Source organism: Cannabis sativa, chromosome 7, assembly GCF_029168945.1.
Source record: "Cannabis sativa cultivar Pink pepper isolate KNU-18-1 chromosome 7, ASM2916894v1, whole genome shotgun sequence".
Classification (NCBI taxonomy): domain Eukaryota; kingdom Viridiplantae; phylum Streptophyta; class Magnoliopsida; order Rosales; family Cannabaceae; genus Cannabis; species Cannabis sativa.
Genome location: NC_083607.1, coordinates 58,134,864 through 58,198,810, shown reverse-complemented (window position 1 = coordinate 58,198,810; position 63,947 = coordinate 58,134,864). Strand labels below are relative to the sequence as shown.

At 35.4% G+C, this 63,947-nt stretch overlaps 6 protein-coding genes and 1 long non-coding RNA gene across 14 annotated transcripts; 3 read left to right on the top strand and 4 right to left on the bottom strand.

Annotated features, from left to right (window-relative positions):
* The first annotated feature begins 3,455 nt into the window (after positions 1-3,455).
* LOC115697918 (uncharacterized) lies at positions 3,456-5,296 on the top strand. 2 transcript variants are annotated; one of them, XM_030625090.2, is made up of 2 exons: positions 3,456-4,211; positions 4,925-5,296. In XM_030625090.2, the coding sequence occupies exons 1-2, from the start codon at positions 3,783-3,785 to the stop codon at positions 5,102-5,104; spliced, it is 609 nt and encodes a 202-aa protein (XP_030480950.2). In that variant the 5' UTR covers positions 3,456-3,782; the 3' UTR covers positions 5,105-5,296. The 2 variants fall into 2 exon arrangements, with proteins under 2 accessions (XP_030480950.2, XP_030480951.2); XM_030625091.2 differs by having other exon boundaries at positions 3,482-4,211; positions 4,942-5,106.
* A 1,575-nt stretch (positions 5,297-6,871) lies between these two features.
* LOC133039781 (uncharacterized) lies at positions 6,872-7,792 on the bottom strand. The gene is made up of 2 exons (XM_061118730.1): positions 7,649-7,792; positions 6,872-7,513 (listed from the first exon to the last, which is right to left on the bottom strand). Exons 1-2 carry the CDS (start codon positions 7,790-7,792, stop codon positions 6,872-6,874), a joined length of 786 nt encoding a protein of 261 aa, XP_060974713.1.
* A 6,010-nt stretch (positions 7,793-13,802) lies between these two features.
* Positions 13,803-16,819, top strand: LOC115697915 (uncharacterized). 2 transcript variants are annotated; one of them, XM_061119027.1, is made up of 8 exons: positions 13,803-14,113; positions 14,278-14,418; positions 14,752-14,899; positions 15,110-15,199; positions 15,764-15,818; positions 15,946-16,068; positions 16,323-16,379; positions 16,461-16,819. In XM_061119027.1, the coding sequence occupies exons 1-8, from the start codon at positions 13,986-13,988 to the stop codon at positions 16,583-16,585; spliced, it is 867 nt and encodes a 288-aa protein (XP_060975010.1). In that variant the 5' UTR covers positions 13,803-13,985; the 3' UTR covers positions 16,586-16,819. The 2 variants fall into 2 exon arrangements, with proteins under 2 accessions (XP_060975010.1, XP_060975011.1); XM_061119028.1 differs by lacking the exon at positions 16,461-16,819 and having other exon boundaries at positions 13,832-14,113; positions 16,220-16,325.
* A 5,358-nt stretch (positions 16,820-22,177) lies between these two features.
* Positions 22,178-24,466, bottom strand: LOC115697917 (uncharacterized). Of its 2 annotated transcripts, none has more exons than XM_030625088.2 (3): positions 23,978-24,466; positions 23,668-23,765; positions 22,178-23,251 (listed from the first exon to the last, which is right to left on the bottom strand). In XM_030625088.2, exons 1-3 carry the CDS (start codon positions 24,110-24,112, stop codon positions 22,687-22,689), a joined length of 798 nt encoding a protein of 265 aa, XP_030480948.2. In that variant the 5' UTR covers positions 24,113-24,466; the 3' UTR covers positions 22,178-22,686. The 2 variants fall into 2 exon arrangements, with proteins under 2 accessions (XP_030480948.2, XP_030480949.2); XM_030625089.2 differs by having other exon boundaries at positions 23,673-23,734; positions 23,978-24,447.
* A 1,849-nt stretch (positions 24,467-26,315) lies between these two features.
* On the bottom strand, positions 26,316-28,721 carry LOC133039913 (uncharacterized). Its single transcript, XR_009688863.1, has 3 exons — positions 28,583-28,721; positions 27,664-27,726; positions 26,316-26,545 (listed from the first exon to the last, which is right to left on the bottom strand). It is a non-coding gene; the product is annotated as an uncharacterized LOC133039913 (long non-coding RNA).
* A 16,488-nt stretch (positions 28,722-45,209) lies between these two features.
* On the bottom strand, positions 45,210-48,924 carry LOC115697912 (sister chromatid cohesion protein PDS5 homolog C). Of its 2 annotated transcripts, none has more exons than XM_061119026.1 (5): positions 48,834-48,924; positions 48,160-48,252; positions 46,577-47,399; positions 46,258-46,305; positions 45,210-46,022 (listed from the first exon to the last, which is right to left on the bottom strand). In XM_061119026.1, the coding sequence occupies exons 1-5, from the start codon at positions 48,890-48,892 to the stop codon at positions 45,441-45,443; spliced, it is 1,605 nt and encodes a 534-aa protein (XP_060975009.1). In that variant the 5' UTR covers positions 48,893-48,924; the 3' UTR covers positions 45,210-45,440. The 2 variants fall into 2 exon arrangements, with proteins under 2 accessions (XP_060975009.1, XP_030480944.2); XM_030625084.2 differs by having other exon boundaries at positions 45,210-46,010.
* A 1,266-nt stretch (positions 48,925-50,190) lies between these two features.
* LOC115697911 (pentatricopeptide repeat-containing protein At3g04760, chloroplastic) lies at positions 50,191-54,936 on the top strand. 4 transcript variants are annotated; one of them, XM_030625078.2, is made up of 4 exons: positions 50,191-50,451; positions 50,673-50,752; positions 51,318-53,742; positions 53,884-54,936. In XM_030625078.2, the coding sequence occupies exons 1-3, from the start codon at positions 50,323-50,325 to the stop codon at positions 53,659-53,661; spliced, it is 2,553 nt and encodes an 850-aa protein (XP_030480938.2). In that variant the 5' UTR covers positions 50,191-50,322; the 3' UTR covers positions 53,662-53,742; positions 53,884-54,936. The 4 variants fall into 4 exon arrangements, with proteins under 4 accessions (XP_030480938.2, XP_030480940.2, XP_030480941.2 ...); XM_030625081.2 differs by having other exon boundaries at positions 50,388-50,451; positions 50,673-50,748; XM_030625080.2 differs by lacking the exon at positions 50,673-50,752 and having other exon boundaries at positions 50,196-50,451.
* Positions 54,937-63,947: the final 9,011 nt, after the last annotated feature.

Below are 63,947 nucleotides of genomic sequence, written 5' to 3'. Positions count from 1 at the left end.
GGGCCTTCCGGTAGAGATAGTCTTGATATTTTTTCTCTGCCGTGGCAATAATCTCGTCCCGGAAGGTCTTCTCCGCGACCGGCGCCCTTACATTGGGACAGATGACTCGTGAGAGGTTAGAGTCCTCCACGGATTGATGCGGAAGGATAAGTTTGGCCTTCCTGCAGTTTTCCGTGGTGACCAAACCCCCGACGTCGAGATCGGCTCGGTCGTAGGAGGCAAAGGCCTGGGCCCTCCGGAGGAAGGTCTGTGTAGGGGCCGTCCGCTGATAGGGTGGGATCCTCACCCACTCAGTAAGGAGCTCCGGGTGATCCACTACCTTGAACCCGGAGGAAAAGAAAAAGCGATGGCGGTACTCCTTGACGTGAGTCTGCCTATTATACGGAACCACCCCTTCGTTAGCAGGATGGATTCGGAACCCATAGAAACCGTCCTTAAGTTTGTCCCCTTTCTTGGGGACGGATACAAGTTCATAAAAATACAATATTTCTGCCGGGCGGGGAGATCCCCATCCGCGTGCGGCATAAAAAATAAATAGGCCTTAGAGCAGGCGGTAAGCTTGAGGAATGAGTTGGTATGGCGCAAGGCCGACAAAAACAAGAAAATTAACAAAGTAGTCTTGAAGTGGGAGCATGGCACCGGCCATCAGGTGCGTCTGGCTCCAGGCTCCAAAGCCGTCGTAATTATGGTTAGGCGTCTCCGAGTCGCGAGGTGGCCGGTGATAGGTCCCCGAGGTGGAAGGTTTGATCCCCGCAACGTCCACAATATTCTCCAGTTGATGGGGACAAGTTAATGTGGAGTGAAGCTCAGCCGCTTCCCATCCGGTTGCTCGGGACTTATACCCCTCCTGGGCAACGGGTCCCAGGGAAACCTCCTCCAAAGTAGCCATGCGTTTCCCGCTCTTCTTCGAGGACTTCGAACCAGAGGCAGACATTTTCTATTCTGTGAAAAACAAAAAAGAAAGAGAAAATTCCAGCAGTTAGGTCCCATACCAAACCCTAAGTCAAGAAAAAAGGAATGGGGGTCCCCTAACCGCTGGAAAGAGGCCCCCTCCGGACACGTGTCATATGGGAAACCCTAGAAAGATTCCCTGAACAAGTGTCAGGTGCAGTAAAATCGCAGGAGGTGGTTTTACACAATAAGGGGAGCAGAAAGAAAAAGACCCTATTTTATGCCCTAAGCAATCGTTGAACGAAGAACGTATGGTTTTCTTCAACAAAAATGCACAATAATAACAGAGGCATGGTAATGGCGATCCTACAACTAAAGCAGTAAACACGAAACAGAATACATGAAGAACCTAAACACTTGCATACCCAGAAATCTCAAAATGCGAACCCAGAAAGAACAAACAAAGCAAGTAAAAGCATGTCATTACCAAAGGATGCAAGAAACTTACAGTGAAGTGTTGAACTGGGGGTCCTGATTTTAGTCGAGTAAAGATGAGAAGGACTGATAACAGCAAGCAAGGAAGAACTGGGAAAAATGGCAAAGTGTTCAAAAGTTTCGTGTTGTTTTTGAAGAATTTTCTCTCTGGGAAATTCGAGCAAAAATGGCAAGGAATGGAAAGTAGCCGAAATGAAGGAAAGGTGGTGGCTTTTATAGGCAAAAGTACATGAGGAACAGGCGTTACCACCTACCAATCGAACGGTGGGGGAAACGCACGATTCAAATACCCAAAGATCAACGGGCCAGATGGAGTTGCAATAAAGGCGGTGGAAACGTTTGAGTATCCGCCTGACACCATTAATGCGCCGCATCAATCAATGGGCATGAAACGAATCGACCTCTGCAAAAAGCGAATCGCTGCATTTAATGCCATCATTAGACGCACCCTCACGCGCCCCAAGCTCGTCCCGGGAAACCGAGGAGTCGGCCGGAGACACCTCTGCAAAAAGCGAATCGCTGCATTAAATGCCATCATTAAATACGCCCCCACGCGCTCTGAGCTTGAGCCAGGGAACCGAGGAGTCAACCGGAGGCACCTGAGCAAGCCTTGGTTTATTTTCCAAGTAAACAAGGCTTGGGGGTAAATGTTGCCCCTGATTTCACCTAATATACGTGGACCAATCGAACAGGGACACGTGGATCAGATAACTTGTAAATATTTGCTAAGTCTTTGCATGCCACAAGGAAGCACCCTGGGCATAGGTCCCGGAGGAGGCACCCGGAGTGCAAGGTGCTCCCGGAAGCTCGCATAACATAAAGCCTCTCCGTGAGGTGTCAAGCTTCTCCTGAGCAATCAAGTCGCATTTAATGCTGCATGGGAGGAAGCGTGTTGGGACTGCAACACGCAATAAAGTCTGACGGCACAACCTCCAAACAGCAGCGCCACAGTAATGATCATTTAAGTCTAGCGACGGCTACTCTGCGAAGAGTCACATCAATCACAAGGCAAAAAGGACATTCCTCATAAAAACCCTACAGCACCTAGGGATTTGACCATGCATTACTCATGGTATATTCATTGGGAATACCCAACTTTATGGATACTTACAGATACGTTTGTAAGAACAATTCTAGGGATTACCCCACCAAAACACTATAAATACCCCCTCAAAGCTCATTAAATGGGATCGAGAATCTTGGGCTGCATATGAGCAAGAAGAGTAAATACTCACCAAGAACATTCTCTGTATTTATAAAGGTGACATTCCCTCAAGTGTAGAATCTGTATTAAATACATCCATTAATAACAAAGACTCGTGGACTAAGGCTCATTAACGCCCCAACCACGTAAAAATCCTTCTCTCACTTTCTTACAGCTCAATATTATAATCATATTTTAGTAGTTGCCGAAAATCTCGGTCAACAATATTAATAAGGAGTTTTTTTTTATTTATTATTATTATTATTTTTGTATTTTTACGGAATTCTACACAGAAATCCCTATTGCAACTAGCGCTGCAACCTAAATCGCAACGAAAAACGTATAGCAACCCACATAGAAATCACTTTAGAAACCCAAACCATAAATTTTTTTAAAAAAAAAATTAAAAAAATAGTAAATAGGATAATTCCCCTATTAATAACTAATGATTTACTTAATTAATTTATAATAAAATAATTTGCTTATATGTAAAAGTGAATACTTATCAATTATTGTTTGATTTATTTTATGTACATGGCAAATTTACTGAAAAGAATATTAATGATAACTACAAATAAAATATGGTAATGATATTAATTTTAAAATATGTTTAAAAATTGGATTTTTGTGATAAAAAGAAAAAGTAAAAAATGAAAAATAATAAAGTTTTATTATTTATGTGGAATTTCCTAAAAATGTAAAAAAAAAAAAAAATTAATTCAAATGTAAAAATAAAAAAATCCCTTTATATTATTAAAATAATTTAATATTAACTTATATAAAAAAATATAATTAAAGCAATAACAATAAAAATAATTTTTTATTTTAATTATTTAACTAAAAAAAATAGAAATTATTATAGAAATAAAAGTGAAAAGAAAATCAAAGAGAGAAAGCCTAAATCCTATCCCTTCGGCAATTTCCATTGGCTTCTCTCTCTCCCACAATTTTAAGCAAAGCTTCGACCTGAGAACTGAGTAGTTGGAATCTTATCTATCCACCCTTTCTCATTCTACACTAAGAAATTTCTTATTCATCTCTGATTTTATCACTTCATCATCCTATTCTTTTTTGTTCTTTTTTTAATCGAAATGTTATATGTGGTGATTAGGATGCCACGTGTCATGACCCCAAACATTAGGATAACTCAAACTCATCACCACTAACCAAACCAAAACTGAAAAAAGAAATTATGGAACTAACATCCTTGCTTCCAAGCCCAAAATCATTATTCATGAACCAAACTTGGTGTAGAAAAGAAAGCCTTGAACCACCCATTACTACACCACCACCAACCATTTCAGAAATCCTAGAGACCTCACGAGCTCAAAAATTGGACCTTAGGCTGCAAACTGTCGGACCCTTTTTTAGAGTCACAGCCAAGAGCTTAGAAACTAATAATGAGTTGGGTAAGGCTGAAGGAATTATAAGGGTGTGGTTTGGAGGGAGAATTCTTCATTTGGATTCTATTAGACTTAATAAAGAGACTCTTGGAATGGAGAAGTCTATATTTGGAATTGGTTTGTTTATTGGAGCTGTTGCTATTCGATATGGGTATGATTGTGGTTGTAAGAAGGCTGAGTTGCTAGCTATCAATGATTCTGAGCTTTATCATAAAAAGGTATGCTTTGCATTGCTTTGCTCTTCTTCATTGATAATGTGTATACATGTTATTTTTTTTTATGTATTGGGATAATTGCTAAAGAGGAGACTTTGTTATTATTGTGGATATTTACTGCGAAACTTTATTTGTTACAAATGTGATGTTAATAATAAAAAAATGACAGTAAAAATATAATTTTTATTATTTTTTAGTCATAATATATGTTTTTTTTTTTTTGACTAAATATGACTTTTAGTCATAACAAAATGTTACTAGTAACTAAAATATAGTATTTAGATACAAGTTGTCACTAATTTAGTCACAATAAATTATAATTTTTGTGACTTATACCTTTAGTCACGGATTTTTTAGTGACAACATAGGAATTATAATTTATAATTAGTAATAATTTTTTTACTTTTAGCCACAAGTTTTATTGTGACTAAAAGTAAGATTTTTTATAGTGTTTGTTGCAGTCCTACTTTCTTTTGACTGTTAAGTGTCAGCTCAAAAACACTTGAGGACATATTTTTTTAGCTTATTTAATACATGGTCTAAAAATATGTCGCCACACGTTTTTCATTTGACATTTAATGGCCAAAGGGTACGACTACAACAAAATCATAAAATAAAATACTTTTGTCGCCACTTTTTTTATTAGAGTCATATGTGTGACAATTGTAAATATTAAAGGGATTTGGCCGCAAATATCCTTGTTGTTCTGTTTTCAGCTTGTGAAATTCTATAGGAGAATTGGTTTCAAAGTGGTGCATGAAGTGAGTGGCTCGAGATTGGATGATATTGGGCACATGTTGGTTTGGGGTGGAGTTGGGACCCGAATGGATGCCCTTATAGATGAGCTTCTTCTGAAATGGTGCACCAGGTTTAAGCCTCTCAAGTCTGATGCCTAGAAAGAATTATTACATAATTACAAAAAAAGGACCAAATTACACACATTGTAAAACTACCAAATTGTTTTGTAAAAGTAAACTTAATTACCAAATGTAACAATATTCTGTTTTTGTAAATGTTATAAACACAGATAGACTCGTCTCGAATGCTGCTAAGGCATTTTAAATTTAAATTTCTGTATTATTGGGTTAGTTAATTCTAAGAAGAACAAAGTGATAATTGCCCAAAAAAGAGTGTTATGTACTTCAAAACATTATACATGTCACTACTAAAAAATTGAATAATTTCGACACCCATATCTCGGTAGTTCTAAATATAACCGTCAAAATAGTTACTAATATTGGCGGTTACACACATAATCAGTGTATTTTTTTTAAAAAACAATACAAAAAATATTTTATGAGGATCTAATCTCGGCGGGTCACATGCGAACAGCCAATATTGGGTTCGAATTAAAAAAAAAAAAACCAAAACAAATTAATCAGCCCGCCCTAAAGAAAAGAACCCAAAAATCTAGAGGTTTTTTGACTTTATAACTTAAAAACTGTTTTCTATTTGGTTAATTAGTAATTTTCCCCTCGAATTTTGACATATACCAAATCATGCCCCTAAATTTTTTTGGCCATTAAAAATTCTCTCTGAACTATTGAAATTGTTAGATTTAAGGCCTTTTGTCTAATTTCATTCAATTTTACTGTTTCAGTGATTGTTTATGTTCTAAACTATGCTCCCCAGATTTTAATATCTACCAAATCATGCCCCTCAAACTTTGATATGTACTAAATCATGTCCCTTGAACTTTCATCCATGTTAGATTTTTTTTACTAAATTAGACAAAAGTCCTTAAATCTAACAATCTTAATAGTTCACGGGAATTTTTAACGGCCAAAAAAGTTCAGGGACATGATTTAGTACATATCAAAGTTCAGGGAAAAAAATTGCTAATGCCTTTTTGTTTTTTAAAATTAAAATCAATTTTTAAAAACTAATGGGAATCATTTGACAAAATTTTTAAAAATAGTTTTTTAAAATTTGAGTTTTAAAAAACTAGAAAACTAGAAAACAAAAAAAATTTATTTTTAATTTTCAAAAATAATTTTTTTATCTAACATATTATATTTTACATTTTTACTAACATATTCAGAATCCTAAACTCAAAACTACACCCGAACACAAACAATTTATGTTATGGTATGGTGTTAAAATGTTAATTTTTTAATAAGAAAAAATTTAAAAAAAATTTAAAAAAATTTGTGCTAAACATCGTTAAATTTTTAAAATGACAAAAAATTATTTTACAAACACAATTTAAAAAACTGAAAGCTGAAAACAGCTGCTAATCTCCCATCTTCTTCTTCGCCCATCTTCTAACCCACATCGAGAGCCCCAAACGTCGGGACCTTCCAGACGGCCGGCGAGACCAGCACTGCACGTCATCCTACTGCAGTTGCAGTCGCACATCGTCCCTTTTCCCATCTCATTGAAACAAGTATTTTCTTCTCGTGGTAATATAAGATTGGTTTTAATTCTATTTTACACACATCCTAAATTTGTGGATTTTTTTTCTTTCTTTTATGTAATTATTCAAAATTATCAGTCGGGGCCAAGAGATTCTCCGATTTAGTGCTTTATTAAGAGGGAAAGAGCGACTTCAACATTTCGACTGTATCTTGGTTTAACTCGAGCTTTATAGAATTCTTGTGATTGGTTTATTACTAGTTTAGGTGAAAGCGGTAGTTTTTTTTTTAAAGGAAAATTAGATTTTATTAACCTTCAAATTCTGTCACCAACATTGGCAACAAATCAGTTGGAATATTTTCCATACTGAAAATACAATCAGGGTACAATAGAGACGCTCTTGCAAACTCATGAGCGACTTTATTAGCTGACCGCTTAACAAAACAAAAACCAACATTTCTTAGAGAAGCCAACAAGGCTTTACATTCTTGAATCACACAACCAAAATAAGAAGCTAAGCTTATGGAGCTTCTTAGAGCCTGAACAACCAAGAGACAATCAGTCTCCACCCAAACCGGACTAGTCGAATGGTCTTTAATCCAACTTAGAGCTTCCTGAAAGCTCAAAGCTTCCACCACAGCCGGTACCATATTCCCTATGTAGAGTTTGGTACGCCCCTCAACAAGCAATCCATTATGGTCTCGAACAACAAAAGCACCTCCAAACCGATTTTGTCCTTCAAAGATAGACGCATCCACATTGATCTTGATACTGTTAACTTCAGGTTTAATCCAATGCTCGACCCCATCATAGGACTGAAGAGTAGTCCAAGATGTCTCAATTTGAGTTTTTTGAGCATTTTGCCATTGATCAAGATAGCTTTTTGCAGACACTACTATCGCTGAAACATTAATCGATTTTCCTTGCCAAACTACATCATTTCGTGCGCCCTAAATTGCCCAACAAAGGGCAGCAGCTATGTGTTGTTTTTCTGCTGTCAAAGAGACAAAAATGGTCATGCACCAGTCCAAGAACCTGCTGCCAGCCGTGAGTGCAGAAGTCCCTATACCCACTCTTTCCCATACTTGCTTAATGGCTCGGCAAGTGAGCAAGACATGAGAAATGGTCTCATCAAGCTCATCACATAACGGACAACGAGTATTGACGGGGACAAACTTTGAAGCAAGCTGTGCAAGTGTGGGGAGACAACTAGAGCCGGCTCTCCACATTAGATTTTTAATTTTCGGGGGAAGCTTCAAGGACCACAGAATTTTCTAAAAAACGGAGGCATCCACATCATTGGTTAGACCTTTCAAATCTTGTAAAGCATGGTATGCACTCTTGACTGTGTATAGACCAGTCGGCTCCTTACACCAGAAAACAAAGTCGGTTGTTTGGTCAGTATTGACAGGAATCTGCTTGATCAAACTCTGTTCCCGATCGTCAAACAAGTCTTGTAAAATTTCTTCATCCCAAGAAGTACCATCCATGGACAAAAGATTACTCACCTTAGCATGTTGGAGGGCCGAATGAGAGGATGTTACAAAAGGATGGTCTTTATCTGGGAGCCAAGGTTCGTTTTGAATGTTGATCAAAGTGCCATTACCAACTTTCCATCGAGTTCCCGCACGAATAAGATCTTGAGCTTCCCAAACACTTCGCCATACAAAGCTTGGGTTATTTCCTATACCAGCCGAGAGGAATGTGCCATGAGGAAAATACCTGGCCTTAAAAATCCGAGAGACAAGTGAATCGGGTCTTGTGATGAAACACCACCCTTGCTTTCCCAAGAGCGCTAAATTAAAATCACGGAGATTACGGAATCCAAGACCTCCATTATTCTTGTTGTGGCACATACGTTCCCAAGACATCCAAGGAATCCCTTTATTTTCCTTTGAAGCACTTTTCCACCAAAATCTAGCCATTGTGCTCTCAATATCTCTACTGATCTCCAAAGGAAGCAAAAATAAATTCATGGCATAGCTAGGTAGAGCTTGAGCTACTGATTTGATTAACACTTCTTTACCGGCTCGAGACAAGACTTTTGAATCCCAACTTCGAAGCTTTTTCCTAACCCGATCCTTGAGAAAACCCAGCACAACTGATTTATTTCGGCCCATAGTACTAGGGAGACCCAGATACATGCTTCTATCATCTGCTTGAGGCATTTGAAGTAGCGTAGTAATATCCTCCCGAACATGATTCAACGTGTTCGTACTATAAAAGATAGATGATTTCCCCAAATTAACTTTCTGTCCCGAAGCGCATTCAAATTGGTGAAAGAGTTCTCTAACTCGAGTTGCTTCTTGAAGTGTAGCCTTACAATACAAGTAGCTGTCGTCCGCAAATAACATGTGAGACACTTTCGGCTAGGGCTGCACACGGGTCGGGTTTTCAGGTTTTCGAGTGGTCGGGTTCGGGTTTTCGGATGTCGGGTCTTGAAAATTTATAACCAAACCCGGTTTTCGAATTTCGGGTTCTATCGGGTTTCGGGTCGGGTGTATCGGGTTGTTATTAGGCGGGTTCGGGTTACAATGGGCCAGATCCGATTGAAAGATTTTTTGGGCCCAATGATATTTTATTTTTTAAAAATATCAATTTTTCCTATTTTTAATATATTTTTTGGGCTGCCTAAAATGTGAAATAACTAATTTAACATGCTGATATTTCTTGGGAGAAGAACAAATCACGATTGGGTTTGGGACTTGGGAGGAGAAACCAAAGGTTATTAATACTGAATATGATTATACAGGTAATAATGGTATAATGGGATGGGATAGTGACATTGGGATGCGTATACCATTAATTAGGTTTTTAGTTTTTAGTTTTTATTTTTTGTTTACTTTTGCTTTTTTTTTTCAGTTAAGAATATTAAAAATAAAATAATAAGTATTAAATATATACTTATATATTAGGGGTGAAAATCGGTCGGTTATGGTCGGTTTTTAAAATTTTATAACCGACCGGACGGTTACGGTTTTTATTTTACGAAAACCGTAACCGACCGTTTAGAAATTATAACCGTATAAAACCGACCGTACGGTTTTTGGCGGTTTTCGGTTTGGCGGTTTTAGGCGGTTTTGGGCGGTTTTTGGCGGTTTTAGGCGGTTTTTGGCGGTTTTGGGCGGTTTTTGGCGGTTTTGACGGTTTTTTGGTTAAACTATTTTTTTATTTCAAGAACCGAAACCGACCGCCGTGTCAAAAAAACCGAAACCGAAACCGACCGCCAAATTCGGTGATGACGTGGAACCGAAAATTCGGTTACGGTCTGGTCGGTTTGATGGTCGGTTTCGGTTTTTCGGTTTTTATGAACACCCCTATTATATATGATATATGATGGTCGGGTCTCGGGTGCACACCCGAATAAAATTCAATGGAATTTTGAAACCCGAACCCGATACCGAAATTATGATTCTTCGGGTCAGACCCGACCCGACAATACGGGCTTTAGTTTTTTCGGCTTTTTCGGCATCGGATCGGGGCGGGTGGTCGGATTTTTCGGGTTGCCGGGTCCTAATGTTCAGCCCTACTTTCGGCGCACCGTTCGCCACTTTGCACCCATGAATAAGACCCCTATCCTCATACCGTTTAATCAACGCAGAGAGGCCTTCAGCACAAAGGATGAAAATGTAAGGAGACAAAGGATCACCTTGATGAATGCCGCGAGTAGGGGTAATCGGACCCATTGTTCTTCCACCATGAACTACATTGTATTTTGCCAAGTTAACACATTTTAGCACCAAGGAAATCCATGATTCTGAGAAGCCGATCTTCCTTAACACTGACTCCAGAAAATTCCATTCAATGCGATCATAAGCTTTACTAAGGTCGAGTTTTAGGCCATGAAACCATCCTTACCTTTCCTTTTCCTCTTCAAATAGTGAAGCACTTCGAAAGAGACCAAGATATTATCAGTTATTAGTCTCCCTGGTATAAAAGCGCTCTGAGATTCTGAGACAATGTGATCCATATAAGGTTTCATTCGGTTAGCCATTACTTTAGTGATAATTTTATACAAAACATTACATAAAGCAATAGGCCTCAGATCAACCATGCTTTCAGGGGTTTTCTTTTTTGGAATCAAAACGACATTGGCATCCCCACACCCTTGATCAAACTCACCCGAAGTGAAGAAGTTCTGAACAGCAGCTATGACATCTGTCTGGATAATGTCCCAACATTTTTGATAAAAAGTCGGTGTCATACCATCCGGGCCAGGGCTCTTGTCAGGGTGCATACTAAAAACCGCCTTTCTCACTTCTTCGGCTGACACAGCTTGGTGGAGATCTTCATTAATCTGAGTGGTGACTTTCCTTTGAATACACTGAACCACTTCATCACTACTCAAGTTTGATTCACTAAATAGAGAGGAAAAATAGTCTACCACTACATCGGCAAGGCCATGATCCCAATCCGTCCAATTACCACTAGAATCTCTGAGCTTTGAGATTTGATTGAAGCTTCGACGATTGCTGGCAGCTCTATGAAAGTATTTGCTATTTTGATCCCCTTGCTTCAACCAGAATTGCTTTGCTCTCTGCTTCCAAAACGCTTCCTTCTGATCAAGAACTAAAAAAAGCTCTTTTTTTACCTCCATATAACGTCGGACAGCAAGAGTGTCTCTATTGTTTTTCAATTTCTTCAACTCAGCACGACATTTATTTATTCTCTTCTTGAAATTTCCAGTAACACTAGGCCCCCATTTAGATAAACTCTCAGCACAAGAAGCAATTTTCTCAACCACAGACACACGGCTAGCATCATTCCAGCACTCAGCCACAATTTCCAAACACATGGGCTCCTTAAGCCAGGCGTTTTCAAAGCGAAAGCGCCGATTAGGAATAAAATGTTCAGGAATCACAAACTCAAGGAAAATAGGATTATGGTCTGATGTTGAAGTTTCAATATTCAAAAGACGAGATTGAGGGAAAGTTTGAAACCAACCTGAAGAAACAAGGGCACGGTCGAGTCTCACTTCAATCCACCTAGAAGTTCCCCTCCCTTTCTCCCATGTATACGGGTATCCAACAATGTCCATGTCAACCAAGTTGCAATCTTGGAGGGTCTGTTCGAAACCAGAGATCAACCAAGTCAGATATGGAAGTCCTCCTCTCTTGTCACTTTGACTGAGAACATTGTTTAAATCACCTATTACACACCACTGAACATTGGTAGGTCTCACCAACGACTTGAGTAAATTCCATGTATCTTCCCTTCGATCTCTCTGAGGTTCACCATACACCCCCGTTAGTCTCCATTGTGGCTCACCACTGATTTCCACATAAAAATCGATATGATGTTGAGAAAAACCAATGATTCTACCTTCATTGGTATTTTTCCAAAATAAAGCAAGACCACCACTCCTCCCAATAGCCTCAACCGAAAAAATTCCTTCAAAGCCCAACAATCGGCCCACAAAATCAATTCTAGCTTTATTACATTTGGTTTCACATAAAAAAATAAAATTGGGTTTCTTTTGAGACACTAACTCTTTAAGGAATTGAAAAGTCCGCTGGTTCCCAAGCCTACGGCAATTCCAGCTCAGAACATTCATAATTCTTGGCGGGCCTGTGCAACAGAGCCCGCCCCAACAAAGTTTTTTGTCTCACTAACATTGATAATATTATTACCCTCCCCAATACATGCATTTGGCCCACATTCATTCGGCCCACTTTTTAAACTCTCAGCAAGTCTTTTCCTTTTAGAATCAAGGATAATTAAATCACCATCCAGATCATCATTGATATCCCCATTCATGCTCATTTCTCTTGCCTCATAATGGGTAGCCGATCCATTGGAATTAATGGAAAATTTACCATTATTTCTGCCAAACTCTACTCCTTGATTGCCTCCATCAACTCCCACAGATCGTGGGGTATCAATCTTCCTGCCTTGATTGAAGCCGCCATTAATGCCCCCTGATGTTGAGCCCTTCCCCGACGGTTCACCCTGAGCACAGTCACCTGAGTCTTTTCCTCTAGCCATGAAACTTTGTCGAAGCCACTTCGCACCAATCGTGTGTTGTCTCCTTCGTGGCATGGCTTTTAACTCCAAGCTATACGGTTTCTTGATCAAATGTGGTGGAGTATCAAAAAGTTTTGGACAGAATTTTTCAGAGTGTCCAAGAATGCCACATATGAAGCAGAACGTTGGAAGGTCTTCGTATTTGAAATTGGCGTAGCACAGTTCTCCTCCTTTCTTCTCAAGCTTCATTCTTCGCTTCAAAGGGAGATCCACTCGAACAGAAACTCGGACCCGGAGATAGTCGCGCCACATTCCCAGAAAATTATTTTTATCTGCCTCTACGAACGTACCAACATAGTTACCAATATCCTTAACCACCTTTGCAGACATGAAACCAGTTGACATACCATGTAATTGTATCCAAAAATCCAGAGTGTTTGGTACCACAGATCTTGGTATTTCACCCTCCTTGAGCCTTGAAAAAATTAGTGGAACTCTGTCAAAAGTCCAAGGGCTGCCCTCCACCACTCTTTCAATGTCGATCGTATGATAGAATTGAAATAGATACAAGTTCTCATCTAATTCCTTTACAAACATACCTCTCCCAGGACGCCACAACGAAGCCATTTTGTGTTGCATAGCCATGAAATCCAAAGAACGTTCAGTAAGAAATCTACCCACTAAGCACCAACGATCATCGAACTCCGTCAAATCTTTGTCATTCGTATCGTATAACAGTCCCCCGTCATCTTCATCTCCTCCAGTTAGAGTGATATGATCACACTCATTTTCCATCTCCATGATATCCTGATCTGCCATCCCAAGCGTGCAACAAGAATCCCAGAAAAAACAAAAACACACTTTTAACAACTGACTAAAGAACAGAGCAAACACAGGTCATAAGACCATACCGCAAAACACAGGTGAAAGCGGTAGTTAGTTACATCTTGATCTAAGTATTCTTGTGCTTGTGGTATTTTCATGTAGTATTTTCTTACATGATTCATCATATTTTTGAACCTTTATATATTTTCTTATCTTTTAAAAAAAGTCCATTTGTAGTCATTATAATTCATCATTCATCATCTTAACATATTATAAACCATTGATCATTCTAGGCATTTTATGTTGTATTTTTGTTAATTTATTGTTGAATTTTTTTTATTGATATATTATTTTGATGTTATTTGTTATTTCCTGTGTTAGTTTGATGTAATTCTCTTCTTATCGTATTATTTATATATAATAAAAATGTAATTGTGGAAAAACTATGATCAATTACATAAACATTATTTATCTCCAACAATGAAAATAAAGTTTCATTGCTTGTGCAATATAAATAAACGTTAATATTGAAAGAGTTACAGAAGGAGTAATCAAAATTGGGAATTGGAGGAAAACCCAGAAAGTGTGGAGGGAGAAGGAAGTGATTGGGATTGGGATTGATCATTGATATTGATGCGGGGTTCCATTGCCTGCAATAGTACACGATTTCTACGCCACTTCCCTCTACTTTTCTCTTCTCCAACCACTGCGCCCACCGCCCGCTCTTCTTTCGCATCCTTTGCTTCTCGTTCTAACCCAAGGTTAGCTACCTTCCCTTTCTTTCTTTCTCAGTTGATGAAAAAAAGTAATCTTTTTGTTTGATGCCCTTAATTGCTTTTCTGTTTGTTGTGCCCAATTTCTCATCAATTTTTCTTTTTTCTTGTTTTGGCATTTTTGAATATGAAATTATATATATTTATATTAGTGGTGGCAGCGGAAGAGATATGGAAATAAAGAGTGATAGGGAAAGATCAAGAGGTCGTGGTGGAGGAGGAGGAAGAGGAAGAAGTGGTGGCAGTGGCTCTGGCTCTGGTAAAGATAAGATTGATGCACTTGGTAGATTAATGTAAGAATCTAATTACCTGCTTATATCTTTATATGTTCTTTGCTTACTTATGTTTTCCTCAAAATGATCATTATTATTGAACATGAATTTCATGGATTCCATGACCCATTACAGATAGGAAAAGAAATTTAATTTTATGGGGTTTAATGCAAATGCTTAGTTTTAGTAAATGTAAAATTTCTACTGAAGAGGGGGAGAATTTTTCTGCTTATGCAATTGAAGAGCATTTTGTTCTGTTATCTTTTTCTAGCCCTTTAATTCTTATATGCTCACTGTTATATTTTTCTCTAGGACTCGTAATTCTTATATGCTCACTGTTATATTTTTCTCTAGGACTCGTATTTTGCGCCATATGTCATCTGAATTGAATTTGAGTATGCGAAGTGATGGATTTGTGAAGGTCAATGATATTTTACAGCTGAATATGAAGACATTTGCCCATATTCCTTTAAGATCACATACAGTTGATGATGTTAGGGAGGTCAGTGTTCAAGGATTAATTTCCATTTGTGTTGGAAATGGAGGAGTGGATACCTTGTTGTTCATGTTTAGTTATATTATTGTTTAGTTTAATCGTCAAGGTCTGAGGTTCGAGTACTTGAAACGGTTTTGCTAGGTCACAATGTTTCATGTTGTTATATCCATTTCTGTTGCATGAAATGTCTGAAGGAAGAACTTGATGTTTTTTTAGGCTGTACGGAAGGATAATAAGCAGCGGTTTAGTCTCCTAGAAGAAAACGGAGAGCTTTTTATACGGGCAAATCAAGGCCACTCTGTAACGGTGATATATCTTCTTCCCATGCTTTTTTGTGTTTAAAATTAACTCTTGGTTATTACTTTCACCTAATGTAAATGCCTTTTTGTTGAAGGGATAGTTCTAGATCATCTTATGCTTCCTCATGTCATTTACACATTTCCTATAGCATTATTTAACTTCTGTTTTGCTGTAAGCTATTCCTTTAACTGCATATTTGTATCACTGAACTTAGGTGACGTTTGGTTGGAAGGAATAAAAATATATGAATGAGAATGAGAATGTGAATAGGAATAGGAATGGCGATTCCTTCCATTTCAAAATGAAATAGTCATTCCACCAAATTGATGGAAAAGTCATTCCATTGGAATGATATTCTAGTATTTTAAAATGCAACCAAACAAAAGAATGGAATAAAAATTGTTTCATTCCATTCCATTTTTTTGCCACCTTAACAATTAGAGTCTGAATTGCCATTTTTTGTGCACAACATTAAACTTTTCTTATCTGCTGCACTAACAAATTGTCCAAAAATGGGAAACAGTAATTTGCACTAACAATATCGTTTGATTTTTCATTTTTACCTTGCAGACAGTTGAGACAGAAAAGTTATTGCAAGCCATAGTATCAGCTGAAGAAATTCCAGGTTTTTTTCTTTCTTTCTTTCTTAACATGTTGTATCAAGTCAAACCTATTAGTTAAGGAGAATACCCTTGAGTCAGTAATTAACCTTTTTGTTTGGCTAACTGTTTCTCTTTGCTTCTGATTTGCAGTGTGTGTGCATGGAACTTACAGGAAGAATTTGGAATCCATTTTACAGTCGGGTCTCAACCGCATGAAAAGATTACACATCCACTTCTCTCGTGGCTTGCCAACAGAAGGCGAAGTCATTAGTGGTAATATACATTTGACATTTGTCACATTTCCATTTGTGTATGCCAAATCTAAACTTTCTTCTGGTTGGCCCCCTTAAATGCTTCCTAAGGCCACTGTTTATTCTACATGCACATTAAGGACAGCAAATTCTGACATTTTAGAACTTTGAAGGTGTTACAGTGACAGTCTGTTAGCTCACATGAGACAGTATATTAGTAGAGCACAAGGCAAAACATGATTGTGCTATAATCACCAACATGATTTCGATTGTCAGGTATCAGGCGAAATGTAGAAGTCTTGATCTATCTTGATGTGAAGAAAGCTTTGAAAGGTGAGTCAATGATGAATGATGAATATTTAAGTTGATTATATTGTGATTGATCTCTGATTGTTTATCTTGATTTTGAGGAAGAGGGTATGAAGCTCTACATCTCAGACAACAAGGTGATCTTGAGTGAAGGAATAGATGGTGTTATACCTGTCAAGTACTTTGAAAAGATAGAATCATGGCCTGATAGACAGCCCATTCCTTTTTAATCTTATGATAATACTCACTTTGATATGATCAACTGTGGTGCTTGAGCTTCTCATTAGGTTAAAGGTTCACTCAGTTTTCCTTCCTCAGTTGAAATGAAATGAAGAAATCAATTTTTATGATTCTTGTATTTATTTGTTATGGTTGTTGACATATATAGATGAGCTTGAATTTGAATTTTTTGTGAATTAGTAAAATGATCATTGAATTTGAATACAATTTCCATGATGCTTGTATATATTTTTTGTAGCATTGTTGACATGTTTAAGCTTGAATTTTTTGTCAATATCATGGAATTATTTTTTTTTTTCTCTCTCATCTGTGAATTTAACTAGTGAAAATTTGTAAATTATGGGCTCGTGTGAAACGTCGTATTAGATCGTATTGTATTATATTGAATTGGATTATATATCATATTTTTATATAATACTATATTAAACTTTAATTTATATTAAAATATTATATATTTAAGTGCCCTTAAAAGTTAATAAAACATATAGTTTTATACAAAAATATTGTATAAAATACGATTCAATATAATACTATACATTATAATATGGTATAATACGGCGTACTAAATGGACTTTATAAAATTTTGATAATTATGTTATGTTTTTGAGAGCGTACGTATGTTTTCAAAACAGTTGCCATGCACAAATGTCACTAAAAAAAATTCAAAATGAGAAAAGAAATGCTAAAAAGGACATATTTTATTACTATTTAGTGTAATTAAATTTTAAATTTTATAATTCAATGTAATCATTTTTTTATAAAATACTACTAACCATTTGTTAGGCACCACTTCGTAGCGTAAGGAAGAAAATATTGATATATATATATTTATATATACTAGAAAAAATTTACGTGCATACTAAAGAAATGAGGTAAAAGAATTTAACAGTACTTTCTTCTAAATTTCGAATCCCAAATTAGTGAAATAATGACTATAGCAACAGAACCCAAATCATACAACCTAAGAAACATAAGTTCATGAAAATTTCAAAAACAAATTACATAAAATACAAACAAATATACGAATCAAAAAGGTAGAGTCGGAGACAGCAAACCAACCCAAAAAATCACTATATAGATTCAAGATGATTCCTCACGTAGGTGTGACAAGGAACAACTTTTAAATTCCTTTTTGAGGGATATGTGGTTGTCGGAGTTTGAGTCGGTAAGAAGCATGTGAGATGGGGTTGGTACAGAATAATCAAACACCAAGTTGGCTGATCCAATGCAGCCCAACAACTCAATAGTTTGGATAATTTTCACTCACCAAATTCGTGAACTTTGTAGAATTCTTGAGCTTTTTGAGGTTAAGAGAAACAGCAACACTAAAAGACTATACAAGCCTTGGAATTCAGCTTCATGGACACTTCAAAAAAATGAATGAAAGAGAGTTGGAGGACTTCTGTAGAAACCTGTTAGCTACCAACAATTTTTTTTTTTTTTTTTTTGATGAATCAATGAATTTAATTCACAAACTTCTTTTTTACAATCTAAGCACACCTATGAAAGGATGCAAATTATCTATACATAACAATATTTACAAGCAATCAAATCACCTCCTATTTTCTTGATTGATTTTCTTTGTTAATACACAAGAAATTCTTGTTTTGATTTGCCATTTAAGCTCCTATGTGTAAATTCTTCGGGTTCTGCTGCCATAAAATCTCATTTCTTTGCTGCCATATGAAATACACTAAACCAGCAATAACAGTCGAGAATACTTGCTGCTGGAATTTGCTTCTCTTAGATCTGCTAATGCACCGAAAGCTACCAACATTAATCTCAGTATGAAATATTATCTAATGCTAGAAATGAAACAGCTACAAAAATTTAAATGTCACTCTTCAAAACTTCCAAAAGTGATGTAGGCCAGTACCATTCTTATTATATAAAACAAAATTACTCACCAAAATGATTGAAATAATAATAATAATATCTTAAAGATATAAATTAAAATTAATAATTGTTATTTGTGTTTTTAGATTAATAACGTGTGTATTTTTGCAAGCTTTTTAATGTTTTTGATATATGAAATAAATTATATCTTTTATTTAATAATAACTAAGTAATAAAATTGTATTGAATTTTAACGTACTAATTTTATCTAATTTTAACGTGTGTGTTTTTGCAAGCTATTTTTGAGATTAATCCTAGTTGTTTTCTTTTTAAAATATTTAATATTAGTTTAAATATTAATAGAATTTATTTTATTAGTATTTTATTATATATAAATAGTATTTTATTATTTTATTAAATAAAAATTAAAAGTCACCTATAAATTTTTCATAAACTAAGAATTTCAGTTATATAGGCACATTTTATATAGAATAAATATATATATTTATATATATATATATATTATTTTTGAGTGTAAAATATTGATATTGTTAGAAATATAGATAGTATAAATTTAAGAAAATGTTGAAGATATTTTTGATATCAATAAAATTTAAGAAAATTCACATATATCATTGATATTTGTCTAAAAATAGAAAATTAATAATAAAATTTATAAAATATTAATAAATTTAAATAATTAATGGAGAAGATTTTAATAGTTACATTAAATATGTAACCATCATAATTATATTTCTTTTTAGTCTTTAGATCACTATTAAATGATTGTGATTAATATAAAAATTAAAATAAATAAATAACTTGTAATCTGATAGTAACTCCATATTTGATTTCCTTATAAAATCTTAATTAAAATTAATTATATTTAAAATTAAATTACTAATAATTATTTATTAATTTTTTTAAAATTTGTAAATAAGAATCTTTTAGAAATTATTTTTTTTTGCACTTAAATTATTGAAATATTTGTAATAAAAGTCATTTGTATTTGGAAGTAACTGTGTAATTACTAAGTAGGGTAATTACTAGGGGTAGTAATTACACTATATTTTAAAATACAAAATGTGTTTGGATATGAGGTGGTAATTACATATGAATTCCTAATATCTTGTTTGGCAAAATAGTTAGTAATTACATGGGATATTAATATTTTTTAATAGCTAATGTTTAATATGAAAAGTTTTTAGTAATTACACAGTGTAATTACATTCAATTCTCATGGGGGGCCATGAGAATTGGAGTGTGTAATTGGAACCCCTCAATTACTTCTAATGACACAGTTACAGTGTAATTACATGGTCAGACAAACATGCCAAACTGTGTAATTACCTCTAATTAGACACAAATCCAATTACACTGTGACTTTCTAAACGCACCCTAATAATTTAAAATTATTACACCCATAACCTTAATAATAAAAAATAATAAGAATGATCTCTAATTAAATGTAATTATATACTCAATCTTGTTATCAATACTTTAAGGGACAAATAAGTGTGTCAGTCAAGGATTAGTTCAAGTGATTTAGTTTTTTTTTTTTTCAAAAAATAAAATAAAATCTTATAACAATTATAAAATTAAAGATAATCTTTTTTGCCACACTCGACACATCTACACTTCATTTCACCCTCTGTCATTTAATTCTATTTTCTCAAAGAGACGAAGTCACTTTATTTTTCTTTTTTTTTGCAGTTCTAGTTGATTTTAGAGCTGTAACTTCCATTCGACATCTATGCATAAAATTCTCAAGTGATAATGGAAGTATCAAAGTTGTAAAGGGCGATCGAAAAAGTGCAAGAAAGTGTTATAGTGTCTCAGCCAGAACAATATTTATGATCCATGAAAAGAATCAAGAAGAAGCTCCTAGAGCACTTGTCCATCCAACATTGGGGATAATCAGGGAGGAAGATGAATTAGAACCTCGAGTGGGGGTAGAAAGAATAATTGAGTCAATGGAGGAGATAGAAGAAGTATGTACTGATAAAGAAGATTCTACCAAAGTCATCAAGGTAGGACAAAATCTGCCTCCGGCCATCAAAGAAAAAATTGTATCCACAGTAAAGGAAAATCATGACGTCCTGGCGTGGTGCCATTCTAACATGATCGGGATTAGTCCCCACGTTATCTGCCATGCTCTGAACATTGACGAAAATGCATATCCAATCCGTCAGAAGCAAAGACCAATAGATTTGGTTTGGGCTGAAACAGTGAAGGTGGAAGTTGAAAAATTTACCTCTGTAGAGTTCCTTCGGGAAGCCATATATCCAGTTTGGTAAGCTAATTTGGTGTATTAAAGTAATAAGAATCTTTAATATGAAACTCTAAATACGGTTTACTATACACTATATTTCTAGCGTGTATGATTTTAATTCGGGTCACACATGTGGATAGACATGTAGTAAAAGTGTGTATAATTCGATTATGCATGACTGGGCCAATATGTTATAAACATCTTTCATTAACATGTGGTTTACCATGAAAAGAGTTTATCATATCATAATGATGATCATAGTAGATCAACTTGAATTCGGAGTATACATGAACTCATGATCATTGAGTTCTTTGATTTACTCGTTAAAATTTCTCAGAGAAGATGATTCTTACAACTTTTTATTTTGGGAGCTTAATAACATGAGTGGTTGGAAACATGTTATACAATAGTAGAATCCAAGTTTTCTTAACGGATCGAATATTAGTTCCCTTATAGTGTTAATTCTGGGAGTGCTAACAATTGGATCCAAATCTATAATAAATTACAGATTAATTGTTCACATTAAATTAATGGTACGTAAGGAATCAAGAAATAATTAGAAGAGTAAAACGATATTTTGACCAACGCTAATTATGAACTAATAATTTGAGGGCAAACTGCTTATATTGATTATATCAAGAACTACTAGAAAGAATTCTGTAAATATAATTTTATATTGTCAAAGAGTGCAATTTTACGTAATTTTGTAGTTAAAATCTACATACTCTACGAGTCCTTTTTATTAAGGATATTTTTAGAGTACATAATACAATATCTGATTTTGAATAATAGTAATTCTCTCTCAAATTTGTTGTCATTTTCCATGGAATCTGCCCCTATTTATAAGAATATAGGATGACAGTTATCTTTTTGGGATTAATTTAAATATATTTGTTCGTGAAACGTGAACAATCCCCACGTTTTATTTAAATTACATGTGGGATAATACTGAATAAATACTCAACTACTCTTTAGTTTTATCCTTTAGATGGTTATTGTTAACATAGAAGGTTATATCCTCTCTGATTCGAGTTATTTTCCTTGTCCATCTTGATAATAAAAAATGGTAAGTGTTGAGAATGTATCAATCTCCTTGTGTTCACTGTGACTTTTGTAATGCGAGGTGATCTTCTCGCTATATGTAATGCGAGGTAGTTTATATTGATACACTTATTCTGCTCGAGTGGATGAATGTACTCTTCTTGCATGTATATGTAATGCGAAGCAGTTTATGTCTCGTTATCGTTATATCGTTTGGAATTAATTTGTATTCCTTCTATTGGACACGTGTCAACTTCTGAAAAGTAACTAAATTTCGAGTATAACAATATTTTACCGGTTTCCAAAAATTTCGTAAACAATTACCAAACATAAGTATAACTAGTTTGTTAGTGTATCTAATAACTATTGTTCTAAGTCGAACTTCACACTCAAAACTTTTATAAATCAGGAGTAAATAAAGCAACAATTGACATTTAATGCAGAAACATAAATCTAAAGCATTCATTTACAAGAGAAATTACAAACAAGTTACGGTCAGCTTGCAAAAAACAAAGGATATTCTAAATCAAACTTCACACTCGTGTGAAAACAATCATAAATCAGGAGAAAATGAAGCAACAATTGACCTCGAATGAGAAACACAAATTTACAGCATTCATTTACAACAGAAATCGAGAACAAGTTACTGTTGGCTTAAGAAAAAAGGTCGAACAAGCCAACGATACCCTTGGTTGCTGGCAACTTGAGAAAAAAGATCGAGCAAGCCAACCAACCCGGCATCCTAAACAGCGAAAAGAAACCCCTCAACTAGCTAGAAATAGTCGTCCGCAAAGCGTTTCAGCCATTGCCCCACCCTTTTGTGCAGAGTATATAAAATTGGCATTCCAGCATTTTATCACATGAAACCAACACTTGTGAAGTAGCAAGGTCTTGAACTTGACCTTATTTCTCAAGAAGAATGACAAAGCTCTATGCTTTTAGCTAATCCACAGAATGGTCTTCTTTCACATCCATATTCAACACCCTGCATGGCTTCTCACGACTGCACTCGGGATCAGAAATAGTCATTGACTCAATATGAAACTCCCTCTCATCGTCTGAAGATTTCATATAGGAGCACGGTCGTTCTTCTTCCTGTTCTATATTATGTTCAGGCTCCGAACTAAATGACAATTCAAAGTGGGACGACGGGCCAAGAGGTTGTGTTCTCATTTGTACAGACCGTAATAGTGCAGCCCTCCTCAAATCAGCCGAGTGACAAATATCACTAGGAGATGATGGGAACCGCCCATCAGAATCTGAGCTTCGTTGTCGAGGTTGTGAGCAAGTTATGGTAGCAAGAGCACATCCATATGAATGTTGTGAATGTGGACTCGTTGAAGGAACAGAATGAAAACCACTAAGTGGTTTGTTATACCTATATGGTGAGACTGGACTAGAGGGGGCACTCTCTGGTTGGGAAGAAGTAGTGCTTAATGGAGCATCACAAAACCGAGAATCATCCGAGTCTTCTGACATTGGTGAGTATTGCAATGAGAATTCATCCCTAATAGCAGAGTTCATTCAGTAACTTTATACATAATAGACGAAATTTCTATGACTCAAACACAAGCAAGGATAGAAATCACAGAACAGAACGGTTCACATCTTACAAACACATGTTCATTAGGAATAGCTATCATTTTGCTACTTTACCAAAATACAGATAACATTGTATATCATACAAAAGTATAGAAAGCAGTAAATAGAGAATCCAAACTAGAAGTAATGAATTGAATCACCGGAAAATTTGCCAAACTAACAATGTGAAATAGTAAAATTTACAAAATAACCACACTTAATTTACTCTACGCGACCATGTCAAGATGGTCGTTTTGTGGTCGCACAGTGTAACTTATGGTCGTTATCCATGGTTATTTTGCTAATAAACTTTATTTTATTTTTACAAAACACTCCAATTACCTTACATATACATTGCCTTCTGATCTGGCAGGAGATTCCATGAGATTTTCAGGGAGTGGGTCTCCAACTGTCAAACCATTCAAACTAGAAGCCATTATCTACACAAGAAAACAAGCTTTAAGAAACTGAGCTTCAATTAAGCTAAAACTACCCAACAAGGAAACGAAAAATGTGAACTTTTTACAGCTTTTATGAATTAAATTATAATAACAAACTTGCTTACCATTTTCCCAATTGGGTATTAAAATTGTTTTGTACTTTTTGTCAATTTCCAAATAAAAACTCAAAAAAGACAAGGGCAACAACATACCTCGCTAAGATAACGTTTGTGAGAGTGCAAATTGTCGACGTAAACTTCATCTTCGGGATCTCTGCTTCGCTTGGCTCCTGGAGACAATGTCGTTGATGAGGATGATGCTGCAGCTGCATTTGAATCTGGGCCCATTATTTAATATAGAAATTTTTCTAAGAACAACAACAAGATCCACACCATCAGATCTATCTGGAATTTTTCTTCAACATCCGAAGTTGTTGAATTTTTGAAATTAAACAACCCCAGGTGAAAAGTTATACGAGAATTTTTATTTGAGATGATAAAAATTTGACTTTTTTTTTCTTGGGCGATTGATTTGAGATTGTTGTTTGTTCACTCCCAAATCCCAATTGTCTAATTTTTCAGAAACCAGCTTTGACTCTGATACGAAGCTGTTCTCCTAGAGTGTTCTCATGTTCATCGTGAGGCAGAAAGAAAAAGAGAATTTTTATTATTATTATTTAATTATTTATTTAGTTCTTTTCATTTTTATTATTTTCAGTTTTATTATATATATAAATATATTTTTGTTTATTATTTGATATATGATGTGGCAGATGAAGTACTGATAAATGAAGTGGTCCAATAATCTTATTTCATACAAAACATAAGGTAATATATATTTTTATAGTAAAATATTTAACTAAGATATTAAAGTGCAACTTAAAGGTTATCCTTCTTGTGGTTTTGTTTGGGTTGTGAATCTTTTGACTAAAAATAGGAATTGAGACTCCAAAAACTTAACTACTTGTTTGATCATGGTACCGTTGCTGCCATTTTGAAATGAGAAAGACTCGTAGGGAGGTGTAGGGATTCTTGGGTTTGGACAAAAGAAAGGAGAGGTACCTTTTCGTGTAAATTTACCTATTTAGTCCAAGCTCTTGATCGAGCCCCTCAGTGTGTTGTCTCTCTGGAATAAGTTTTGGAAAAGTAAACTTTTAGAGTGTCATAAGATTTTGTGGTAGAGTATCCTCTCAAACGCACTTCTAGTTCGTTCCATTCTGAGTGCAAGATTTTGTATTGATAACCTCATGTGCCCTGTTTATGGAAGCAAGAATGAAACTATGGAGCATCTTTTCCTTCGAAGCAATCTGGCCTTTCACTTATGGCAGTATTCCCCATGGGATATTTTCCCTAATTTAGACTCTGGTATTTGTATGTGAGACTGTGTCAAATTCATTTGGAGTCAAAAAGATAGGGGCATTGATGTGGATAAGGGGTTTTTGTACGCTTCTATTGTGGTGGACACCATTTGGCGGGCACGAAACGATTAGGTACATACTGATAATCTAGGTAACATTAAATACTATATTGACTCTATTTCCTTTTGTTACACATATGATAGAGTTGTTATCATTCCTTCTCTCACTCTGAGCCAAATGGATGTTTGGCGACCTCCCCCGATGGACTGGATCAAACTGAATTGTGATGTTAGAGTGGGGATGAAACATATGTGCATTGGTACCGTTGAAAGAAATCATATGGGGATGGTTTGTTGGGAAGTTACGTCAAGCCTTGATTTTACTGATGCTCTCTGTGGAGAGGCGACTGCTTGTTGTTTAGCTTTGGAGAAGCCAGCAAAGAAGGGGTGCTATTTTGTTATTGTTGAAAGTGACTCTCGGGTGGTTATCATCTCTCTTAATGGATTAGAATCTAGATGGGAAATTGCCAACTACTCAAGTCACTGTTTAAGTACTTCTTCTTTATTTGCGGGGTGTATTTTTTCTAATGTTATTCGGACTTGTAATAGTGTAGCCCATAATGTGGCTAAGTGGGCTTTTACCCACCATCAATATGGTTGGTTGAATGTAAGCAAAATACCTTCGAATGTTTCTTGTAATGACCTGAGGTCTAACTTTTTCATTTAATATTAACGTCTTTTCTTCAAAAAAAAAAAAAAAAAAAAACTTAAAGGCTATGTTTGGTAGGAATGAGGAAGAGTTGGATGGAAGGAGAGTTTAGAGAGGATGGAGAGGATAGTTGCTTTCCTTTGTGTTGTTTGGTATGATAATAAGAGAAACGCTAAAAGATGTTGGGTTTTGCACCCTAAATAAAATTCATTTCAAAATAATCAGATATACTAATTAATAAAGATCAGAAATCATTCTATGTTGCATGGTTCACATGATTGTGTCTAATGTATAAATTCTATTAAGTCCAGAACATATATAAATATATATTTGTTCATGATTATAGTGTCGTTAGCACAGTAGAATATAATTGTAACGCCCTAAATAATTAGGCACGCTACCCAAAATGCTTATAAAACCCTAATCCCCTAATCAGGAATACTAATTAAAATAGCGCAGAATTTAAACTTTTATATTAAACAGACTGAAAATAAACTTGTAATATATTTAAACTTGTCAAAATAGTTGGGATCCCAAAAATATTTACAAACGCCATTACAAGTCATTTATTCCTAGCCGACCTAAACGGCAAAATAGAATTCAAAAGTTCATCACTGATAGACCCTTAACCCGCTTGGTCTGATATGGCCCGGACATGTACATTCTTCGCCCAGCTCCTGCACTCATGGCTGATGAGCAATAGTCTTACCCTTTCCTGCACAGCAGAGCACCCGTGAGCCAAGCCCAGCAAGACAGTATAAAACATATCAACAATATGCTCATCATATAATATAAACAACAATGCCATTCAAATTTGTCTGTGTGACACAGACCTGCATGTTGCGCTCACATGCCTATTTATGTCTACGTGGCGTAGACCTACGTGTTGCGCTCACACGTCTAAATACAATAAGGCCTTAGAACAGTTCATCTCGGTTCTTGTTACCGAGTCCAACCTGATTATGCCTTGAACGCATAACCCTTAATCTCAACATATATATTTATCACATAGTTAATGGTGCCACTGCACTATTTGTCTATTTGCTATAGACCTGCGTGTTACGCTCACACGCCTATATATGTCTATGTGGCATAGACCTACGTGTTGCTCTTACACGTCTATATATGTCTATGTGGCATAGACCTACGTGTTACGCTCACACGTCTATTTACAATAAGGCCTTAGTAAGGTTTATCTCGGTTATAATTACCGAGTCTAACCTGGTTATGCCTTGCTCGCATAACTCTATTCATATATATTTACGTAATCCATACATTACGTTCTTTCAGTGGTTTATCCTGATAATATATACCAGGTCTAACCAAGTTATGTCTTATACACATAACTCTTGATATATATATATATATATACATACATTCCATATACACTGTAACATATAAAATCTTAGGGTAATAACCCTAACTTGCATACCAAATAGTCTCTCATATAACATATTATTGCATGCTCAAAATAACACTTATAAAGACTAATAACCCTAATTCATGCTTTCACTTGATTAGCAATATTATTGTACATGACTTTCTTACCTTGACATAAATTCTAGGGTAATAACCCTAGACTGCATTACTATCAAACTCAAGGTACTAATTTACCGAGTCTAACTTAATTATGCCTTGTGCGCATAATTCTTTATTACAATATATTTAGCATGGCATAGCATTTACACATTAATAATTACTAGGGTAATAACCCTAGGCCATTAAACCGCTCACTTTAGGGTAATAACCCTAATCTCGGTTTCTAATTATCACCAATATAATATTCAATATAAGCACCACCGTGCATATCTCTACGTGCAACTACTGTCTTACCTGTTGTCCCGCAAAGGCAGAGATTCCGAATCCCCGGGTGCTCCTGACCAGGTGCCGGTAATCCTAGTCACACAATCCGGGATTTTCACAAATAGGGTTAACCCCTGATTTCACATTCATAAAATAAATTCATGGCATTTCAAATATAGAGAATCACATAGAGCTCAAAAAGAGCTTTCCAACGGTATAAAGAACGTCCCAAACGGAGTCCCGAGTCAAAAGTTATGGCCGAAACAAAATTCAGCATTTCCCGATGAACTCCAACCGGAATTCCGGATGAACCAACCGGAATTCCGGTTGTCTGGGCAGAGAACACGAAATTTCTCAATCTTTAAACCCCCAAAACTCACTCAAATCATCCCCAAACATTCCCAAACTTTCCAGAGCATCAATATATGTCATAATAAACATATTCCACAACTTAAACCCAACAATTGCACTAAAAATCAAAAAGTGCCATTAAAGCACCAAGCTTGAGTTCCATGAACTCAAGCTTGCTTTTCACATCCAAAATCACAATTAATCCACTTACAGCAGCTAGCAAATATTATAGGGTCTAAAACACATATTTCATGCATCAAAATCACATATTAAACTCAAAATTCAGATTGCCCAAAAGTATAAAAAAATCAAGTTCCAAACTTGTAAAATTCAAGCTCTTGAACAAGAGCTTCGAACCCAACAACTCCATCAATTTTTCAACCATAATTACCAACAATAGCCTGAGTTCAAGATAAGAGAAAACCCTAGAATTCTTACCTAGAGATCAAACAATCATTTACCAAGAATTCAAACACAACAAACTCAAACTAACAAGAGAATAACACCTCATGCAACATACACTTTCAACAACCAAAATCATGTTCCATCATCAAGAAAATTCAGCAAGGAAGTCAAAATTAAAATCTGAAAAAGCTACCTCAAGTTTAGCTAAAACTTCCTTCACTTTCAAGCTCACTAATCCACAAACTCCAAGCTCCAAAACAAGCAATTCCCATCAAAATCAAAGCTAGAATAAGGAGAGGGTTTGAGAGAGAGAGGGTTATGGGGAAGGGAATTCCAGAATTTTCATCTCATTAACTCAAAATTCAGCTTTTACTAGAATAAATTAAATAAGGTCAAAAGACCAAAATGCCCTTAGGGCCAAAGCACACATATTCACCCTCACAAGGGTATTTTTGTCATTCCATGCATATTTAATACCAAATAAAATTCAGATTATCAAATATCAAATAAAATGCCAATTCATTCCATCCAATTGCATTTCGGGCCCGAACCCGGTTCGGCCCGAAATTCCCGATTGTGACTATACCGCGCCAACCTGTCATAACACACCTGAAAAGACAACATAGGCACACTATATAATAATATAGTTCTATTAAGCACGTAATTAAATTAATTTCATCATTTTACCCTTCTCGGGTCATAATTACCAGAATGCCCCTAGCTCACCAACGGGGTCTTTAATATATTAAAATTCATATAAATCACATATATTGAACTATATAATAATATAATTCCTCCATTATACATAATTATCTAGTTAGGGTTTTGCTAATCCATTTCTTAATTCTGGGTATTACAATTACCCCCTCCTTATAGAAATTTCGTCCCGAAATTTACCTGAACAACTCCGGATATTTTTGCTGCATATCCGTCTCGAGTTCCCAGGTTGCCTCTTCTACTTTACTGTTCTTCCACAGTACTTTCACCAGTGCCACTGCCTTGCTTCTCAAGACTTTCTCTCTTCTATCAAGTATCTGCACTGGTTATTCCTCGTATGACAAGTCCGGCTGAAGTTCTAATGCTTCATAACTCAAAACATGGGACGAGTCTGAGACATACTTCCGAAGCATTGAAACATGAAACACATTACGTACAGCTGCCAGCGCTGGGGGCATAGCCAACCTGTACGCTACTTGCCCTATCCTCTCAAGGATTTCAAAAGGTCCAATGAACCTTGGGCCAAGTTTTCCTTTCTTCCCAAAGCGTTTTATGCCTTTCATCAGAGATATTCGGAGAAATACCATGTCCCCGACCTGAAAATCAATATCTCGATGCTTTGGATCAGCATAACTCTTCTGCCTACTCTGAGCTGTGAGCATTCGCGCTCTAATCTTATCAACTGCCTCACTTGTTTTCTGAACAGCTTCGGGACCCAAGAACTTTCTTTCACCCTCTTCATCCCAGTGTATGGGTGATCTACATTTTCTTCCATATAAAAGTTTATAAGGAGCCATCCCGATTGCTGCCTGATAGCTGTTATTATAAGAAAACTCGATTAGGGGAAGGTACTTTACCCATGATCCCTCAAAGTCAAGCACACATGCCCGTAGCATGTCCTCTAAAATCTGAATGGTCCTCTCGGATTGTCCATCCGTCTGAGGATGAAAAGCTGTGCTGAACTTTAACTGAGTACCCATAGCTCGATGCAGACTCTCCTAGAATCTCGATGTAAACTTCGGATCTCTATCCGACACAATGGACTTTGGGACACCATGAAGACGAACAATTTCTCTAACATATAACTCAGCATACTGATCAATGGAGAAATTCGTCCGAACAGGTAGGAAGTGCGCTGACTTTAAAAACCTATCCACTATGACCCACACAGAGTCAAATTGTCCCGTGGTTCTAGGCAAACCTACCACAAAGTCCATAGCAATATCTTCCCATTTCCACTCTGGTATATTCAATGGCTACAATAACTCTGCAGGCCCCTGATACTCAGCCTTTACTTGCTAACAAATAAGACATTTAACAACATACTCAACAAGGTCACTCTTCATGCCTGGCCACTAGAACATGGCTTTCAGGTCTTAATACATCTTTGTTGACCCTGGATGAACTGAATAAGGAGTCGTATGAGACTCATTCATAATTTCTTTCTTGATACACTCATCCATGGGCACACAAACTCGATTCCCAAATCTCAGCATTTCCGTTTCCTCTACTGAGAAATCACTAGCCTTCCCAGCCGAAACCCTAGCTCGGGTTTTTATCAACTCCGAATCTTGCTTTTGTGCTTCTTTAATTCTCTCTAAAAGAGTGGATTGCAGGGTAATATTAGCCAGTTGCCCTACAACCAACTCAATCTGAGCTCGAGTCATTTCATTTGCTAACTGTCGGGAGATTTGCTTCATAGTATTCAACTGACTCTGACCTTTTCTACTCAAAGCGTCAGCAACCACATTGGCCTTACCAGGATGATAAAGGATCTCACAATCATAATCCTTCACCAATTCTAGCCAACGTCTTTGTCTCATATTCAAGTCCTTCTGGGTGAAGAAGTATTTCAAACTTTTATGATCAGTGTATATCTCACATTTCTCGCCATAAAGGTAATGCCGCCAAATCTTCAGCGCAAATACCATTGCTGCGAGTTCTAAATCGTGAGTAGGGTACCTCTGCTCGTACTCCTTTAACTGCCGAGAAGCATAAGCTATTACCCTCCCAGCCTGCATAAGCACACAGCCGAGACCCTGTCTCAAGGCGTCACAATATACCACAAACTTTTCCTTATCTGAAGGAAGAGTTAGTACAGGAGCGGTAATCAAGCGTTGCTTTAACTCCAGAAAACTTTTCTCACACCGATCAGTCCAAACAAACTTCTGATTCTTTCGGGTCAGCTCCGTTAAGGGTACAACAATCTTTGAAAAACCCTCAACGAACCGACGATAATAACCAGCCAAACCCAGAAAACTTCTGACCTCTGAAGCTGACTTTGGTACTGGCCAATCCCGTACAGCTTCAATTATTGTCGGATCCACTATGATCCCATCTTTATCCACTATGTGCCCCAGAAATGAGACACGGGATAACCAAAACTCACACTTCTTGAATTTAGCATACAGCTTATTGTCCCGTAATCATTGTGAAACAGATCTGAGATGCAACTCATGTTCTTTATCTATTTCAGATTACTCCAAGATGTCATCGATAAACACGATCACACATCTAATCAGGTAATCTTGGAATGTCCGATTCATATAATCCATATCAAATATACTACGTATCCTTGGCCCATCATTCACCCTGATAGTGATTCTTGCATTTCGGACATTCAAGATATGAATTGAAAGAGGATCCGTGACCTTGACGGCCACCTCAATTTCTCCAAAACTTTCTATTTCCCCCTGAAGCTCCGGAAGCCTCAGCCTTCCGTTTGTGCTCAGGGTTGCCACTGTCGGTCCCCTTACTGACATTACCACCAGCAGGAAGGTTTGATGCCATGGCGGCATCCTTTGCAGCCTGCTCCTTCATTACTTGCTGCTCGGCCTCCTCAGCAATTAAGGCCAAGTCTACCACTCCCTTATACAGAGTGTCATGTGATGTGGTAATCTTCAAGTCCCGACTAATTGTGGCATTCAGTCCTCTCTTCGTCCACTGCTTGGCCTTAATTATGTCAATACCTCCTAGAAAAGCCGGAGGTTGTAGCTTCACAAACCGCTCGAACACAAAGTCCCGGTGCGGCATAATATACCCTTGGTTACCCACCACTGGCACAGGAGCTGGTGGTAACCCTTGATTAACTGGGGCAGCTTGTTGCCTTAAACGTTGCAACTCTTCCTCTTGACGAAGTATGACACTTCGCATTTCATGAAACATCTACTGCCAGTCAGCAGAATGATTAGCATTAACGGCCCCCGCATTATCCCCCGGATTTTGCGGAGGTGGAGGCGGTGCTGGTGGATCGGTTCGGGTAGCCCCGGGCTCTACTTGCTCGCCCTGTGGTCTGGATGATTGCGGAAGGTCCATTACTAGTATCCTTGTAATCAACAACCCCAGCGAGTTAAGCACCGATACCACACTTACGCACTTATTGCCTTAAACCCTAACTCATCTATTTACCTCATACATATTTACATAAACAATTAGCATTTATAGCATGGCATCACATAACACATACATACTCTAGATGCTTGCATACTGCCTAAAATGGAAAGCGGTAAACAGATGATCACACATACAGTCAAGTATTTACTCTCAATACTTACTGCACCATGAGTCGAGCCTATCTCTGACGACGAATGTACTTGTTCGGCCGGTCTACAGGAAGTTTAAAAACCTTGGCGCTCTGATACCAAATTGTAACGCCCTAAATAATTAGGCACACTACCCAAAATGCTTATAAAACCCTAATCCCCTAATCAGGATTACTAATTAAAATAGCGCAGAATTTAAACTTTTATATTAAACACACTGAAAATAAACTTGTAATATATTTAAACTTGTAAAAATAGTTGGGATCCCAAAAATATTTACAAACGCTATTACAAGTCATTTATTCCTAGCCGACCTAAACGGCAAAATAGAATTCAAAAGTTCATCACTGATAGACCCTTAACCCGCTTGGTCTGATATGGCCCGGACATGTACATTCTTCGCCCAGCTCCTGCACTCATGGCTGATGAGCAATAGTCTTACCCTTTCCTGCACAGTAGAGCACCCGTGAGCCAAGCCCAGTAAGACAGTATAAAACATATCAACAATATGCTCATCATATAATATAAACAACAATGCCATTCAAATTTGTCTGTGTGACACAGACCTGCATGTTGCGCTCACATGCCTATTTATGTCTACGTGGCGTAGACCTACGTGTTGCGCTCACACGTCTAAATACAATAAGGCCTTAGAACAGTTCATCTCGGTTCTTGTTACCGAGTCCAACCTGATTATGCCTTGAACGCATAACCCTTAATCTCAACATATATATTTATCACATAGTTAATGGTGCCACTGCACTATTTGTCTATTTGCTATAGACCTGCGTGTTACGCTCACACGCCTATTGTTGGGTTTTATGCCCTAAATAAAACTCATTTCAATATAATCAGATTTGTTTATTAATATAGATCAGAAATAACATTTAATGTTGCATGGTTCACATGATTTATTTCATGATTATATGTACATAATGTATAAATTCATCTGAAACCCTTTTCACATACTTGATCCTGTTTATTGTGCCGTCAACACATTGGAAAGTAAACATGACTATGTGAATAAAGTTTCCTAGATTTATCAGACACAGGGTTTTACTGATATGATAATCTACAACAAGAGTTTACTTGTATTTGGAGAAATACTATGTTCTTTCCAGAACATTGGTTAAAGTAAAGCTCAGGTTGGATGCATGGAGTATGCATCGGAAGGGACCGATATTGAACTTTGACTTAGATTTATTAAACTTACCGTAATATCTATTCAAGTCAATATCGCCTAGTTGATCCTAGATCAAATGATCTTAATCCTGATATGATTAGGCTCAATCTTGAAAGGCTATTCGTGTTCTTTGATTTGTTAGTTAAGCCTACTTTTAGGTCAGGGTGATACGTACATTTTGGGAACACGGTAGTGCAATTGAGTGGGAGCGCTATCATAAACATGGAATCTATAGCTTCTATCTGGCGAATAGTAAGCAAAGGATGATCTCCTTCGAGCTTGACCAAACGAACATAAATGGTGGAGTACTCATTTCACATTAGCTGAAATATCATTTATACGGGGTCAAGTGTTTTAAGGAATAAATACATTGTAGGGTGTAACGGTAATTTAATCCCTTTACAGTGTAGATCATTCATATAGAGGATCATTGATCACATTAGGATTATAACAATGGATAACTAATGATGTGTCTATATGGTGGAACATATAGAGCATTCTATATACTGAGAGTGCAATTCTAAGTTCTATGCGTGGATTCAACGAAGAATTAATAAGTTAGTGAATTTTAGTGTTAAATTCTTGATCTACTTATTGGAAGCTCGGTTATATAGACCCATGGTCCCCCCACTAGTTGAGATAATGTTGCTTGTAAAACTCATGTAATTGGTTTTGATTAATCAATTATAATTCACAAATTAGACTATGTCTATTTGTGAAATTTTCACTAAGTAAGGGCGAAATTGTAAAGAAAGAGTTAACAGGGGCATATTTGTTAATTATGATACTTTGTATGGTGCAATTAATAAATATGATAAATGACAATATTATTTAATAATTATTTATAGTTATTAAATAGTTAGAATTGGCATTTAAATGATTGAATTAGGAAATTGGCATTTTTGAGAAAATCAGATACAAAAAAAGTGGTAAAATTGTAAAATTGCAAAAATCAAGGCCCAGTCCACCTAGCCTAGGGCCTGCCACTTTTGTAGGAAATTTAAACTGATATTTTCATTATTTTAATGCAATATAATTCAAATCAAACCCTAGTGGAATGCTATAAATAGATAGTGAAGGCTTCAGGAAAATTACACACTTTTCTTCTGACTTTTTCTATTCAGAAAAACTGAGCCTTCTCTCTCCCTATCTTTAGCTGACCACTCTCTCTCTTCTTCCTTAGAATTTCGAAATCCTTAGTGATTTGAGTAGTGCCCACACACATCAAGTGATACCTCAATCATAGTGAGGAAGATCGTGAAGAAAGACTTTCAGCAAGAAGGAGTTTCAGCATCAAAGATTCAGAGAAAGAGATCCAGGTTCAGATATTGATAATGCTCTGCTACAGAAAGGAATCAAGGGCTAGATATCTGAACGGAAGGAGTCATTTAATTCCGCTGAAACCAATGTAAGGTTTCTTAAACTTTATATGTGTTTAATTTATCGTTTTAGAAAGTTCTTATTTAGGATGTTAATAAACATACTTGTGAGTAGATCTAAGATCCTGGTAAAATAATTTCCAACACCTATATATGTCTATGTGGCATAGACCTACGTGTTGCTCTTACACGTCTATATATGTCTATGTGGTATAGACCTACGTGTTACGCTCACACGTCTATTTACAATAAGGCCTTAGTAAGGTTTATCTCGGTTATAATTACCGAGTCTAACCTAGTTATGCCTTGCTCGCATAACTCTATTCATATATATTTACGTAATCCATACATTACGTTCTTTCAGTGGTTTATCCTGATAATATATACCAGGTCTAACCAAGTTATGTCTTATACACATAACTCTTGATATATATATACATACATTCCATATACACTGTAACATATAAAATCTTAGGGTAATAACCCTAACTTGCATACCAAATAGTCTCTCATATAACATATTATTGCATGCTCAAAATAACACTTATAAAGACTAATAACCCTAATTCATGCTTTCACTTGATTAGCAATATTATTGTACATCATGACTTTCTTACCTTCACATAAATTCTAGGGTAATAACCCTAGACTGCATTACTATCAAACTCAAGGTACTAATTTACCGAGTCTAACTTAATTATGCCTTGTGCGCATAATTCTTTATTACAATATATTTAGCATGGCATAACATTTACACATTAATAATTACTAGGGTAATAACCCTAGGCCATTAAACCGCTCACTTTAGGGTAATAACCCTAATCTCGGTTTCTAATTATCACCAATATAATATTCAATATAAGCACCACCGTGCATATCTCTACGTGCAACTACTGTCTTACCTGTTGTCCCGCAAAGGCAGAGATTCTGAATCCCCGGGTGCTCCTGACCAGGTGCCGGTAATCCTAGTCACACAATCCGGGATTTTCACAAATAGGGTTAACCCCTGATTTCACATTCATAAAATAAATTCATGGCATTTCAAATATAGAGAATCACATAGAGCTCGAAAAGAGATTTCCAACGGTATAAAGAACGTCCCAAACGGAGTCCCGAGTCAAAAGTTATGGCCGAAACAAAATTCAGCATTTCCCGATGAACTCCAACCGGAATTCCGGATGAACCAACCGGAATTCCGGTTGTCTGGGCAGAGAACACGAAATTTCTCAATCTTTAAACCCCCAAAACTCACTCAAATCATCCCCAAACATTCCCAAACTTTCCAGAGCATCAATATATGTCATAATAAACATATTCCACAACTTAAACCCAACAATTGCACTAAAAATCAAAAAGTGCCATTAAAGCACCAAGCTTGAGTTCCATGAACTCAAGCTTGCTTTTCACATCCAAAATCACAATTAATCCACTTATTGAAGCTTGAGCAAGAAGAGTAAGGCCATTTTCCACTACATGTCTATGCTTACATTCAACTAACCCATTTTGTTCATGTGTTGTAGGACAAGGGTGTCTATGAGTGATGCCAAACTGTTTGAGATGCTCAGTAAATGATCTAAACTCCCCTTCCCAATCTGTTTGAAGACATTTGATTTTTGTGCCTAATTGTAACTCAGATTCGATTTTGAATTGCAAAAAGGTCTTTAAGGCTTCAAACTTATTTTTCAACATATAAATCCAAGTAAACCTAGAGTGTGCATCTATAAATTGAATATAGTATCTATAGCCATTGACATAAGTTGTTTTAGCTGGCCCCCATAAATCAGCAACTATTAATTGTAAAGGCTCACTATAAACTGTTTGAGATGATTTTGGGAAAGGAAGCTTGTGTATTTTACCCAAACAACAGGCAGAACAAACATTCAAAGAATCTTTATTGCTGATTGTTATATTACAGGTTTGCAATACAGCTTTGACAATTTTTTCAGAGGGGTGGCCAAGCCTATTGTGCCACAACTCAAAGTCAGAGACTTAAGACTTATTACAATGAATACAAGAAGAATTTTCTGGCACATTAGGTGGTGACATAGAGGCTGTGTGAACACTTGAAACAGCAGGATTAGAAGCTACAGATGCAGTTAAAACTCTGGGAACAGTGGCTGTGTTGGGAGATTGCACATGGAATTGAGAGGGATTAAAGGTATAGAGGCCATTCTGGTGTGTCCCAGTGAGAAGGATGGTTCGAGTTGCCTGATCTTTGACAAAGCATTTGTCAGAATGAAACTCAAAAAACACATTATTATCATGAGCAAAACGAGAAACACTTAACAGATTTTTTGTGAGTTTTGGTACATGCAGCAGGTTGTTCAAAACAAGAGAATGAGAAGAGTTGGTGTGAACAATAGACTGACCTATATGTTGAATAGAGAGACCTGAGCCATCACCAACAAAGAGTTGTTCACCTCCTTCATATTCGACACCTGTGTTGAGATTTTGCACATTTGGAGTGCAATGATTCGATGCACCAGAATCAGGATACCAGCAGCTGTCTTCAGGTTGTGTTGTCTGAGCAACATTAGCTTGAGCTTGGGGAGAATTGGAGTTAGGAAACACTCCAGTGAAGCTTTTATCGAATCGATAGAAGCAATCAAGAACAGTGTGTCCAAGCTTATGGCAAAGCTGACACTGAATTCGATTGGAGTTGGTTGGATACTTTCCACCTCTGGTATTGAAACTGAAACCACCACGATTGTTAGAATTAGGGAAAGAAGAGGTGGACAGATGATTACCTCCATTATAGGGTCTTTGAGTTGTGAATCCACGACCAGTTCCTCGAGATGATGAAGTGAATGATGAGAGAGGAGGAGGTCGATTTTGATTGTAAAATCGATTGGTGCGATTCGGATAATTTTGATAAGCAATGTTGACTTCAGAGAATTGATCCAACTCGGTTGTAGCAAGATTCACACTCAACTCAGCTTCCAAATCTTGATCTGTCTTCTCGATTCGAGACTCAGAAGCTAATAGTAGAGCTTCGATTTCAGCAACTGAATACTCTTCGATTCGAGTATTAGTTGAAATGATGAAAGTATCATATTCTGGAGGTAATCCCTTGAAAATTGCAGCGATGTGATCTCTTGCACTCAGAACCTCCCCAACTGAAGCAAGAAGATCAACATGTTGTTTGATCTTTAACAAGTATTCATTCAAGGTCATGGATCCTTTTCGTATTTTCTGCAATTTTGTTCTGAATTCCAGGATCTTTGAAGACACTTGCAGAGTGAAATGCTTTTCTAGTGCATGCCAGATTTGTCTTGCTGTGTTGCATCCCACCATGCGAGTGAGGAGGCTTTCTGTCATTGAGGATAACAGCCAAGAGACTAAGAGTTGATCTTGAACCTCCCAATCAAGAAAATCTGGATTGAAGGTATTCGAAGCTTGATCTGCATCACTTAAGAATCGAGGTGGAGGAGCTCGATCTTGAATGAATTTTTGTAATCGATTTCCTCGAATTGCTGCCAGTACCTGTTGTTTCCACAAAAGAAAATTGTGATCATTTAGTCTAATAGACATGTTATGGCTGAAATATACAGGATTGTGATCATCAGTGTTGTTTCTCGATCGATTGAGATTAGGTGCTCCATTCATTTGATTGTTCGATCTGCTGTTGTTCTGTGTAGCATTGCTGTTGCCTCCAACGTTCGCCATATTCACAGATAAAGGGGGGAAGAGCTCTGATACCATGTTAAATCTCTCTGCCATTGATGAACCAGTAACAAGAAAACCAGAACAGTAGAGAGAAACAAGAAAGAGAGAGAAAGATAGTAAAGATGAGAAAGGTAGAAGAAAGACAGATTGAACAAAAGGCAATCTCAATATTGAATGAATAGACATTGGCATTATATAGCCAATGAATTACATGAGGAGAATTAGTTAGGTACAACGGAATCAGTTGGAGCTACTAACAACCAAAGTAACCGATAACAGAATTAACTGATTCAATGAACAGTAACAAACTGTAACTAACTAACTGTAATTAACTAACACTCCTAACACAGCAGCTAGCAAATATTATAGGGTCTAAAACACATATTTCATGCATCAAAATCACATATTAAACTCAAAATTCAGATTGCCCAAAAGTATAAAAAAATCAAGTTCCAAACTTGTAAAATTCAAGCTCTTGAACAAGAGCTTCAAACCCAACAACTCCATCAATTTTTCAACCATAATTACCAACAATAGCCTGAGTTCAAGATAAGAGAAAACCCTAGAATTCTTACCTAGAGATCAAACAATCATTTACCAAGAATTCAAACACAACAAACTCAAACTAACAAGAGAATAACACCTCATGCAACATACACTTTCAACAACCAAAATCATGTTCCATCATCAAGAAAATTCAGCAAGGAAGCCAAAATTAAAATCTGAAAAAGCTACCTCAAGTTTAGCTAAAACTTCCTTCACTTTCAAGCTCACTAATCCACAAACTCCAAGCTCCAAAACAAGCAATTCCCATCAAAATCAAAGCTAGAATAAGGAGAGGGTTTGAGAGAGAGAGAGGGTTATGGGGAAGGGAATTCCAGAATTTTCATCTCATTAACTCAAAATTCAGCTTTTACTAGAATAAATTAAATAAGGTCAAAAGACCAAAATGCCCTTAGGGCCAAAGCACACATATTCACCCTCACAAGGGTATTTTTGTCATTCCATGCATATTTAATACCAAATAAAATTCAGATTATCAAATATCAAATAAAATGCCAATTCATTCCATCCAATTGCACTTCGGGCCCGAACCCGGTTCGGCCCGAAATTCCCGATTGTGACTATACCGCGCCAACCTGTCATAACACACCTGAAAAGACAACATAGGCACACTATATAATAATATAGTTCTATTAAGCACGTAATTAAATTAATTTCATCATTTTACCCTTCTCGGGTCATAATTACCAGAATGCCCCTAGCTCACCAACGGGGTCTTTAATATATTAAAATTCATATAAATCACATATATTGAACTATATAATAATATAATTCCTCCATTATACATAATTATCTAGTTAGGGTTTTGCTAATCCATTTCTTAATTCTGGGTATTACAATAATCATGATTATATGTTCAAAAGTTTGATTCCCATGATTTGTCACTTCACTGGATTTAGACTGACATGATAATCGGCGATAAGGTATACTTACACCTTGAATAAGTGTTATGTCATTTTCAGGGCATTGACAAAGTTTACCAGTATCGGATGTATGGAGTATACATTTAAAAAGGACCAATATTGATTTTGGATAAGATATCATAAACTTACCGTTATATCTTTCTAAGTCAATATTAATGGTTGATCTTAGGTCTATGGATCTTAATCCTGATATGGTTAGGTTCAACTTAGTTGTATTATTTATGTTCTTCAAGTTGTTTGTGGAAGCTAACTAATGGTTCTGGCAGATATTTACATCTTGGGAACATGGTAGTTCAATTGAGTGGAAGCGTTAATCATAGATATATAATCTATAACATTTGTAAGTATTTAGAAGTGAAACGATGAATTCCTTCGAGCTTGGCTGAATAAAGATAAATGATTGAGGCCTTATTTCAGTAATTATATTAGTTTACTGAAGTATCATTTATAGGCAGCTAAGTGTTCTAAGGATAAAATACATTGAATGGTAGAACTATAAATTTGTCCCTATTCAATGTAGATCATATATTGAGGATCTTTAACTATTATGATTGTAACAATGGATAATCATAACGTATCTATATCGTGGTACATATAGAGCGTTCTATATAATTGAGAGTGCTATTCAATTCCAAATCTATAGTGGCGCAAAGCGGAATTAATAAGTTAGAGAATTTATTTGGCAAATTCTCGATCTACTTATTGAAAGCTCGGTTATATAGGCTCATGGTCCCCTCACTAGTTGAGATAATACTGCTTGCAGACTCAGTCAATTGATTTTAATTAATCAATTATAATTCTAAAATTAGACTATGTCTTATTTATGGATTTTCACTAAGCAAGGGCTTAAATGTGAAGAAAAGAAGTTTTTTGGAGTCAATTTGTTAATTAAGAGACTTTGTATGGTATAATATAAATGGAAATTTTATTTGATAATTAATTATAATTATTAAATAAATAATTTTGGCATTTATAGGATTGAATTGGAAAATATGGTATTATTGCAAGAAGACTAAGTGGTTGAAATAAAGTGGTAAAATTGTAACTAGAAAGTGGTTCACTTTGTGTCCGGCCTTAGTGTTATTTTTGCCTAATATTTTATTCTTTTTCAATTCATATAATTCAGCCCTAAGCCCTAGTGGAAACAGTATAAAAGGAACATGATGCTCTCATCTCATCCTCTTGTCAACTTGACTTTTCAACCAAACCAAATCTAGTTTTCATTTTCTGACAACTAGTAGAAGAGAGACACTTACTATAGTGATTTTCAAGCCTCCTTCATTGTTCTTCCTATTTTAGCCTATAGTGAAAGAGTGCTATACCCACACATAGCAAGTCAAGTTTTCAATCATAGTGAGTAAGACGGTGGTAACCAAACCCGAAGGAGAGAAAGAGATCCAGACTCAGATCTTGATAATACTTTGCGACAGAAAGGAACAAGGGTGGAACAAGGGTTAGAGATTTGAGCGGAATGAGTCATTATATTCCGCTGCAACCAATGTAAGGTTTTCTAATCCCTTATGTGTTTAATTTTATTATTTCAGAGATATTCATATTTAAGATGTTAATTCAACATACTTGTTAGTAAATCTAGATCCTGATAAAATATTCCCAACAAAAGACACTAATGATGCCTAGTGATAGGAAGAATAATAGATTGAGAAAATGATCTTCATTGATTGAGCAATAGTGTTCGAGTACAAGATATATACAACTGAGAAAATAAGAGAAAGAGCTAACTAACAATACAGCTGTCATAACAGAAAGTAACAATCATAACAGAAAGTTGTAACTAACTTCTAACAACTAACATTATCTAACACCTAGCACCCTCCTCGTTGTTATACTGTTACTGGTGCAATTAAGTATCGAGTCCTATATAATTTAATATAATAATTTTAGTACTAGGCACCATAATGCTTAATAAATTAGAAAGATAGAGAGTAAAATAAATATTAAAATTACCATTTTATTATTTTTAGTATTATTTGTTAGACTTTTTATTTGGGCTTACATTAACTTTTATTAGTTTTATTAAAACTTGGGTTGATTGGATAGTTTTTTGCTGTGTTAACCCATATTGTTAATGGGCTTAGCATCTGTGTGTAAAGTCTAGGTGAAGCAGAAGTGTGAGCTTTTCTAGTTAACTGAAGCTTTTAATGAGCAGGCCCAGTCCAACTAGGGTTATGTAGCTAAGTCCCCTCCCTAACTCTATAAATACATATTGTCTCATCACAATTGTATACTTTTGATAATCAGATAAATAAACTGCTTCTGATTTAGATATCAAGGGAGGAAGACTTAGTTGATAGTATTGCATTATCGAATTGAAGTAATTGCTATGGATCGAATTGAGGTAATTGTTATGGATCAATCAGGTACGCATACCGAATTATATATTACTAGGGAAATTTGATTTTCTATGCATTTTTTATACCTAAATTTGTTCTCCAAACTAATAGTTATAGCTATTGAAAAAATGGGTATACTTTTCCCTAAACCCTAAAATACCCTTCCCATTTTTCTCCACTTGTCTTTCTCTTCCTCCTTTCTCTCTCAAATCAAACCCAAAACCCATAAAGCCTCCACGCCGAGCCACCTCCTCCACTGCACAAAACCCACGCCGATCCACCTCCTCCACCGCACAATACCCACGCCGATCCACCTCCTCCACCGCACAAAACCCACGTCGATCCACCTCCTCCACCGCACCGCTCGACTGCCGCAACCACCGCACAGCTCGACGCCGTGACCACCACGAAAATTGACCAAAACGAAAACCCACGCGCCACCTCCTCCACCACGAACCCATCTCGACCGAACCACCGGGTCCGATTCAGGCCGATGCATGTCCGATGCTCCATGTGAATGGGTTGGGGAAGACGAAGACCTGATGGGTCCGATGGGGACCCGATGGGGTTCGATGGGGCTGGGTCCAATGCTTGTGTTGAGTGATTTTTTAAAAAAATTGTGTTGGGTCCGATGCTTGTGGAGTCAATTTTTTTTTTTTGAAGGAACTTGTGGAGTCAAATTTGAATGAGGGGTAATGTGGGAATTAAGTAAATATTGTTCTATTTTACCAATATAGGGTATTTTAGGTTTAAGAAAAAAATCTCTCCTTAATGTAAGGATAAAAAATCAAATTTTCTTATTACTATTGTGTTTTATGTTATATACAAATTGATGTTGGATTTATTATTAATTTTTCTAACATTATTATATATTAATTTTTTTTTTGAAAGGTATTATATATTAATTTTTAAAGAGGAAAAGAGACATTTTAGCTTTTTTTGTCTTTTTTTAGATTCTCTTATCTTTAGAGGGATCCAAATTTGTGTATTTAGAAGAATTTAATTTCCCTTTCTCTCTCTTTCTTATCAAACAAAAAATAAATCAATTCATTTATCTCTCTCCCTCCACCCCTCTCCCTCTTTCTCTCCCCCTAAATATTGATAATCTAGATTTTCAGGGCCATAATGAACAAGGTAATATCTCAACACATTACATACACATAGCAAAATTCTAACATTAATTTACATGTGCATATATAATATGTATAAAATAAAATAATTTTTATCTTTTCTTTTAAAAAAAGTACACATGACAGGAAATTCAAATTCAAAGTCGCACTAAAAATAACAAGAGATATATATACAGAGGTATACCAAATATATATATCTTTTTAAGTTCATCCCAAAGCTTGTGTGGCAAAGCTCATGAAGCATGGTATCAAGAATTTGATCAAAGGGGAAGAAATTCCAGTCTCTATTTGGCCTTTTTCAAGGCTATGATTTCCCAAACCTTGTGAAGGTCACCCACATTCATCTATCAAAACTCCGTACTAAATAAAAGTTTTGTTTAATACATAAACAAATAAATTAAAAAAAAAAACTCAATGGAGAGTTATAAATATGGTGTATTACTATTTTTTTTAGAATATTTTGCTAAAATTTAACTCCAATAGTGATATAAAAGGTGTGCCGAATTGGGCCCAAGCTAAAAATTGTGCCAAATTTAGTACAAAAGATAACATAGGCCAAATTTTAGTCCACAATAGATACTACTTTTTTTAATTATCTCTTTGCCACTTATTAATACTGTTCATTGACTTTGAATAAGATATATTTATAAAATATTAAAATAATATAAATGAAATTAATTATTTTGAATATATTGAATGAGCATTAATGATAATATTAACTTTTATAGTTAATTTGTACTTTGTGCTATTGGAGCACAAATACAAAAAAATAAGCTAAATATAATTTTATGATATATTTTTGGCCAAATTTAACCCAAAATATATACCATGAGATGGTTTAAGAAAAACAAAAATTAGCTATAGAAACATATTTTGATGAGTGAATAGATTCTTACTATATAAAGAGATATGAAGACTTGTATATATTAATTTTTCTCACTGTTGGGTGTACAATCAAAGTCTCACATTGGTTAGAAATAGGAAAGATCTTGGGTATGTAAGGATGATCACTATTTCCATTAGAATGAAATCTTTTGAGAAGGTGCCCAAAAACAAATCTGTAAGGACTTAAGCCCAAAACTGACAATATCATACCAATAGAGGAATAGATAGTGTCTGACAGTCCTTACAAGTGGTATCAGAGCCAAATAGCCAAATAAAGATGAACACTATCTCCATTGGAATGAGACCTTTTGAGAAGGTACCCAAAAACAAAACTGTAAGAATTTAGGCTTAAAACGTACAATATAATACTAATAAAAAAATAAATGGTGTATGAGAGTCCTTACAAAAACAATTTATTGATGTATTGAAAACCAATCATTATCTGAAGAGGTGATATTTAATCTCTCAGGACTATAAGCATGCCCAAAAATCCCTTGCTATCAAATAAAAATAAAAGACAAATTTCTTACAAATAAGTATCTTGATCTTGAGCCAGCACACAATACCTCTTAGAACTAAAATTCATAACCATGAAAGTAAAATAATCGGCCATTAAATATTAATCATTCCAGTGCTTCAAACCCTCCAAATTATCGATGTCAAACATCCAAAAGCAGTTAAAATACTTCCAATTACAAAAAAGTAATTGGACTAAAAATGAAATATATTAGTGAAACACAGAAACAACAAAAGAACCCAGGAAGAAATGAAATATATAAGGACCATATTTGAACTTTCCATTGTCTGCATTTCCCTCCTCATTTTCTGAACTTTCCTTCTAATTTTCTGCGCTTTTCTTCTCATTATCCGCACTTTTCTCTTCATTTTTCGAAGTTTTCTTCTCATCATCTGCATTTTCTTCTCATTATCAGCACTTTCCTTCTCATTTAAAATATGAGGACTTTCAGAAGGAGTAGAGTTTGCAGACAAACTAGTATTTCCCCCAACATTCTTATTGCTCTGCTCTAGCTTTGATTCTGTATCTGCTGCTGCCTTCTCAGTGTTCAAAGTATCAGGATCAACATTGTTTGGTGCATCCAAATCCTCGGTACTCTCGGTTTTCTGATCATCCTCTTGCTTCTTCAGGGAGCTAAAATCAGCCAAAGAGTCATCTCTTGCAGTCTTGGTGATACCATTACTCATTGCAGACTGAGGAGATCTATCCATAGCAAGTTGAGCTTGTTCTAATGACGCTGCTTCTGGGATTCCCGCTTTATCCTCCTGCATAAGAAACTAAGTTGGGTAAGACTTATTTTAAGTTAATCTCAAAGCTTCAGCAAAGAGAAATCGGTAAAAATTACTTTCAACTCTTCTTTTAATAAATGTAAAATAGTCTCTACTGACGAAACTATATGAAAATTACAGTTTTATTAATATTAGGTACTCGTGCTACTTACAAACTCAAAATTGTAAGTACTTATGTCACAATTATCTCAATAAATTAAATTAAAGTAGAAAGATGGCATGCCTGGGATCCGTTATCCAAGGGTGGCTTCCTCGACCTGTTCTCAACAGCCTGCAAAAACATGTGTATAATTGAGTCACAATAACAGAACTAAGGAGTTAGGAAAATTAATGAAGATTCAGTTAGTGCAAGAAAGTGAGATAACATGACAACATTGCATGCATCAAATAAAACCCTTTGCTGAACAAAAGAAGGAAAAATCAAACACAAAGAATTCTAAACAATTTCCATAGAAGAATAAGATAAATTCATACAAACCACAAGATATATTTTTTCACAGAATAAGCAATGAAATCACAGTTCTTAATACAAAGATAAGTACCATATTCTCATCAGAAGCTTGGACTTTATTCTGCTCAACATTACCATCATCAGCATCTTGGCATATGGTAGATACAATTTTACTGTAGTCATCTAATGAAACACCCAGGTCCTTTACAGCTTGTACCAAGTAAGGCTTAAGCTTGGCAGCACATATTTCAAGAACTCTCTCTCCCAATTTCCGAGCAATGGGCAAAACATCTTTGTTGCCAATTTTCACAGAATCTAGTATAGGGCTGAGAAGCTCAGTTGGAATTACTTCACTTTCTTCTAAAACAAGAGTCATTATTGTCTCCATGGATGAAAAAACATTCTGTGGATGATAGTCCCTAATCGCCTTTAGAAAATGCTGGAACATCTCCACGATCAATGCATCACACTCAAAATCCAACATCACGACACAAGACCTGAGCTTTGCAACAGTTTCAAGAATTGAGATTCTTTTTGTGTATGATCGGCTTGACTTGTCACACAAATTTTCAAATGATGACACAATAAGCTGGAAGACCGCCTTCATCTGGACATCATTGTAAGGAACATCAGGTGCAGTAATTCTCGTTATCTCACTGATGCAAGATGCAACTGCAACTTTGACATCAACATTTGAATGTCCTAAAAGTTTTTCATCAACCAATGCTTTTAATGACGGAGAAAGTGCATTTTTCATTGATTCAGAAGGAGACTGCAGAACCTTTGATAGACAATACTCAACTCTGTCGAGAAGAGGAATGAGTTCATCGACGAACAACGGAGGTTCCACAAGCTTATTCCCATATTCTAGCAGTTGTGTTTCAAGAACTTTCTTGGACACCACCATTATTGCTCTGTATCGTATATTCAAGAACTTTAGTTCTGTATCTGCTGCCTTCTCAGTGTTCAAAGTATCAGAATCAACATTGTTTGGTGCATCCCAATCCCAACAGGTTGAGAGAGTTTTAAATCAAGGAAGAAACACTTATTAATATATATTTATATCTATACGTAAAGTATATAAAAAGAAGATCCATAAAGGGTGTAACAATCTATATACTTCTTCCTCAAATGAAAAAACAGCTAATAATCAAAATTATATTGTTCTAAATAAGTGTAGAATAAAGATAATTCCAAAAATGCATGTAAGAAATGAAAGTGTCAAGGTTAAATAGAATTAAAGATTTCCATTAAGATTGATTATCAAAGAAGTTAAATAGCAGAACATGTATAATCCACATTAAAAAAATTTCCAATATAAGTTGAATAAAGATTTTTCAAAAATACAAATGTTTGTTTTTCTAGTTCTTTGTAAATAATAAATGAATCATTTTAATTAGTATTGTAAGAGAAAACTATAAGAGTTTCACAATTAAAAAGCTAAGGTTTAACAAAATGCATTGTGAGGAAATTCATGCCATGCTTCACCACCAATCTGCTGAAAACGCAATTACTTCCATTAATATGAACTCAACAATTAAGAAAAGAAGAACTGAGAATTATCAATTTTATTAGATTAATTCATATTTATTATAAAAAGTTTCAGCCATGTTAGATTGAATTCAAGCAATTGAGAGTAGAGATATAAAGCCTAAAAGGGAAAGAGAAAAGTACTTGTGCTTTTCTATGTGTGGATCCAATTTCACAGGTGCTTCTGAAGAATTACCATCATTGGCCTCAACTTTATCTTCAAAATTTGAGCTAGGGCTGCATAAATCAATAAATTAACAAACACGAAACAACATGAAAATGATCATCCATAGGAGCTGAAGCAAAATATACAATATCAACTACTGAAAATCAACTTAAAAAAAATCAAGTGTCAGAATAAGTTGAATGAATAAACAAAGTAAAGGAATGAAATTAATTTAAAAACCCCTTAAAAAAAGATTAAAAGCAAGACCCATAATAACTATGCTGATCCTAAAAAAATCTAAAGACCAAACCAAACCATAAAGATGACCACAGAATTAATTTGAAATGAAATCCATAAACAATTGAGTCCTAAATAAATTTTATTTCATTTTATTTTGTACTCTACTTGGTTGAACAAACAAACAATAGTAGGTCCTATCTTATTCTATTGATTATACTAATATGTTGATTAGGTATAGGATTCAAAACCTAGTGTACATACAGGAAAACATCACTAGAATTGAGCATTCATATTGTTTGATTGAAAAGATCATTAAGAGTCTGTAAGTTGTATTTTGTGTTATTTCTTGATCAAAAAAAAAAAAAAAACTATGAAGATGCAAAAGAGAAAGAGAGAGAGAGAGATAGGTGACCTCAGATTATGCAGAGAGATAACAAAAATGGTGGAGCTGCATTTTCCGATAATGTGCATTGGGAGTTGTTACTTGCTTGCTTGCTACTATATTTAAAGAGAAATGCTAAAGGACAGCAGTAGTGCTTAGCACTCTTTTATGTGTTAATATTGCTATTGGTTTAACTAAGTATCGGGTCCCACATAATTTAATATAATAGCTTTTAGGGAGTATCGATAGCTAATTGCAACGCGACATGTTGAGAAGATACTAAGCACCACTGGTGCCTAATAGCAATGCTCATATTTAAATTACATTTTGAATTCCAAAATAAAAGGGATCGAATGTCCTTTCTTATTCCTAATAATTTTTTAATCAATTTTATATTGTAAATTATAGTTATTAAAGAAATTTTTATAAAATTTTAAAAAATTTAATACCTCAAATAGAATTTAATCCCTAATTATTTTATTTAATATATTTGTGAAATAGATTTACATTATTTTTTATATTATAAATTATTTTAATTTTTTTTTAAATTTTATAAAATATCTTATATAACTATAAAATATATATAAATATGAAAAAAATAATTAAAAAATTCGATAAATAGTGGCATAAATACTAAAGTTTTATGTTTATAAGCGACATAAACACATATTTATTTTTAGCTACATAAGTACCCAATGTCTAATTTCGTCAGTACAAACTCTATTATTTTCTTAAACATGCCACATATAAGGTCCATTTTCTAGATCATTGAGTCTAAACAGAAACATGTAGTAATAAATTCAAAACAAAGTCTGTACTCACAAAACTGGAGAAAAATTGCAATAGCTATTTACCTTTTATAATTTTATTTTTTTAATTAAAAAGAAATATAAATGAATATTGGAAAAAAATTAATAATAGGCTAATTAAGATTTTTGCCTCCTTAAATTTTGACATGTACCAAATCATGCCCCCTAAATTTTTAAGGTTATTAAAAATGCCCCCTGAAAGGCTGAACTATTGAGACAGTTGGATTTAAGGACTTTTGTCTAATTTTATTGAATTTTACTATTTCAGTGATTTTTTATGTACTAAACCATGCTCTCCAGATTTTGAAATCTACTAAATCATGCCCCTTGAACTTTGACATGTACTAAATTATATCATCTAAACTTTTATCTATGTTAGACTTTTTTACTAAAATTAGAAAAAAAGTCCTTAAATCCAACGAACATTTTTAACCACCTTTTAGAGAGCATGATTGGTTACATATCAAAATTCAAAGGCAAAAATCCTAATTAACCTTAATAATAATAATAATAATAATAATAATAATAATAATAATAATAATAATAATAATAATGTAATAGTGTAATAGTGTCACTCATTCAGTCATTCATTCATGGCGGAGCTTCGGCGTTGTCTTTAGATATAGACCGAAGTCGGCTCTTCTTCTTCTTCTTCATTTTCCCATTTGACCGTTTCAAAATCTGATCTTTCTCTATTCTCAAATTAAATCATGCTATTCTCAAGGGGATTTCGTCGGATTCCGACCACCACCTTCAATGGGTTTTCGCGTTGGTTCATCTCGCACCGACCCGAGTACTCACAGACCACTTCTCATTGTTCCAGAGACTCGACCCGGAAGGTTATTAATACTGCTAATGAATAGATTCTTTATTTTAATCATATGGGGTTTAATCAAGGTTTTTTTTTTTTTTTTTTTTTTTTTTTTTCGATTAGTAGATTTTTGAGCATTGGGTTTGCTTTCCTTTTTGATTTTCTTATGAATAACACAAATGCTTACCTTTTTCATGAATCATGATTGTTTTGACAATCTTTATGTTATCTTTGTCTTTTACTCTGTAGGTAGTAGTAGCATCTCTAGCCAAACAGCTTGTGAGTGGTGTAACCATGAAAATGACATATACATATGATCAACATTGTAGGTACAAAGGTTCATTCAAAGCTTTTCCTTTTTTCGTTTACTCTTTGCTCTTTTCCTCTTTTAACTTGAAAATATTTAATTATTTGAGCACTATGGAATCATAAGAAAATTAGGAAATGTTAAACATGAATTGGGAATGTTATAGTAGTCAAGGGGAAGTGAATAAGTAACATGCTTTTGCTAAAAGAAGCTCTAGAGATTTGATAACTAAATATGGTTTTGAGGGGTTAAGTATTTTAAGTACTTGAGCTTGCTTACTGCATTGTTCCTATGATATAAATTAGTAGTGATGCAGAGCAAAGTAGGAGAGAGAGAGAGAGAGAAATAGAAGAATAATAATTGGAAAAAACAAATCTTCAAACTCCTATAAAGTCAGCTAATTCAATGTTGATCCTTCCTCTGGTTGTACCGAAGCTCTTTGAATTTGAATGCCTCACTTGAGCCTATTAGAACACATATTAGTAACACTCAAATAACTAAAACAGCTCTTGGTATGATGTTTTTCATTTTGATAAATGTTAGATATACTTTCATTCTTACGCTGAAAGGATTTTTGTCTTTTGCAGCATGGTATATTATATGCAAAGGATGTGTTACAATACTACATTTGGAACCAGAAGTAGACCGAATTATGGAGAACATGATAATGCCAATGGTGGGTATGAAAGATTTAGGGAAATGGGTCGTGAGAGTTCTGAGGATTTTGGTGCATTTGGATGTTCCAGAGGCGATTCTGAAAACAATCAGAACTTTAATTTTGACGAGTCTGATGGTAGCGATGATGAAGTAGAAGAAGGAGAGGAGAGTGATGGTAATGAGGATTATATGGAGTTGAAGTTGACTGATAATAATAATAATGCACATGAAGAAAATGTTTGTAGAGTTGAAGGTGATGAGGATGATGAATCCAAACACCCTTTGGTGAGAGAAGTTTGTAGGTTAATTGATCTTAGGTCGACTTGGAACTCAAAGCTTGAAGGAGAATTAAGACACTTGTTAAGGAGCCTCAAGCCTAGGCAGGTTTGTACTGTTCTGCGTTCTTTTGAAGATGAACGAATTTCTTTGAAATTGTTTTATTGGGCTGATCGGCAATGGCGGTATCAACATGACCCAATAGTATATTATGCAATGCTTGAAATTCTTAGCAAGACTAAGTTGTGTCAGGGTGCTAAGAGGGTCCTGAAGCTAATGGCTCGCCGGAGAGTACAGCGTACACCTGAAGCTTTTGGTCTTGTGATGGTTTCATATAGTAGGGCAGGCAAGTTGAGGAATTCACTGAGAATGTTGACTTTGATGCAGAAAGCAGGGATAGAGCCTAATCTGTCAGTATGTAACACTGCAGTCCATGCTCTAGTTATGGGGAATAGGTTAGAAAAGGCATTGAAGTTTATGGAACGTATGGAAATTGTCGGAATTAGGCCAAATGTTGTCACCTACAATTGTTTGATAAAAGGATATTGTAATGTGCATCGGATTGATGATGCCTTAAAGCTGATAGCTAAAATGCCACTTAAGGATTGCAGCCCAGATAAAATTAGTTACTATTCTGTGATGGGTTTTCTTTGCAAAGAAAAAAGGATCAAAGAAGTTAGAGGGCTGATTGAGAAAATGAACGATGCGGGATTGGTTGCAGACCAGGTTACCTATAATAACCTTATCCTTATGCTCTCAAAACATGGGCATGGAAATGAGGCCCTTGAATTTTTAAGGGAAGCTGAAACAAAGGGATTCCATGTTGATAAGGTTGGGTATACTGCAATAGTTCATTCATTCTGCAAGGAATGTAACACTGACATGGCGAAAGAAATTGTGAATGAGATGTTCTCGAAAGATTGCATTCCCGATGTTGTAACATACACCTCTGTTCTTAATGGGTTTTGTAGGGAAGGAAAGCTGGATCAAGCTAAAACAATGCTTCAACAGATGTACAAGCATGGTTGTAAACCAAATACTGTATCCTATACATCCTTATTAAACGGGCTTTGTCAAAGTGGCAAGACATTAGAGGCAAGAGAGATGCTGAATATGAGTGAGGAAGATTGGTGGACTCCAAATGCTATAACTTATAGTGTTGTGATGCATGGTTTTCGTAGGGAAGGGAAATTGGTTGAGGCCTGTGATCTTGTTGAAGAGATGATTAGAAAGGGATTTTTTCCAAACTCAGTTGAAATAAATTTAATGATTCAATCTCTATGCCGAGAGGGAAAAACAAATGAAGCTAAGAAGTTCATGGAGGGGTGTCTGCAAAAAGGGTGTGCTGTTAATGTTGTAAATTTTACTACTCTTATTCATGGATATTGTCAAAAGGGTGACATGGAAGCTGCTCTATCATTGCTTGACGACATGTATCTTAGCAACAAACACCCTGATGCAGTCACCTATACAGCGCTAGTCAATGCATTGGGGAGAAAAGGTAGAATAGAAGAGATGTCTACGCTTATGGCAAAGATGCTCGGAAAGGGTGTAGATCCTACTCCTGTAACATACAGAACAGTTATTCATTGGTATTGTCAGATTGGCAGGGTTGATGATTTGTTGAAATTATTAGAAAAAATGCTTGTAAGGCAGAAAAGCAGGACTGTGTATAATCAAGTCATTGAGAAGTTATGTAGTTTTGGAAACCTTGAAGAGGCTGAAAAACTCTTGACTAAGGTTTTGAGAACAGCTTCAAAAATTGATGCTAATACATGCCACATTCTTATGGATAGCTTTTTGAGCAGAGGGTTTCCTATGTCAGCTTATAGAGTGGCCAATAGGATGTTCAATCGGAATATGATACCCGATTTGAAATTTTGTGAGAAGTTGAGTAAAAGACTGATGTCAGAAGGAAATTTAAAAGAGGCAGACAACCTTATGTTATGGTTCGTAGAGCGTGGATGCAGATCACCTCAGAATCAAGAGTCTGTGTAAAGTTGACATGGATTATTTTGAGCATAAGAAACCTCTTACTCTTAGCCTTCATTTTTTGGACATTCTTTGGAGATAGTAAATGTAAGACATTATCTCTCTCATCTAGTTTATTTGTACATTATTTCATTAGCTTTATGGCTTCTGCATTATTTGGAGAGTTCTGCTTTATGCCCTTTGTTAATACATGTTCCAACATGAATAAGTCTTCTTCTTCTTTTTCAGTCCGAGGAGCATGACCTGGGGTAAGGAAGCTTGAAGATTACAATAAAGCAGTAGTTTTTAGATCTTGAGCTTTTTCAAACCAAGAAATAGTCTCTATTGGTTTGGTGAGTTAACCTTTGCACACAAGTCCCCTTGAATGAAGTACTGGGGTCCGGGATGAGATAAAGGCATTACCATATGATGGAACACTGGCCAAACCGAAATCTACGGGCAATGAGTTGTGTATGTTGTGAGAATGAGTTATGAAACTGACTGGTGAGTTAGGATAGGAGCACTTTGAATAAGAAAATGGGACCAGTCAACTATTGTCTTATCAAACAGGCATCTATTGTAACATGTAAATGTGCCAAATCTAGCTAAGGACATAATCTTGTCCAACTAGCTAGGTGAAAGGAAAAACCTCTTCCTTGCTTAGTGGGCCTTAAGAGAGAGATGATGATAAGGTTGAATGGCAAGATGAGGTTTCATATGGGATATAATTGTGTTGAATATTGGAACAGTTTATTCAGTGAATGCAGTTTTTGTTATTGTGCTGAGATTTTCAGCTCAAGAATGAAGATGACATGCTTCAATTAGAGACCCCTTTCAACCAAAGATGACATGCAATTATGTACATCTCATTTAGTTTGATATTACAATGAATATTGTTTTACAGGTGGCAAAATCTGTAATGCTAGCCATCTAATTTGGTTGCTACCTACTGTTGTATTTCAATTTATTTTCTAATATACATTTTAGTTTTCATCTAAGAAAAAATAATTGCATGTTTTTCTTATTGACACTCAAAGGAGTCTTTTGATTTCTTTCTGATGTGACTTTTTCTTGATCCCAGGTTAGCTGCACCTGATCTCATGCTGTAATGCAAAGGAGCCTTAAGATTTGATTACATCTTTCTTATATCTATCTTTATATTATATATGTCCCTTAAGTTACAAAAGCAAAATGCCAAAAAATCACAAAGAAATGGTACTATACAATGTGTAAGTGTGTCATTTTGACTAATGTATTTTGATTATGAAGTGATTAAAGATGGTACAATGTTTTACTGTATCCTTTTTGAGAGTTAAATTCAATGAAACAGCATAGAGACAAAAAGGATATGAATGATTTTTGATTATGATTGTCCCATTTCAGACATTTTGCTAGTTTTGAGTGCATTTTGATTGATACATTGGATTTTACCTAGTAATAATATGATTTAGATCAATGTGAATGCTTCTTTTGTTACAAATTACAATGATAGTCTTGGAATTGGTTGGATAGTGCGAGATCATGGAGGAATTGTCATTGAAGCTGATTCAAAGTTGTTGCCTGATCGTGTACAACTGATTATGGAGGAAGAAACTGCGGAAGTCAAGGAACTCTAGAATATTAGAACTACTTAACTTAAGAAGATAACTCTAAAATTATTTAGAGAATAATAGAAACTTATAAAGAATTTAGAATATTAGAAAATTTTAGAAAAATAATAATGACAAAAGTACTAATACTAAATAAAATAAAAACAACATGAATTAAAATGAGCAAAATAATAATTTAATAAATATTAAGTGTGATTTTAGTTAAGTTTTTTTCCTTTTTTTTTTTTTTTTTTTTTTTTAAAAAAAAAAAAAATGTAATGTCTTATTGATTTAACAATTATTTTATTTTACTAAGTTATTTAAGATTTTAAATTCTTATTAGAAGTCATGCTATAATTATATTATAATGTAGCTATTTTGGGTTATTAATATAAAATACTTAAAATATATTTATTTTGTGAGATATTTGGTACGAAATATTAGAGTCGGCGTCCTAAAAGTAAAAGATTCTATACCAAATTAGTGTAACCATTAGAGATAATCTAAGCTAGTATGACGTTAAAATGATCTTTTAATCAATCACAATCTTCCTCAAAATTAAAATAATTGTACTTTGTCTTTTGATGAGGAAAAAAATTAGCATTTTACAACATATCACTCAACATAAAACCCTCATATGCTTCTTGGCCTCCTATATATTACAATGACCATAAAATTGAAAATACCTAACTTTATTATGAGAGATAAATATTACAAGTTTGAGCAAACCAAACTTTACTAAATTATTGTCCGGGAATCCCACAATAATATTAGGAAAACAAACCCTCATACTATATATTCAGATCTTTAAGTTATATGTTACTAAATGTTGTGATAATAACTAGCTGAAACAATTTTCAAATAACAATTTAAAGAGTCTGTGGTGTTTTAATCACCTCGAAAAACAATCAAGATATGAAAATTAGTGCAATAAATTGAACTAACTAATTAAGAGAATGAAAAAACATAAAATGCAAAACAGAAATCAAATCACACCAATTTAATGAGATTCGATCAGTTGCTTGGCAGTGGCAACTGTCTACTCCTTAGATAGAACAGGCTTTAGCTTCAATCTTTATTGATTCACACTTGGTGTTACAATGGTAATGATCACCAACAACTATAAACTCACAATAGGATCGAGTTTTATAGCTTTCATTTCTGTACAAAGAGAATTTTGGAGAGGAGGAAGAAGAAGTTCATGAAAGTTATTTTTATCTGTAGTAGAGGTTGGTATTTAAAGGCATTGTCTAAGAGTGTTGGAAAGACAGGATTGTCCCCAACTGACTTAACTATCGAGATTGAAGCTTTTAAGGATTTTACTTGTTGTAACTGAATACTAGCTAGACTTAACTAACTTTAGCTAACATTACAAATCCACCTTTAGTTGAAGTTAATGAAGCTAAACCGACAAAGAATAGACTGCTTCAAGAGCCCTTAAGGGCATTAGCTACTGGTGTCAATACTTAGCAGCCTTAGGCAATGCCTAAGCTTGATAATAGGAACCTCTTTGGTGAACATGTCAGTTGGATTGTCCTTAGTGTTCACTTTGCTTACTTGCACTTTATTTCTGCCAATGATGTCTCAGATGAAAGGCATCTTGATGTCAATGTATTTTGGCCTCTCATGAAACATGAGATTTTTAATCAAATTTAAGGCACTTTGATTGTCATAGTACACTGTGATATATTCTGAATTGAAGCCAAGTTCCTTAGTTAAACCCTTCACCCATATGGCTTCTTTGATTGCTTTAGTGGCTTCCATATACTCTGCTTCAATGGAAGACATAGCTACTACCTTTTGCAGGTTTGATTTCCAACTTATGCATCCACCTCGAGCTGTGAAAACATAACCTGTAAGGGATCTAGCATAGTAAGCTAAACCGGTGTCAAGGGTTCCTTTAACATACCTTATTATCCATTTTAGAGCTTTCCAGTGTTATTCTCCAGGGTTAGATATAAACTTGCTTGTGATGTTTATGGCAAGTGCCAGATATGGCTTTGTACAAACCATGACATACATCAGGCTTCCCACTGCACTTGCATATGGCACACTGTCCATAACCTTTCTTTCATCTTTTGTTTGAAGTGATTGATCTTTTGAGAGTTTGAAGTGAGCAACCATAGGAATAGTGACTGGTTTGGCACTGCTCATGTTGAATTTGCTCAAAACCTTTTCCAAATAATACTTATGTGATAGACATATCTTCTCAAGTCTATTTCTTATGATTTCTACACTAAGGATCTTCTTACATCACCCAAATCTTTTATTTCAAATTCACTGCTCACGAGATCCTTTATAACCTATATTTATGTCATGCTTTCCCCACCAAAAGTATGTCATCTACATACAATAAGATGAACAACTTATCATTTAAGTAGATGCAAGGATCAAAGCTGCTCTTGTTGAATTTGATTCTTGCCATAAATTCATCAAATCTGATGTTCCATTGTCTAGGTGCCAGTTTCAGGCCATAAAGGGACTTCTGCAATGGGCAAACTTTATCTGGATCACCATTTTCAAAACCCTCAGGTTGCCTCATATAGATTTTCTCTTCAAGGTTACCATGTAGGAAGGCTGCTTTAACATCCATTTACTGACTTTCATAGTCACACCTTGCAACTTTGGCCATCATAGCTCTTACAGAAGCTTGTTTGACCAATTATGAAAAAATGTCATTGTAGTTTACCCCATCTCTTAGGAAAACCATTTGGTAACTAGTCATTCCTTGAACCTTCTATCTTCAACCCCTGGAATACCCTCTTTCACTTTCGTTATCCACTTGCAATCTACAAGCTTCTGTCCAGGAAGCTTGTTTGACCACTTGTGAGAAAATGTTATTGTAGTTTACCCCCTCTCTTTAGGCAAACCCTTTGGTAACTAGTTTTTTCTTGAACCTTCTATCTTCAACCCCTGGAATACCCTCTTTCACTTTCATTATCCACTTGCAATCTACAAGCTTCTGTCCAGGTGGTCTCTTGACTATGATCCAAGTTTTGTTCTTGATCACTGATGACATTTCTTCCTGAATTGCTAGAAGCAACTTTGTACCATTTCTTCTATTTATGGCTCTCTGTAGGAGGTTGGTTGTGCAATATCAATCTCATATGCAACAAATAGTGCAGATCCTGTGTATTCTGCAAGTTCAGCAAACCCTAATCTGTCTGGAGGGTGAATCTATCTTCTTTCCCTATCTCTGTCAAGTTGATATTTCTCAAGTCCACCTTGAAATGTAGAAGGTTCAGTGGATGTAGATTCATCTAATCTCTCTGTGGTAAATAATCCACTCTAAACTAAACTAGTTTTTTTACCTCCATTGTTGTTGGAAAGTTAGTTACTTTCAGTTATATCACTCTGATTTGTAACAGTTGGTTGTTAGTTATTGTGTTAGTTATTAACTAACTTTGGTTGAACTGTTAAGAGCTGGACATGTCAGCATCTAACAGCTAATATATAGGCTCGATTCTTTTGGTGAAAAGGGGCAGAGAAAGAGAGAGAGAACAGAATCAGAGAGAGAGTTTAAGTGAGATCATGCAGATGAAACTTAAGTCAACATTGGCTAAATTGCTCTAGTTTTGAGTGTTGAAGAGCCTAGAAAGACTAAGAGTGTTCATGATGATCTTGTACTGAAATTGGTGTTTGTAATTGCAAGTTCATAGTGGAGAAATCTCCTTGGGGGAGAGCTGGAGTAGGACTCAAGATTTGAGATCCGAACCAGGATAATTCCTTGTGTTTTCTCTCTATTTTTTTTTATGTTCTAATTATTCTGTTTATGTTTCTGGTTTTTTGTTAGTTTAATATTTGTTCATTCTTTAACAAATTGGTTGATCTGAGTTTGTGTTGTTTGTTTACAACACTCTCTTATGTCCCAACTGTATCCTGGTTGAGTTGAATCTGAGTTCTTACATTGCTACCTATACCTTGTGTATTTGCTTTCTTCTGCAGCTTCAAGGGCATTTCCTTCTCATTGAAGATGACATCCTTGCTGATGATGCATCTTTTGAAAGTTGGTTCAAGACACTAGAGTTTGTAACCTTCTACCCCATTAGGGTAGCCAAGAAATAGATATTTGATTTCCCTTGGTTGCAACTTGTCTTGCCGGATGTGAACATAGGGAGAACACCCAAACACCTTCAAGTGATCACAGTTAGGAACCCTCCTAGTCCATTTTCATTGAGGTGTCTTGAAATCAATTGCAACAGTTGGACACATATTTCACCAAGTAGCATGCTGTCTTGACAAATTATCCCCAAAAATGTCTTTCCAAACCAACTCTAGTTAGCATGCATCTAACCCTTTCTATGAGGGTTTTATTCATTATCTCTACAAGGTCATTCTGTTGAGGAATCTTTAGAGCTATATGATGCCTTGCTATTCCTTCTTTGACACAATATTCTTTGAACATCCTTGCTTTTGAGTAAGAATATCCATACCGTACTTGAGTAATCATCAATAATACTCAAGAAGTAGCTTGCTCCACCAACTGTCGTTACTCTTGATGGCCCCCATAGGTTAGAGTGGATATAATCTAGATGTTGTTTTGATGTGTGCACACTAGATGGGAATTTCAGTCTACAACTTTTCTCAATGGCACACTCTTCACAGAAGTCTAGTTTCCTAGACAATTTACCTTTTAGAATTCCTTGTCTCTCAAGTTTTGTGAGCCCCCTCTCACTCACATGCCCAAATCTTTGATGCCACAATCTGGTTTGATCAATCATTTTGTTCTTGTTGGCTCCAGTTTCAACATAGGTGGCTGGTGTGGCAACACCAGTATTAATTTATCCAATCAGGTAGTACAAAGTACAAACATGCTCACCCTTTATGACAATTACATATCCTTTTGTTGTGATAAATCCAACACGCAAGTATACGTATCGTTTTAACAAGTAATACTCAGGTAAGTGAGATCGTTCCCACGAGGACTGTAGCTAAGTACCAATCAATTGAATTCTTGTTTCTATTTGGCAGAATCAATAATAAAGTTGAATAATTAAATAACTAAAAAATAAAAGGCAGGATAATAATAATAAAAAGTGTAATTAATTATGGATGAATATTTAGGGAAAAGAATCCTGTTGATTTAATTACCCAATTGTTAATGCTAATTACTATTCTCTTTCTCAATGTGAATGACAGATTATAAAAATTAACGTAACTCTTTTCAGATCTTTTAGATCCTAAATCACATGTTATCTAATCATCTCTGGGATAGATTAACATATAATCAGCATTAAGCAATAATCTAAATGTCACAAAGGCTATGCAAATACTTTCGTTTCACATCAAAACCTAGTTTATCCAATTTTAGCATTCCTAATTCTCACTTTTCAGATTTTGAATTGGGATCATAAAGCATGTACAAGGTGATCAATCTTAAACATGTAATTAAACACAAATTTGGATAAATTCACAATCAAGAAAGGAGAAATAGCAATTATCATTAACTAAAGATAATTTTAATCAACATTCATCATCTCCCCAAATAGGAGTTTAGTTCATAAAATCCATAATAACATCCATAATCAAAACTAAAACAGAAATTAACATAGAAACTAAGAGTTTAAGAAAGAACTAGTTGGTGATTGCATTCCGGATCGCCACAATTGCTTCCTTTAACTCCTTCTTCATCTCTAGGGTTTTATTTCTGCCTCCTTTCCTTCTAAAACACGAGCCCCTTAAATAGAAATTAGGGTTGCTACCTTTGAAAAAGTCAAAAACTGCCCAAAAATCTCGTTTTTCGCCCCTAGTCGCGACTACATAAAGTCTAGTCGCGACCATAGGCAAAATACGAAAAAAAACTCGCTGTTTGGCTCCTAGTCGCGACCATGGTCGCGACCATGAAAAAGGGTCGCGACCATGGAAAGTGGTGGTCGCGACTACTGGAGCAAAATTTGATAGCTTCAGCATCTTTCAGTAAAATGTGCATAACTTTCACATACAAACTCCAAATGAGTTGATTCAAGATGCGTTAGAAAGAAGAAAAAGAAATCTAAAACTTTTATGTTTTGACTTTTTCCAAAATCTGATTGGAATATAGTCGAATTTAAGCTTGAAGTTTCAGCTTTATTTTCTTGCAGAATTTTCTCTATTCTATAGCTTGTTATTTTCCGAAATTTGATCAATTGATATATTCCAAGTGTGAAACCTGAAATCAAAGAAAACAAGCGTAATTCTATTCCAAAAAGAATAACAAAAAAGGAAAACAACTATAAAAAGTGACCCAAAATGTAGGCTAAAAATAGCCTAACAAATTTTCCCAAATTAGATTCTTACTCGCCCTCGAGTAAGACTAAGTCGAACACTAAAACTCGATTAACTAAGCTATCAGATAATTATATTACTGCTGGCTCATGTGAAATTTCCTTCCATTAACTAAACTAGATTTTCAATTCTAAAAACTCTAACAATTAATTAGGATGCTCATTTTATCACACAATGCAGAGATACAAACTAACTTCGATATCGAAATAATGTCATAATGGTTTCACTCCATCAAACTAGTCCACAAACCAATAGCCAATATGCTTGCATGCTTACCTCTCTCCACTAATGTTGACAACATTCTTTTCGAAATCAAAAGGACTTTTTAAGGTTAGAATTTATGGCTTTGATATTTGGAAAATAAAAGACAATTTTGGCTAAAGATATCATAAGCACAAAAGAACCCACAAGCTTCTCATAATTTTAAAATTTCCCGAAGTGTTCCCATAACTAACCATGATTGAGATTTTTCTACTTTTTTTTTTAATCACTAGACATCACTGAAATTTTCTTTTATTTCTGATTTTTTTCATTCTTTTCTTTTTTCAAGTGATGCCGAGTTACAATTCTTTCTTTTTTTTTCACATGTTTCTCAATCACGCAAGATTTTTTTTTTCTTTTCTTCAATACTTCCACACACTATATATTTCACTCCCCCAAACTTATTGTAAGGCTTATGATACCATTCAAAATGTAATGAGGACAAAAACAACAGTGTGGATACATCTTTTAGTTCAATGGGTGAAGAAACGAAACAGGTTTAGGCTCAAAAGGGTTCACAAAGGATATTCATTTTATGGTAGGCTTGAAAGGCTCAAACTATCCAAACAAACTGCCTAAATCATGTTCCTATTAAATGTTGTCAAGGATTTCGCCTCAAAAGAATAAGACATGCAAGTTCTAAGCTATTCAATCAATCTTACCACAAACCATAGTAAAACAATTATAACATATTTCACAGATCGTCAAATTATATTCATACACAGGTTTTACAAGCATCCAAACTAATCCAAAGAGTTAACAGAATTAAGCACACAGTTGCAAAATTTCAGGACATATCACAAATAACAACAGCAACAAAATTGATCTTGGCTTAATTAACAACACACTAAACCACGACAACTAAAAGAAAAACTAACTAAAAAACTAAACAATCAAATAAAGAAAAAAAATTAAAATTAAGCCCCTCCCCCAAACTAATTTCACATTGTTCCCAATGTGAAAATAAAACTTAAAGAGAAGAAAGCTTACCTTAGGTCCATGCCACATCAACAAGCGGTTGACGCCCATAATAAGCGTCATGCAAGACAACTTGAAAGTTGTTTTTGAAGATGCCCTCAAGCTTGGCATGTAATGAGTTTGAACCAAAATCCGCACCAACAACAAAAGACCTTGGATGATGAGCTTGGGGAGAAGCCTTTGGTAACTCGAAGAGAATACAATATGGAGAATGCGACATTAGTGGAAAATAAGGGTCCATTGGTGGTTCATAATATAGTGGTGTTGACAACCTCAAATCAACAACTACAAGTGATTCTTCTGCCACCAATGGCACCTCTTTCTTGCTTTTCTCAAATAACCTCTCAATTGGTTGTTCAATTTCCTCATGACCATCCGCATCTTTGACTGTGATTTGATCTTCAATAATTTCATCATTGAGGATGGATGTTTCTTCATTCACCAAATTGAGATCATCATTTGTTGAGCAAGCATCCAATGTATCCAAATTTTCAACCACTTCAAAGGATTCTTTCTCTTCAATTCTAGGCTCAGTCTCTTCTATGTATTCATCTGATGGTGCTTCTACTATATTTAAACAACTATCATAACTTTCGTTATTTGAGTTATTATCCTTAAAACTCTCTGAATCATGCGCCACTAAATTATCACATAAAGCTTTAACCATGTCCGCCAAGCGATTAATCTCTTTTGGAAGTGATAGTAGATCCTCCTCATCTTCAATTGGTTGGGGTGAGTTTGGACAATAAGGAGGGTATTGGTGACTCCAACCTTGAAGTGATGGATTCCAATGCCAATCGTAATCAAAATCTGCCATATCATTCAACAGATTTATTGCTTCATGACCTCTGCTTAACAAAGGCCCTCCAGTAACCTTTGCTCCATAATCCACCCAACTTTTTGTTTCATCATCAAGTCCATTATAAAAGAGCCACATAAAACATCCACTTGAGAAAGTGGGATAGCATCTCTCTCCAAGCTCTTTAAATCTCCTCCAAGCAGAATAGAATGGTTCATTGTGTTGTTGGGCAAAATCCTCAAGATATAGCATCTGGATTTACCTTGCAGGTCAAACTCATCAATAAAGCATTTATAAACTTAAATAAAAAGAAACCAAATTAGAATAGAATTCAACTATATTGATATTAACTAAAACAGTCCCCGGCAACGGCGCCAAAAACTTGTTGTGATAAATCCAACACGCAAGTATACGTATCGTTT

Coding starts and splice junctions, on each gene's coding strand:
- LOC115697912 (XM_061119026.1), bottom strand. CDS start 48,892: ATGCACATTATCGGAAAATGCAGCTCCACCATTTTTGTTATCTCTCTG. Junction 48,253..48,833: donor ATCTCTCTGCATAATCTGAG/GTCACCTATCTC, acceptor TGATTTATGCAG/CCCTAGCTCAAATTTTGAAG. Junction 46,306..46,576: donor AAGCTTCTGATGAGAATATG/GTACTTATCTTT, acceptor ATGTTTTTGCAG/GCTGTTGAGAACAGGTCGAG.
- LOC115697915 (XM_061119027.1), top strand. CDS start 13,986: ATGCGGGGTTCCATTGCCTGCAATAGTACACGATTTCTACGCCACTTC. Junction 15,200..15,763: donor ATCAAGGCCACTCTGTAACG/GTGATATATCTT, acceptor TTTACCTTGCAG/ACAGTTGAGACAGAAAAGTT. Junction 15,819..15,945: donor ATCAGCTGAAGAAATTCCAG/GTTTTTTTCTTT, acceptor TCTGATTTGCAG/TGTGTGTGCATGGAACTTAC.
- LOC115697911 (XM_030625078.2), top strand. CDS start 50,323: ATGCTATTCTCAAGGGGATTTCGTCGGATTCCGACCACCACCTTCAAT. Junction 50,452..50,672: donor CCAGAGACTCGACCCGGAAG/GTTATTAATACT, acceptor TTTACTCTGTAG/GTAGTAGTAGCATCTCTAGC. Junction 50,753..51,317: donor ACATATGATCAACATTGTAG/GTACAAAGGTTC, acceptor TGTCTTTTGCAG/CATGGTATATTATATGCAAA.
- LOC115697918 (XM_030625090.2), top strand. CDS start 3,783: ATGGAACTAACATCCTTGCTTCCAAGCCCAAAATCATTATTCATGAAC. Junction 4,212..4,924: donor CTGAGCTTTATCATAAAAAG/GTATGCTTTGCA, acceptor TTCTGTTTTCAG/CTTGTGAAATTCTATAGGAG.
- LOC133039781 (XM_061118730.1), bottom strand. CDS start 7,792: ATGTGGAGAGCCGGCTCTAGTTGTCTCCCCACACTTGCACAGCTTGCT. Junction 7,514..7,648: donor CTTGCCGAGCCATTAAGCAA/GTATGGGAAAGA, acceptor TGGGCAATTTAG/GGCGCACGAAATGATGTAGT.
- LOC115697917 (XM_030625088.2), bottom strand. CDS start 24,112: ATGGGCCCAGATTCAAATGCAGCTGCAGCATCATCCTCATCAACGACA. Junction 23,766..23,977: donor ACAAACGTTATCTTAGCGAG/GTATGTTGTTGC, acceptor TTTCTTGTGTAG/ATAATGGCTTCTAGTTTGAA. Junction 23,252..23,667: donor GAAGGCAATGTATATGTAAG/GTAATTGGAGTG, acceptor CTCTGCTATTAG/GGATGAATTCTCATTGCAAT.